Raw genomic sequence first — 72,089 nt, forward strand, 5'->3', positions numbered from 1 at the left:
GTATAGGGAGGAAATGGGGATCTATGCATTTCGCACAGTGATAGTAATAATGTAGCTCACCCTTGTTAAAATGATGTATTGTTAAAAAGATGCATTTTTCCATATCCATGTCTCAAACTTATTGTTTGCTTTGGTGTTTTCTACTAGTTTTTATATTGTTCACATTAAAATAAACATTAGGCAGTCAACAGGACTTCATTTTTTTATGTTTTGTTTTTAAATTATTTCCATTTTTGGGGGAGGGCTATTATCTACGAGTATATACGAGTAACCAGTTGACAGTTTTCAAATCTAAGTGAAAGACAGAAAAAGAAGCAACAACAAAAACAAATTAAAAATAACAATGAAACCTGTGAAGCCTCACAGTCAATCATCTTTCTGGTTGCTATGGGTTACTGCTCCTGGGCAAATGTAGTGGGTTTTATTACATACCCATGTTAATTTTAATATAATGGTTTGAATGATGAGAACGTTGGAAATAAAGAAAAATAAAGTGACACTCACAGATTTCCTTAAATATAGGGTATTCAAGGCATAAAATATAAGCACATTTAGCTCCAAAATTTTTTTTCTTTTAGTTAGTTAGTGTGATCACATTGGCAGTAGACGCTTCCCTGTTGCCTTTAGCTATGGTAGTGGCCAGCTCTTGTGTGTTGACAGACATCTGAGGATATCAATATTCCCAACCATCCTCTGCTGTGGCTTAAGAGTGGAAGGGGGGCAAACATTGATCCAGAATTGTGATCATGCTGCTGCAGACTGAGGTGTAATATAAAAAGAATAATGCCTTGATCAGGCCTGGCTTTAAGTATTCTGTACATTTAAGGAATGCTGTTAGAATCGCTATGAGCATATTTTAAGAATTCCAGAATAAGTTATTCCTTTGCACTGACATAACATTGACATTATGGTATATATCAAAATTGTTTCTTAATGTGTATGCCTTGCTTTTATTTTATGGAATAGGTTTTCTTCTCTGATTTAGCTCATTCAATTCTATGTACCCCCATTTTTCTTAAAAAACACATTTTCCCTGTGAATAGCATTTTTACTGCATGATAAGGTTTTTTTTTTGTAGTTTTACATAATCCCATTTTAGATTTTCCTGAAATTTAGTTTGTATTGTCTCTGGAAATGATAACATCAGGGTTTGACTATATTTATGACATTTATATGAATAAAGGGGATTTTGTTTGGTTACTGGCCCCTTAAGAGATTATTACATATTAAGTAAAACGTGGGGAAGACTGTAGGAATGTGGAAGTGAATTCCTGGAAAGGGGTGCACCTTAGCATAGTGACACTGTTGATATCAGTGCTGCCACTGGAAATGATGTGTTACTTTTGATAATGTGTTCCTAGACCATACGGCATAGTGTTATTTCAGTGTAGCTTTATAGCGTTACATTGTGTTAAAGTGCATGTACATGTACTTGAGTCTTAAACAGTCTCAAGTTAAAGCACAGTTGTACTGCTCTTGCATTCAAAATTTTAAATGGAAAATTTGGTAAACTCAGCATAGTTAACATACTTGTTATATTATTATGAAAGAGACATAACCAAGTGGTTGGAGTTGCACATGAGCTTTGCAAGCTAAAACCTGAGAGATGACAGAAATCAGTAATATGCACTGCACCATGACAAAGTTTTTTGAACCTGACATTGTTAAAGAGACAGAAAGAAAATAAAAAGTTTATAGGAGGGATATATACTGTATGCATTTACCCTGCTTTCAGACTACGTAGTCACTTATGCACTCACATACACACACACACATATTTATTTATAAACTATCCCATGATATAAACTTGCCCACCACAAACAAACACATAAAGAATCAGTCCGTAGATTATAATTAGTTATTCAATGTACCACATGTATATGATTAACTCCCATTCTATTAAGGCTTTTCTCTGATTAGCAAAACTGTTTAGGAAAACCTGTAACTATAATAGTGCCCCATTAATGTCCCAAGCGCTTATAAAATACCCTTTTACTGTTGCCTAACAATATGCTGTTGCCTCAAAACTACATAGCAGAGCTCACAATGTCCCCTCCATGCATGAGCCCACACAGTGAAATAGCATACTGAAAGCGTTCAGCACTAGAACACTGGATCTGATTTTCAGACCTATGAAACCTGGACAGTACCTACTAAACTAGCAGGAGGCAATATATATATATATATATTTTTTTTTTTTTAAACAAACATGATTCCACAGATTGAAAAGAAACCATGATTGTCTGTCTGTACTCAAAGAAATCATTTTTTGCCCCCTTTAAGACTCAAGGTGATCCAGCTATTCCCTCACCTCAACTTGTTCCAATGTGATGTGATGAATTCTGCAACTTAGAGACCTATTTTTAATTTGTTCAGCTTTAGAGGGTTTTTCAACAATGACTAAACTTACATTTTTAAAAAAAAGCACGAATGTCTACATAGCTATTAAAAAATCAGAATCCAAAATGCACGAATGAATAAAAACATGGCACGAATCCGAATGAGAAACCTCAAAATCTCAGTTTTTCGTGTTTACAAACAAATAAATATAAAAATAAATAAAAAAATATCAAAAATTCTAAAATTTTAAAGTAACTAAATATTTAAACATTTTCCAAGGACAGCTCCCATTGACTTCTACATGACCTTGGCAGCTTTAAGAGGTGTACTTTTGCATTTGTTTTTCGTGGCTTAAAAAATATCAAAAATGTTGTGTTTAAAACCCATAGTTCACATGCAAGAGTTTTAGCGCTTAAAAGTTTGAATTATAAAAAAAGACTGTTATTATACTGCTCGATTATTTAATTATGTTGGTCAGTCTGTGAGTAAAGAAATGAAGAGTATGAAACATCTCCCAACTTTAACCACAATGTAGCCAGCTGATATTTGCTACAGGGATAAAAATTGTGGTAAATAGGGATTTTTTTCACCTTGTTTCGCTGCAAAAATGATGCCCATAGACTTGCATGGTGTTGTGCGTCAAAAAAAAAAAAAAGATGTGCGTCATCGACATTTCCCCGGCAGCAAATTTTTGGCCAAACGAAATGGTTCAAATTCGCCCATCCCTATGATATAATTTATGCCCTGTACAGTTATGGTAGAATAAAAGAGGAAACGCCCAAAATCTGAGTTCATTGTAGGAGTTATGGGCAGAATAGATATTCTTACCTAAAGTTAGGATGGTGAAGGCCTAAAACACAGTTTTTCTGGGAAGTAACAGACCTCTACTAATGTCACTATGGGCCAGATTCAATTCAGTGAGGAAATGGTTTATCACATGAAAAGTCATGGATGAGTTTCAATTAGAGAAAAATCAAATCAGATAACTGATCCCATAGATGTATATAGGCATAGTTAAAGATCATGTGACCATCGTGGAAACTGGCACTTTTGACTTGGACACACCCATGGTACATTGACTCTATTCTATGTAGAAGGGGCTACAATGGTTGATATAAATGATAAGCAGGCAAGTCTCTCCAAACGAGGGTGCGGTCTGCTTCTAGCTGTTTCATCATGGGATGGATCAGAAATACTTCTACTGGACTCTGTTTTTAATGGTTTAGTCTCTCGAGGCTATGGGGAACAGTACACACCTGAACATTTGGGGTTATGGACGCTATTCTGGTTGGGGACACAATAAATTTGATTACATGGTGTCACAATCAGTAACCCAAAACCCAGAGCCACTGCCAAGATCCCAGTTGCAGCTCATATTTCTGCCTATAACAAACACCTTTGGCTTTGGGACAAGCCCTCAGTCACTCGGATGCCACAAGGTCTTAAAGTGAGAGGATCAGGGCTGAGGTTCTGAGCAAGCAAGGGAACCAGATCATATAATGAGGACTGAGGTAGCTTACAAGAATCAGGGTCAGGCAGACTCAGGCAGGCCAGGTCAATCGGTAACATGGTACAAAATCGGAATCCATAAGAAAAGTCAAGCAGGCAAAGAAGGTTGCCCAGGCAGAGTTCAGTCAAAGTCAGAATACAGGCAGGGGTCAGAATCAGATTAGCAGAACAGAATCACTCCCGGGAACTATAGTAAATAGTCCTATAATGGGGGTGGAAGGAACTGAGAGGTAGGGATTTATAGGCTGGATAATTAAATATATAAAACAGATATGGGTTAATACAACCCACCTATAGCCCTCATTCCTGCCTGAAAAACTTATTGTTGAAGTGAACCAGAAACCCTGCAGTCTGCTCTAATAGGTGAGCAACCTATGTGAGCACAGCAAGCAGTGAGTCCAAAGTTCAAATCCAGGCAGGATGTTACACATGGACATATTATAGGATTATGTGAATGACATCACACAGCACTGGGTGAGGTAAAGCCCAGTGATCAGCATATTGGGGTTTGGCGCCATTATTCACTTTTAAATTCTATTGTGTTGTATACAGATCTTGTTTCCTGAAGACAGCTCTATATTATCCAGAAAGCTCTGAATTATGGAAAGACCGTCTCTCAAAGATTACATTTTATCCAAATAATACAAAATTTTAAAAATGATTTCCCTTTTCTCTGTAATAATAATACAGTTACTTGTACATGATCCAAACTAAGATATAATTAATCCTTATTGGAAACAAAACCAGCCTGTTGTGTTTATTTCATGTTTACATGATTTTGGTAGATTTTTTAGTAGACTTAAAATATAATAATCCAAATTACAGAGAGATCCATTATCCAGAAAACCCCAGGTCCAGAACATTCTGGATAACAGGTCCAATGCCTGTATATACATAAATGCATTCACTTGGATGGAGCGAGAAGTGGCATGCAAGAAGTGCTATCTTTTAGGCATTTCCGTTCCTGCAAAACAAAACTGAACACATGCGTTTTACAAAATATGAAATGAACAATGTTTTTTCTAATCAGCATACATATACACATTGTTTCCATTTTTCCACATTAACAGCTCAAAGTAACTGACATTTTACGGCAGGCTGCAGCATTGCAAGAGGATGACATGAAGGTGCCCTCTACAGGTCAATATATATATATATATATATATATATATATATATATATATATATATATATATATATATATATATATATATATATATATATATATATATATATATCTTTAGGTGTTTACAAGAGCTAGCTGATCCTTATATTATCAAGTAATAAATTATTTTTAATTCAGACCAAGCTAATATGTCTTGGACATACTGCATTTACCAATGATTTTTAGCCTGTTACCTAGAACACCCATTTGTTATCAAATGTTTAGATATATATATGAAACATTTATCGTGCAAATCACTGCATTCAAGCTGTATCACTGTATAGCAGGAGGTGGATTTTGAACTGTAAACATGCCATCAAAACCATATTTTCAGATGATGCTACTGTTAAGACTTGTAGAAAAAAAGCAAGCAGCAGTGCAGTCATAATTGTAAAGAATTCAGTTAGGTGCATATAATTATTTCAGACCTGTTCTTAGAATATATAAGCAGTCACTGATATTATGAGCTATTGTTGTTTTGCATCATCTTGGCAAAAGAATGTAAACCCAGAAATGTATATCCAGAAAACTACAAATTAAGAAGGGAGGCCACCTCCCATAGAACCCATTTTAATCAAATATTTTTACAATAATATTTTATTATAAAAATGTAATAATAAAACAGCACCTTGCACTTGATTCTAATCCAGATTTAATGAATTCTTATTGGAGGCAAAACAATCCTATTAGGTTTATGTCATGTTTAAATGATTTTTTAGTAGGCTTAAGGTATGGAGATCCAAATTACAGAACGACCCCTTATCCAGAAACCCCAGGTACTGAGCATTCTGGATAACAGGTCCCATACCTTAGACAAAAAAGTATGAAGAAAATGTATGGGGAAACCCCACACTCTTGCCATACTTTATAGCTGAAAGTTTTAGATATCTTCCTAACAGACTGTATGTCACAAAAGATTTGAAATCATTAATTTGGTTTAAGTAGAATAAAGAAGAACAGGATAAGAAAATATTAGTAAAACCCAGCAAAATTATATTATAAAAGGAGAGCAGCGTATTAATCCGTGTACATTATATGTGTTCATTTTATGGGGTTACTTAAGAATAGCAAATTAAATAATGGCAATATCGCTGATGATCCCAGTATTTTCTTATTCTGATCTCAGTATCTATATGAATTTTATGCACTATTCAATATCTGACTGTCCTTGAATTCCTCAAACTGCAGCTAAAGGAAAAATGCAGGAATATAAAACAGAACAAAGCCCCGATAAACACAATATTCCAGCACATAATCTTCTCGAAGTGCCTTAATGTAAATGTACTTTAACAATGATTTGATAGACAAACAAAAACGTTCAAAGATGTGAAAAATATGACCGTACATTTAAAACAATAACAGGGACATGAACTAAGGAGGCACCAAGCTATTAATGGATTTTCTGCTTTTGAAACTTTCTACTGAATATAGCACAGTGGTTAGAAAACAAGGTGATGGGGCTCTATGATGCTGAAGGCACTGGAAAATGTCCTTTCTGATATTACCCTAAATCTAGAACTAACTTTCCAATACATCCAGATGAGAAGCAGTATAGGAAGAAGACGGAAAGGCATGAAAAATGCTCTCTGTACAACAATTCACTGCCAAACTGGCAAGTCTGGCTTTGTAACACTCGTAGTTTCACTGCTAAAATTTTCCTTGGTGGTTGTGTGGAGATTCGTGACCAGCTGAGACTAGATGTGATTAGTAAAAACCATAAGTTCTGTATTACATGAGCTGTTCCTGACAGCTCTTTTTCATTTCCAGGGACAAGCACAGGAGATCCCATTATTACCTATCAAAGCTCATCAGTTTAAATGATTGGGGAGACAAGCCGCCTGCATTGGGGGAAACTTAATGGGACTGTCTTTTGTCTTTTCTCAGCACTACCTCACACATTTCTTTTATTTCAGCAAAGGTAAAATCCATCTTTGGTTCAATTCCCTTTCCTGCTAGTTGGGGAAAGATACTTCAAAACAGATGCACTCTAGAGATAACGCAGACAGATTTCAATGTCTCTATTTAGCATGATGCCAAGTCTGCATGCCATTAAAGCCCACAGAAAAAATGATCATCTGGGAATAGCTTGGGGACAATAGGCATTATTTGAAAAGCCAGCCAGGTGAGGATGGGGCTAAGCTTTCAAATGACCAAAATAACATTTCTATGACAGATAACCAGAAATCTGAATGACACACCTCCACGTGATGAAAGAAAAAGAGAAATCTATATTGGTAATTGCATTTCTACTCATTTCCCCTAGAATGGATGGAACCAAGCAGGCAGTGAGAAGGTTGGTTAATTTATTAATTTCAGCTAAATGATTGACTATTGCACCGTACAGTTCCTCAGAGAGATATCCTGCAATCCTATCAAATGACAGTTAGCTAGACCAGGACATGTTTTGTTTAAATGTTATTCTTACATGGTGCCTTTTTGTTTTATTAGAGTCTACATATGAGAATTATTATTAGAATTAATTTACAGTATGTAAAGCCAGCACATTATTTATAACAGTTCTGATGCACTGGAGCTTACAATATAAGACCCCATCACATTCATATAGACTTTGGAAGCCAGGTAACCTACCTGTATGATTTTGGAGTGTGGGAAGAAACTGTAGTAGTTAGACAAGAGTGGGCGAGAACATTCCAATTCCTTTCAGGTAGTTCTCTTGCTGGAATCAACGCTAGGCAGGGGTGCTTCGCCAATGAGGCAAATTGAGGCTGTCGCCTCAGGCGGCAGCGCCCCACTAGGTACTAGGGGCAGCAAAAATGCTGCTCCTGGTACTTTAAGAGTGAATTTCCGGGGGAGGGGGGGCAGCAGCAACTGCTTCTGCCTCAGGCGGCGGATGGGCCAGGATCGCCCCTGACGCTAGGCAGCAATAATACCCACTCTACCAATATCTTGCCCTATGCAAACTCTGGAGAAAACAATTTGGTAAGTCTGACCTATATGAATAAATACAAAAATACAGGAAAATAAATCTCTTCTGTCTAGAATAAATTATGCAATTAAAGTTTACTGACATTTCTAGACATTTATTTATTTATTATTATTCTTTATTTATATAGTGCCAACACATTCCACAGCCTTTAAGAGACTATACATCATTCACATATGTCCCTGTCCCAGTGGAGCTTTAAATCTAAGGTCCCTATTTCAGTCACACATGCACTATATTAAAGATTATAGAAAAAATGACACCCACAATGAGCTTTATGCTTATATTCATATTCAGCTGTCTGTTACAGACTGGACACCCTGCACATAAAAAAGAAAAGGCAGAAGAAGAGAAGGAAAGAGTAAAAGGGTAAAATAGAAATGCTATAAATGATCTGGCATAAACAAATGGTCAGTGTTAACCTTATAATTATATATTTTCTCCCTTTTCTGCACACAAACGTTTCATAATGTGACTGCAAAATCAGCAAGGCAAGGAATGATATGGCAGTTCTTAATGCTCTACCAGTAAAACCCAAGCAGTGGATATGAGGGCGTTCAAAAGATGCATTCAGTGCAAACCCAAATAAAACTGATCCAGCAAGTCTATTTAATTAAAGAGTGATAACATTTATAAACACAGCAAGGCCAGGCCAATGTTTTGGGAACAGATTGACTCCCTTTCGCAGTAGCTTGGCTCAGCAAACCTGCAGTTCACAAAGGCATATTGATGTTGCCATCTGGTCTGGAAACTGCATGCCGCTTAATTGGCAGCTTGCCCAAAAAACTGGAGTTTTACACGCAAATTACATTTTACACATGGATTCCAATGACCTATGTTACCTTGTTATTGGTCTTGGAAGAAAAAAACGTTGAAAAAACAAAATGCACTTTTTGCTGGAACAGGGATATCATATGCAGTAGGTCTACAGGAATGATATGTGCTGTCTGACCCCACTAAATATCCTCATGACTCTTTCCATGGGCTCGTTGGCAAAAACATCTCCCTCATAACAATGACTCACTTGGGATATTTATACCGCTGTGTGATATAAAGAAACAAAGACTCTTGTCTGCTCTGCCTCTCCCTTAATGTCTATTTGATGGTTTAATTTTCAGATTTATAGAACTCCTTTCACAGAACACAGCAAGTTTTCTTCACAGATATCATATGCAAGGTATTCTGAATGTTCAGACGAACCACCATGAGAAACCCCACCAGCAGTTGATGTTGGCAAAACATGAATGAGAAAGGAAGCACATAAATCGCAGATAAGAGATGCTCTCTCAACATGCAGATCAATACCAACTCTTTGCCATTTGTAGACCTAACATCTGAAAAGTTGAGGCTATTCTTTATATCTTTTGGAAAAGTTGAGCAGTTCATTAAACTGATTTTCTGTTCCATACAGGGCATTGTTGGAGTCTCAACTGTTATGTACACATTTTATAGGAGGGAGTGCAAAGGAAAAACTAGAGAGGAAATGTATTGTTTCATCTCTTGTGTCTCTGTTCCAGTCATTTACTTGTATAAAAGTGACTTTATATATATCGGCCATTATTTTCAGCCAGATGGTATTTTAATGTATGAAAGAAACAACAACTGAATTTAAAAAAATTTGAAAATCATGAACATTATCAAAGGCAAACAAGCCAGATCTCAATACTGGGGATGCAAAAGGAGAGAGACAGAGAACCTTTCTACAAAATATTAGATTAATGATGGTTACATTCATAGGTTTGAGGTGACTGGTTCAATTAAATGGTCTATGGCATAGTAGTGAGGTTTCCAACCACCCAGCAACTTATTGATTGCTTCTATAGATATACATTTGGTTGGCCTGTGATCTGCAGTTGAAGTTCTACAGGTCTGTAGTGCAGGTGGGTCATTGGAAAGCCAACTAAAGGCAATGGCTAAAAAATAAAAAAGGGGGATTCCCTAATAATAAAAAAAATACTCTTGTGTTTACAGCAAATGGATATTAGTGATCAAGGTGCGGTAATCACAATTGCTGCAGGAGATGGAGTCAAAATGACTCAAGGTCATTTTAAAAATAACACTGCATATTCCACTCATTAATATTAAGCTGTAGATGCGTTATTAGTTTTGAAATATAGCTGCAGACTTTCTGTGCCAGACAACCTTTGGAATCCGCCAAGAGGTTTTGCCCTCCATTTGTGTAAGAACAGCTGAACAGGACTATTACAGGGATTAATATCTTGATCTTCTCCTTCTGTGCTTGGTATTGAAAATACTAAAATGTGTTTGCTGCTAGGTACTTGCACAATAGACAAACAAAATTTATAGTTTTATGTATAAGTGTTCACCAACAAGTGAACGTCTGGTGTCTGAAAATTCCTAAATGTATTAATAGGCATGTGGAGACTCTAGTTCATGACCACTACATGTCACATCATTTTAATACCCAGTTACAGAAAAGTAGTTAAAAACTATGATGCTTTTCATAGCCTCACAAGGACAGTGTCGTACACAGGGTGATTCCAAGAGTTCCACATGTTTGAGCTGCAAAAAAAAAAATGATGCAGGAAAAATAACTGGAATAGCCCAGATGCCGCTGCCCATAATCCATAAAGGGCATCCATTATCCATAAATTACTTGCCTTATATTAAAGTCTGATTATCCTGCAAAGACATCGCCAGCACCAAGCACAAATAATACTATTAAGTAACAACTCAAAATATTACTTATAATTTTATCCAATACATTACATTTTGCATAGCTCATTAACTTAAACAATAAATGATAATATACTGTTATTAAATAATTTTTCCATATAACCAAACCAGAATTAATATGCACATTTGCCAGAATATATAAAAATTGTAAATAAAAAGTATGAACTATTAAAAATGTGGGATTTAAATGCAGCCATTAAAATTGCCATAGAAATCTTATTTGAAACTAGATCTCATTTCACGGTCCCTAGTTGACCCCTACTCTATGCCAGCATAAGCATCCCCACCTCTTAAATCTTTGCTACATAATTACAGCAAAGTGGAGTCATAAAAGTCACCTGCTAGCAATTGGTTATATATCAGTTTTGAACTCTAAAAACTATAAAACATTTGTTTATTAACATGACGACTGTAGGATCTAGTGTAGTCTCAGTTTCTTAAGCTTAGAGAAGCTTGTGAGGCCATTGTGTAATCTGCGTCTTAATCCTCCAGATCAGGTTTTCCCAGAATATTGTCCTCTATAGGGAGGTTCAGCCATATCAATGAAGGCACTTTAGAGTGTATATCGTTTAACAAAAGCAGGTGAATGTAAAAAGGGCAGGCACACAAGTAAAATAAAATTTAGTTTGTGTGTTTGTAAGCCTATTCAGTTTAATTAATGATTTTTTAATAGGACAGAAATGTTTTGAGAACAATATAGTGTTATCCAAGGAGAATATGTTTAAAACACATATATTTAAAGACAGACATCAGTAACCATAATGAACAGTTACCTACAGCAGTGATCCCCAACCAGATCAACATGTTGCTTACCAACCCATTTGATGCTGCTCCCAGCATCAGGTGCTTATTTTTGAATTCCTGTCTTGTAGGAACAAAAACCAGGTGCACTACCAAATAGAGTCCACATGGTGCTACTAAATAGCCAACCAATGCCCTTATTTGGCACTCCCCAGGCCCGGATTTGTGGAGAGGCCACCAAGGCCCGGGCCTAGGGAGGCAGGATTTTAGGGGGGCGGCATGCTGCCCAACCACACCCACATTGGTTCAGAAACACTGGGGATGCACAGGCGATACAATAGGCTTTTTTATCTCTTGTGCGCCAATCCCCATTGCTCTCGTCTCGATAATGAAAATTTGAGTGAATAAAAGGGAGGGGGTGGCAAACGACAGGAGGTCTAGGGGCGTTTGCTATGTAAATCCAGCCCTGGCACTCCCCATGAGCTTTCAGGAGCTTGTGTTGCTCCCCAACTCTTTTTACATTTGAATTTGGCTCAATGGTAAAAAAAAAAATTGGAGATCCCTGACCTACAGTGATCAACAGAGGCTATGCCAAAAGTTTGAGAACCTCTGCCCTAATTTTGTACATTGACTGGTGACCTCTGCTTCAATAAACACTTTAGGCTTATGCCCAGATAGAAAACAGCTGTGTGGTCAGTCTATTAAGTATGAGAATGCTCTTGAAAAGTTTTCTCCTGCACCATCTGGGAATTGTATTATATATTGGTGGGACCACAAGAAAACTGTGTAAAATGTGGAAAAACACTTTACCCCAGAATGTCATTAATTGACCACTACGGTCCAAACATATGAGCCCCCCCAAGGGTTAACAAGCAGACCAGTTCAAGACAAATCCCCAATACTTTATCTCATGGGAAGATATTAGATAAGGAATTTGTCCTAAACTGGTCTTAACTCAGGATGGCTGATGTGTTTGGATGTAGTAGTTAATTACCACCTCTTTCTATATTTTTGTATTTTTTGGTGGTCTAAACTTGCAGGACTAAGATTCAGTTGTGAGTTGAGCACCAACTTTATTATATGTTGTAGAAATGAGCCTAAAATTGAACAACACTAGCATATCACTCACTAGTCCATTCTGTTGATGAAATTATAGCAGTTAAACACTATGCCAATCGAAAAATATTATTACTAGTCTTCGACTTAGTAAATTATATTGCTTTGGTGTCTATGTTATATACATGTACAGTAACTCTTCATTTTATCTTTTTTCTACTGACATTTATGAATGTTTTTAAAAACGTAAGCTCCTCACACATAACATTTCTAATGACATTTTGTGACCATGTTTACCAGTATCGCATTACACCCAGTAAAGGTTTGTTAGCCCAGATATGTGGATTAAAATTAAAACTCACAAAAAACTTGAATAATTAAGCATCTAAAAGCTGTGAGTGTGAGTTCATTTAGAAGTCAATGTGAGTTGTATTAGCAAAATACAAACTTTTTTTCAATTCGTGTTACACAAATTGAAAATTCTGGGTAGAACGGGATTAAACTGTGTTCGAGTTGTTTTTTCACATTTTTATGCTATCGAGTTTTTGAAATTCAGTTTTTAATAAATAAGCACATACAGTATTTGAAATTTTTGTATTGAATAATAAAAAAACATGAAAATTCGAAAATTACATTTTTGATAAATCTGTCTCCTCGACTGCAGATATATTTTCCATGGGAGAGGAGGGTACTAAGAGAAAAGGGGTAAAAGGTTGGAAAACTTGGTTGATAAACGGGTGCTACATAGCCAGAAGTTTAACAAAACGGCAAAAAAAGAGTGTGGTGGAAAGACAACAGGGAGACAAAAGATGTGTAGGGATACTGACATAGTGAAGAGGGGGCTGCTGTAGCGCAGAGAGGAGTAGCGAGGAGATACATGAGAAGAAAACATGGCAGAAAGGCATTGGTGGTGGAAATAAAGTGAACTGGGTTTGGAGAGGGATCAGGATGATAGGTTTGCTTTTATAGGGCAAATTAGAAAAATGTAGGTGTGGTAGAAGTGTAGGATGATAAAGCACATGCATGGGACAACTGTGGAAATGGTATGAAAAGCATTGAAAAAGATGAGGATGGAAATGCAATAAGGAGTATAAATCCATATTGACATCAAATGAATTCTGCTGAGCTTTTTAATACTTACATTTTTTTAAATTATGGAAGTCAATATTGCAGAAAATATACTGTACATAATAGATCCCATACCTGTATATCTTATGTAAAATCTAAACCGTATTGTTACAGGCATGGGATCAATTTACTGTAAACACCAATAATAAATTATGTCCTCTGTAAAACTGGAAACCCATGATTAGAAAAGGTCAGAATCTGACACTACAATTTCCCATTATGTCCTATTTAAACAAATAATTCTTCTCTTTGACCATTTTGCTTTCTGTATGTAAGAAAGTACATTGCAATTGGTGTATACTAAGCTAGAACAAATCCAAACAATTCTGCTGGGCTTTAAATGTGTAAATGTTTCTTAAAAGCCTTAGGGTATGGTGCTCCGATTTACAGAATGATCCCTTATCTCTAGGATTTTGGAACAGATTTCATATTCAGTCAGTCAGTCCAAGACTTTACAATGTACCCCACCCTCATTTCCAGACCAGTTTCCAAAATTCACTTTCAAGAGGCCCCTAAAGAGCATCTAGTGGGGCTCCACCTATAGCGCTCAGTTTAAGTGCATGAGACTCACACATTTTACTTTCTTCCAACCAAAGACTCAAATTACATGGCTTGACATTTGCAGCCAGATTCTTTTCAATAATAATCTTGGAAATTCCTGGTTTAATAAACTATCATGCTTTAGAAAAACTAAACCTGAAAATATCTTCATATGTAAGGGCTGTGGCTATAATGGCAAATATATAAGTACATGTTTCAGTAACTGACAAAAATATATTTTATAAAATTTCTTTAAGGTCAAAGCATTTCTTTTAAGCACAAATGTACATATTTATGCACATGGATGCATGACTTTTTTGTTATCTGCTTTAACCAGTTGTTACAATTGCAAGAAACACAATTATTACATACCATGTTTATGTTTCCTTCAGATGATTGACCATTTTCATTTAGCATAAAGTCTAAAGCGAAGCAGGACTAGATTCAAGTACAGGTATACTGAAATGTTCTGTATACACAGGATATATTTGAGAATATACAGGTATCTTAGTTGTTCTGATATATTGACCATAAACTTATGAGTTTGTCTTGTGAGCCAGCTGCAAGCAATCGATCTTCAGGAGTTAAATGGTCTGAAAATGACACACAGTGCACGATAGCTGAGTGATACTGTAACACAGCTAAAGGTTTCATACTCTTCCACCCGAATACTCGAATTCGATGGTCCCAGCCGGCAGTAGCTAAGATCTTTCTGTCTTGTCGGAGGACTACATCTGAAATTCCAGGGTTGACAAGCTCTTGTGTTTTGTAAGCCTCAAGAAACAGAACATAATTATTAGATCTCTTGATAGTTGTTCATTACCTAATATTTGCTCTCTTATGCTTAGGAGACATTGGACTTTCTGGTGTTCCTATTCACATCAAAGTATAGCTGGGTAGGACAATAGGCAATGTTTGGATTTTTGCTATTGTGGCTGTTATCAAAATGGCCCATGCACAATAGCCTTAATATTTTGAAAACAAAATTAACCTGTTTTAGTTATAACAACTTTCCTGCATGTCTAGTAAAGTATTTTTCTTGGTCTTCATGGTACAACATAACAGCAGACTGGAAATATACTATCCTCTTACAAGTGCCTGATAACTAAAATATAGTATCTGGCAAATGATTTCTTTATAAGTTTTTCAAAAACGTCTCTACATTTCCTTCAGTTAATTATAATCAATACCTATATATTCATAACAATGAATACATGAACAATTATGAAAATATATCAATTAAAATGTAATGAAATAAGATCCATAACATAACAAGAATTCCACTGTTGGACTTTCAGAATCTTTGAGCTACTGCACCAAAGTGACCAGATGATTAAAAAAATCCCAATCAAACAGAAAGCAGCCACACCAGATATTTCAAAGAATGCAAGTGGAGTGATTAACTTGAAACCTGGGACTGATTGATTAGCTTGGGGCTACTAACTAAACCATTTTTCAGACTGTGAGACATTAAGTGCAAAACTGGATGAGTAGACCGGAAAGAAAAGACAGGACTCCGTACCTTCAGGTTCTGCTGTTCATCAAGGCTCCAGACATTTAGCACTCTCTCTGAGGATCCTGAGGCCCCTCTGGCCTTAAGGCAGTCAAAGTCAAGGCTCATCACAGGCTCCATGTGGCAAGTGAGTCGGCTCATCAATCTGTGTTCCAAAACATTCCACAAAGCCACTGAGCCATCCTCATAGCCAACAAGAAGAAGGGGGCTAGGACCAGAGATGGGCTGGCAAAATAATTTCAAAACAAATAACTCTTACAAACGGGATTAAATGGAAAGATTTCTGAATTCCTCATGCCTAACACAGTTTCACAAAAATAAGAAAATGCTCCAATACTAACAATATTTAGAAAGCTATTGCTTGCATTATTCAAATAAAGCTTGGTTTGCCTGAACTAAAAATACAAGCTGTTGATTATTATCATCATATCTAAAAACCTAAACTACAAAATGTTGCGCTTTTTTGTCTATGTCTACTGCTTAAGGGTTAACAAGAAATCCGCCAACTACTGTAACCAATCAGAAAGATAATTTGATAAATGATTTTGGAGTTCAAAGGGCATGACACTCTGACCAGACACCTAATTTATTTCAGCCTCTGAAATAACTCAGAGGAGAAGGAAATTCAGTTGATTGTGTGACACTTTCTAGAAAAAGGGATTCATCATCTCTCAGGAGAAAAGTGCAACAGCCAAAGAGACGGCAACTGATCAAGCTCTGTTAAAAAAATAATCCATGGGGACATTGGGTTTAGAACTATAAATAATATCCTACCACCTTATGCTAAGTATTTAGAGAAATGACAGGTCATAGACTTGTTAGTGGAGTTTAAATCAGACTTACTTGGCCATTCTACCTGAATAGTAATATTTCACTAGATATCGAATATATCCACCTCTCTGAGATACATGAATCATATATGCTTTCTATGTACTCCCATCGATCTCTCATGAAAGAAACAGAACCAGATATGAGACAACTTTATTAGAGGGTCCTACATTAAATGCAGCTATTTGAAATTTAATGAATTATATGTAACTGGGTAACATACAACAGGGGTAGTCACTAGAACATATATATCATATTTTTATGAAAAATTTAACCAAAAAATATACATTTATCAATTAAAGTTGCAGCTGCAAATAATATTATTATGAGATACTAAATTGGCCCTTTCTTTATTCAAATTAATATTGTGTATACAAATGTGTGTTAGGGAGAATCATATGAGTTTCCAGCTATGCCACAAACTAAATAACAGTGAAAACAACATGAAAACAAAATTCAGAAAGTTTTAATTCTCTTTTAATAACACTGCTAAGATGAAACAGTAATGAATAGCAGCAAGGGATACATGAAAATATTAATTTATATTTTATTATAACTGGAAACGCTGTCCTTGCACAGCCCTATGGATCAAAGAGTGCTCAGATTTGATGGCCAAATACAAACAAGACATATATGCAGTTTAATGTGGCCTCAAATATATTATTGAAAAAGTTTTCAAAATTTTTTAAGGCAATGGCACATGAGAAGTTTTCCAAGCCTTTGACCTCACCCAAAGCAATTAAAAGCTCTGTGGGAGTTTTCACTTTGTATCAGTTATGTTTTTTTTGTTGTATCTAATCTGTATGTTCATTGTATGTCAATTTACTGTACAGTGCTGCAGAATATGTTGGTGCTTTATAAATAGTTTTAGTATGATGCAGTGTGAGATATTTTGGGACTATTTGAAAATGGTTTTAATTTTTTATTATTTCTGGTTTTTGAATTATTTAGCATTTTATTCAGCAGCTATCCAGGGTCCAAACTGCAGTGATTTAAATGAGAGACTGGAATATGAATAGGAGAGGGTCTGGGTAGAAAGATGAGCAATAAAAAGTAGCAGTAAGAATAGATGTTTGTTTATTAGATGGGGGCAGTGACCCCCATTTGAAAGCTGGAAACAGTCAAAATAAGAAGAAGGCTGCAAATAATTAAAAAAAACTATAAAAAAGAAATAATGAAAGCCAATGAAAAAGTTGCTTAGAATTAGCCTTTCTATAACATACTAAAAGTTAACCAAAAGGTGAACTACCCATTTAATAACGACAAAATGCTTCAACTTGGTCTGCTACCCAAAAGGTGATTTACCTGCCACAACTTCATGCACATAGCCATACCCCATTCGTTATCTGTGCAGTGTTTCATCGAGGAAACTATTTTTTTGGAATTAAGATCCAAAACCTGGACCTGTAAAAAAGAAATGCGTTAAAGCTTACAGAGCCACCATTCACCGATTGCATGGACTAAACACAATGGAATACAGAAAGTAATTTAAAATGTTACAATCCAGATAGAACACTGATTTTTCATGCAGTAAATGTAGAAAGTAAAATGTAATCCAAAATATGTCAGAAGCAAATTCATTAAACAGCAATGACCCAAAATAATTCCTGATTGCATGCATCTGCATTGCATTATCAACCCTTTAACTAGAAACACTTATTAACAACAACATAGCATTTTGGAAAAAGGTGTTGCAGGAACGTGTTAATTAACAGATCTTTAGCTAGTCATATGGTACAGAGTTTAGCTGTTTGTATATTTTCCCCTTGTTTATGTGGGTTTTCTATGGATTCTCTAGTTTCTTCCCACCCCATTAAATTGAATATTTATAAAAACTGGGCAAATTCACATCTGGGCTGTAACTCGTGGCAACCAATCAAATGATTGATTTCATTGTTCTACCTGCAGCTGGCTGCAAAAGTTAATTACTGGTTGGTTGCTATGGGTTATATCTCAGGTGCAAATTGCCCAGTGTTGAAAAGTGAATGTCATAGGGAATGTCATAGGGACTTTAGATTGCAAGCCCCATAGGGACTCATGTAAATTATTTATAATCTCTGTAAATATAAAAATTGGGTACAATTATTTTTAGAGATGGTCCAGTTTCCAATGTATGATCCAAAAAAATCTACCCTATTAAAACCAAACAACTAAATTGTACATTTTGCAGGGGTCATTTGAAACTGAACTTTGCACGGTTGCCTAAAAAGCACTGCAACCTGTGTCAGATCTAATCGTGAGAAATCTCTGGCATGTAAAGGGTTAAAGGTGAAGGCAGACAGGGCGATTGCATGAGTTCACCCATTGTGAAGATTTTTACACACAGCAATTCTAATTTATGTTGATGGAAGGGCATTTGGTGGGCACTTTATTGCCCACAGGAGAGGCGGTTTCCTAAAGGCAACAAAAAAAACCCCATCTGCCTTTACACTAAAGGTGTTTACTTTTAAACTGATGTAAATGAATCCCTGCTAGGAAACATGGCTATATACCTCTACAATTTTCATTACCGGATCCTCAGAGCAGAGTAAGGGTGGTGGAACACGCTGCTACTTGGGGAGATTAGTCGCCCAGCGAGAAATCGTCTCTTCTTCAGGCGATTAATCTCCCCGAAATGCCTTCCCGCTGGCTAGAATGTAAATTGCGGGCGGGATGGCACTCGGAACGCTTAGTTTTCACAAAGTCGCCCGAACTTGCCTCACGAGGAAACTTTGGGCGACTTCGGAAAGCCGAAGCGACCCGAGTGCCATCCTACCGGCGATTCACATTCTAGCCAGCGTGAAGGCATTTCGGGGAGATTTGTCGCTGGGCAACTAATCTCCCCAAGTAGCCATGTCTGCCACCACCCTAAGAGAAAGATGTAAAACAAAATGTATAACTAATTGAACAAAAATAACACAAGCAGAATTGATAAAGAAATGCACGGTGTACCTATTCCAAAAAGGTAATTTTTTACTTTAAACACATACAACTTTATCTTGCTGAACTATACATTAAAATGTAAATCTTGCAAGTCCTATGTGGTAGAAATTAAGAAAAATGATTGCTAACTTTGCCGAAGGGGATCAGTGTTCCTGGATGGTTATACTAGGAAAACCCAGATGCACACCCTTTTTCAAATTAAAAAGAATATTTTCAAATACATCTGGAGACATGGCAGAATTGTGTGTAGCTCATAAATGCAGCCACAAACAAACACACGCCTGGTAATATCACGTAATCAAGATAAGACTCCTAAGAGATAACATTAATCATTTTTTGGGCTACAGCCAAGCATAAAGACTTCCTGAGTTTAGAAGTATATCTTGGCATTAGAAAGAGGAGGATTTATTAAGCAGGAATGGTGCCACAAGCCAACAATTATAGTTATATATTTGTAGACGTCCACTTTTGTTGCTTTGCAGAAATTAATTCAGAGCTGATATATTTTATTCTCTTTATTCTGCAATATTTTGTGATTTACCGAGATTGCTAATCAGCAGCCACACGCCCACCCCCTCCTGTTTTATTATGAATACAATGTAGAAAATAGCAAGTAAAAATCTAAACCCGACAGCTTTTGCTACTTTAAAATTTTACTGTTGCTCTTTCATGCAATCAGATGAAAATAAAGGAAAATTTACTCCAATGAAAAAAGCACAAGGAGACAAGCAAATAATTTGCAGTGTCGTTAAACCCATCATTAGTGCTGACATTAAATGACAGTTTAATTAGTTTTTACAGGGCAAGCAATTGGGCGTAGATAGTTATTAGGGTTTGATGTGGGCAGGTTTAAAATCCTTTTGCTCTCACTTCAGTTCAACGTGAAAATCCTGATTCATGATTTTTGCAAAGACTTGCAACCAGACTTTGGGGAGCCTTGTCTCTAAGAGCCACCTAGCAATGGGAGAGGGAGAAGTCTCCAGTCTGGAAAATATATTAATTTATACATAGCTACATCATAAAACAAATTTAATAATAACACATTCACTGCTAAAGATCCAACAAATTAAAACTTTAAACACAAGCTCAAGCAACATTGTATAGTGTTTAATATTCATAATTCTACTTTACAATAAAACAAATAAATAAATGTTGTTTCTATTTACATTGCCTTTATTTACCCTTTCCAACTGGTTGACTGTTGATGCCCAGTTTTAGGCTGTGTAAGCATAGTGTTACAAGGGACAGGGCCTGAGGAATCTTTGGTTTAGGGCAGAGACACAGATTCAGGGAGATTAGTTGCCCAGCAGGTGGGATAGCAATCGGTGCCTTTCGTTTTCCGAAGTCGCTCAAAGCTGCCTCACGAGGAAACTTCTGGCAACTTCGGAAAACAAATCACTCTGAGTGCCATCCCGCTGGCGATTTTGATTCTAGCCGGCGGGAGGCAGTTTGGGGAGATTAGTCGCCCTGAAGAAGAACCGTTTTATCGCCGGGCATCGGAGCGTGTGTCTCTGCCCTAAACATGTGTAGCACCTATTTGGCTGATTTAAACAATTTCCAACTAGTGTGATAGAGCATGGGCTACACACTACCCTCTTTTATCAGGATGGGCTTTCGCAAAAATGGAAACGCACGTGCTGATGTTGCTGAACTACAACTCACTACTGCCAAAAATACACAAAAATAGAGTTGGACGCCAGGGGTTCTTTGCAAAACAGTAGGTTTTATTTAAAACAAAGCACCACAGCAACAGGGAAAGGCAGGCACTCGCAAGGAATGAAGCCATATAGGCCATTACACTTATGGGTCCCTACATTTGCATTGGTGTTTCTTTTTCAATTTTACATTAGTTATAGGGATGGCTCTCTTATTGCCAAGGTTATGGTGTTGTAGGCACTAAATTTTGTGGCAAGGTGGGGGGGGGGGTGGAGGGCAACACCTTTCCCATCTAACAGACACAATGCATAGAAAGTGAGTGGTAGCACTGAATTTATGGACACAGTGTATAAAATATAAGACAAGGAAACACTTTTGGCTTTTTTTACTTCTTAAGTTCTCAACAGCTAAATGCTACTTTTATCAGCAGAAAAGTTATGTTTTAACTGCATGCCCCTTAACCACATGTTCTCTCTCTGGTCGCACTTTTGTGGATGGTAGTGAGATTTCCTTAACGTAAGGCATCGCTTACCTGTGAACTGTCCCTTCCTGGCATGGCTAAAAGGCAACTTTCGGTCTTCAGTAAAGAACATTTACAGAATCCAACACTCTCCACAGGAATAGAGTCAATTTTTTCATTTCTACCTTCTGCTAAATTCCATGTACATATCTGAAGGTCTCTGCCCTGACTGTGAGGAAAAAGAACAGATGCTATGAGAAATTATTTTGCCTGGCACAAATTATTCATGTATTAAAAACTGACAGAGTTGAAATATATCCTTTCCGTTTCCTTACAATTTCCCTTGCCTGCACAAATGTTTGGCATTACTTTTAAAAGAGAACTAAAGCTTAACGGAAGAAGTAGGCTATAAATGTTGTACATTACGATTTGGTGGGGGGGTCTGGGCCCACCAGGGCAGTCGCATTGGTGCCCACACCCCCTCAATGCCCCCCGCTGCCCACCAACCCCACAGGCCCCATCCTATCTACCCCTTTCCTGCCGCCAGTGTGTACCTTCTTTTCTCTTCATGATCGGGGTGGGGGAGGTCAGGGAGTGCACAGTCTAAAGTGCCCATGGGGAGTGGGTCTGGGCTGGTGGGGCCCACCATGCTTTTTCCCAGTGTCCTGCATGTAACACCTCATTTTCTTTTCTCCTGATTCACTGCACATGCTCTGTGCTACTGCTAGAGACTGAACGTAGGAAAAAGGCACAAGATAATCAATATATATGATATAAATGTCACAATATAAGGCTGATGCTGATGCTAATTATTGGTACATGGCAGCTCAGAAACCAGCACAATTAGCAACACAATCTAATAATCAGCCTTGTAGCATCAGCTTATATGACATCAAACCTCATTTTCTGCTTGATGATTTGCAACGACCCCTAAGCTTAGCTTCTCAACAGCTGCTCAGAGCCCACTGAGCATGTGAGTGTCACTGGTACTCCTAACAAAATCCAAGATGGGAAACTCCTCTGACAACTATGAATGCCTGGATCATTACTGCTATAGAGATGCTGAATCTTTAGGCTGGTTTAATAAATTCAATTTATAAAATGTGGTATTTCTAGCAATGTTCATTTTTAGGGTTTAATGTTCAAGCCATCTTGTAAGTTACATCCTAATATTGTTCATAACTTATGTACCCCTCTCCTGAACAGTGCTGCAATCACCTTTAAGTATATAGTAGCCCTTTAACGTTTTCCTTGCCAGCAGTGTGGCTACTCTGGAAGCTCAAACTAACTAAGGCTCAAACTATGTATCAGAGAAAAAGAAAGGAGAACTGTGGATAAAGTTAGAGTGACATATTTCACGCAAGTTAATTATAGATGAAAGGTTACAATTTTAAGCAAGAAAAGGAACGGAATGAATGTTATGAAGTAGTGAAAAAAAGCATGTAGTACTATCACTTATTGTCAGAAAGCTGCTTCATACGCTGCAACAATGTTACATGCATAAAAATAGAGATTTGATTCAGAGTTGCCAGCACTACAGAACATAAATAAACCATTGTTTCAACCACACATTGAACAAGGGACATGATATTGGACAACAACTGATGAAAAAAAAACACACAGGCTAGATATAGACTAGAAATGGCTTTAAAGGACAGCCAGATTACAACACTTGCAAACTCAAAAACTTTAATTTTGCCATTGAAAGTAACTTTCCACTGTACACTTATTTCAAATTAAATAGTTTTGTATGCTAGGGGGCAGATTTATCAAAGGTCGAATTTCGAGTTTATGTGAGGTTTTTTTTACTCTAATGAATTTGAATATACTCACAACTCAAAAAGGTTATTTAAGAAAAAACTCAAACGTCTAAAACTCTAACTTATATTACCGACCCGAAAACTCGAATCAAATATGAATCGAATTCGACTAAACTCGAATTTGAATGTCAGGAAGGCTATTAACATCTGCAAATGGGTCACTGGACCTCTGCAATTGACTTACACATGAACTCGGCAGGTTTTAGATAGCGATTAGTCGAATTTGAATTGTTCAAACGGTCCAGGTATGATAAATCTCGAATTTGAGTTTGGATTATTCCCAACTGGAATTTGTGAGTTTTGAGCAAAAATCCAACTCGAAATTTGAATTAGAATTTCCAATTCAAACCTTAATAAAATCTGCCCCTAAGGCTCATACCACACGGCACGATTTATTTCTTATGGCAAATTTTATATGATAAATCACCTGAATATACTTTTGTATTCAGAACACTGAAAAGTAATGCAGGTAAAACACATCAATCAAACAAAGTAACTGTGGGCAGTTTCCCTGGAAGTAAACAATTTGCAATTACTTAACGGATGTGTTTTACCTGCAGAGATGTTCATCGTGCTAGGTGCAAAGGTATTTACAGGCAAGTTTTAACATCTGTGAGTGTGTGCCATGGTCCTAAAGGGGAATGTTTGTTACAATTGTTCTTATTTTCCCCTTCATTAGTTCGAACAATCCTTTAAAGAAACCTTATAAGAATGGATTTTTTTTTTTATGAAAGAAAGGCTTATATAGCTGTGTCTATTAAACAACAAGCAAGAAGGAATTGATCAAGGGAGTCATCAGGTTACTACTTTTGAAGTCAGAAGGAAAATTGTTCCATATCCCCAGGAGACTGAATCGAGTCTACTGCAGGGACATTGTTTACCTTTCCTTGGATCTTGGAAAAAGCCAAATTTCATTGATATGCTTTTTTTTTTAATATTACAATGTAACTATATAATAACAATGAAAACATCACTAAGCAATCAGTGTTAAAGACAGATATACAAATATTTTAACATGCACATGAAATATACCCATCATACATGAGAACCTCTATACTGAGCTTCAGTATAGATTCAATATAGAATAAAACAGCCACTGCCACTGGTATTTTCCAGTGGCAGATTACTGCTCATGCCATTGCCCTTAGTTGCATGTCTGCACTAACATGTCCCAACAAAGCCCTACAATCTTTCAATAAGTATGCAAGCTCCATCATAGCTCTATTGGGTAAAAAAAGCTAAATGATTTGAGGAGTCTCCTCTTATTGGAGTGCCTCTTGAGCAGGGTAGAAGTGACCTGGTTTGCTGCATTTCTATTGCTTTGTCAAATAAATGGCTGTTTAAGCAGGTAATTTAGGCTCATGATCAGTTCACATCAATGTATGGCTACAAATAGAAAGAGGCCGCTGAAACTCACTGTTTCCTTGTTAGAAGCTTGTAGGCCGGGTCAGAAAGTATGGTTGCCAGGTGCGGATTTCCCTTTGCGTCCTACGCCGCATAACATGAAGAGAAGAAAATCAGACAGCCACAACACCAGACCTTTAAAAATGCATATCTTTATTCATCAATATTAAAAAGCACGTGTGATATTATGGGCCTGAAGCATTTCGGGCACTTCAGTCCTTCATCATAGGCTTTGATGAAGGCCAGAAGCGCCAGAAATGCGTCAGATATGAATTTTTAAATGGTCCGGTGTTGCGGCTCTCGGATTTTCTTCTGTCAACATCAATGTATGCAATGTATTTGCCTTTATCTAGCTAAACACATTTTACACCAAAAACTATTCATTTATTTAGTTAACATTCAGTTACAGTAACTTTGATACCTGCCAAAGCCAACATGTCATGCTCTTCTATGTCAATGTCTATGTCAGCTTAATTTTTCATTCAGACTCTTCCATAGGTATGTGAGGCAGACTTGCATATCCATTGACCTCCAATGGCAATATTCTTTGAAGAAAAAAAATATTTGTACACTGCTAAGCAGCCTTACTAATGCTGAAATAAAATTGCAATAATATCCTTAATATGTTCATCAATCCACCTCACATTTTTTTCATTGGCTCGTTATTTTTAAGTTTACATAATTCATATTAGTCAGTCACCTACCTGTTGACTCCCCTAACTTTTGCTCTCCTTAAGGGGCAAATTCACTAACATGCAGAAATTCGCAATCGACGGCTTCACTCACATCGTCACACTTCGCCAGGCGAAGATTCGCCAGGACAACGCTAATTCACTAAAATGCGAAGTTGTGTCCAGGGTGCCGAACAATGGCGAAGTTTCGCTAGCTTTAATTTGGCAAGCAAAGCGAAGTTGCGCTAGCATTGGCTAATTTGCATTCGGCGGGAAGTTAAATTTTAATGGATGTACAGTATATGTCGCAGCAAATACATTATACTATACAAGCCCATGGAACCTTAATAAAAGAAACCTTTGAAGTCCCTTATTCTTTAACTGTAAGGCTATCGCAACACCACAGGAAGATTTGTCAGCCACATTAAATCTTCACTAATGCGGCGACAAATCCCCCCAAAATTCTTTCACACTGGAAATAAATTAAAATGCTCATGGGAAAACATATGGGGTTCTTTGTTTTTCAAAGTCACCTGAAGTGACCGGGTTTGGACTGTGGTTCATAATAGGCTCTGATATTTCAAGTACACAGAGACCCAAACAGCCCCCACAGGCCCACTAAATAGTGACTGTCTATAGCAGTGATCCCCAACCAGTAGCTCGTGAGCAACATGTTGCTTCCCAACCCCTTGAATGTTGCTCTCATTGGCCTCAAAGCAGGTGCTTATTTTTAAATTCCAAACTTGGAATTACATTTAATTGTATAAAAACTAAGTATAGTGCCAAGGAGAGTCTCCTGTAGGCTGCCAGTCCACATAGAGGCTACAAAATAGCCAATCACAGCCCTTATTTGGCACACCAAGGGACTTTTTCATGTATGTGTTGCTCCCCAACTGTTTTTACATTTGAATGAAGCTCATGGGTAAAAAAGGTTGGGGACCCCGGTCTATAGCATCATTCAACTGCCCCTCTGACATTTGCCAGAATCTAGATTGCCAGTCTGAGCCTGCATGTCTCACAGGACATAGTTACATAGTTAATTTGGGTTGAAAATAACCAAGTTTAACCCCTCCAAATGAACCACAGTGCACATATATATGGATGTATCTATACACTGACATATATAAACTATATAACAATACTTATACACTAACAAACCGTAGCTCCTATGATCACCATAGCCTTGGATATTATGCTTGTTCAAAAAAATCATTCAAGTATCTTTTAAAGGATTAATTAATAGAATCTGCCATGACAACATCGCCCAGCAGGACATTCCCTAACCTCACTGCCTTAACTGTGAAGGCCCACCTAACCTGCTTCAAATGAAAGTTCAGTTCAAGGCAAGAGTAATGAAAAAAGAGAAGGAAAGAAAAATGACCATGTTTTGTAATTGTATCAATTACTACACCTCTATAATTCGAACCACTAGAATTAAAATTCGGAGTTAATTACTCCCTATTCCATCAATTTGATTTAAGGTGCCAGTGTTTTATAAGGATTCCAATTCATTCATAAATTAATTAAATTCCCTCTCAACGTTCTAATCAATTTAACCAATAAATGGGTTTGCTATTACAATTCATGAAAATATACAATATAAAGTAACCTGTGCAATCGATTAGATTTTTAATAATTCTGATGTGCTCTAGTGCCATGTGCAGTCAATTAATTCACCAATTCATTTGGTGAGTTGTGCATAAATTAATTAAGATCTAAAAATTAATTATTATGGTCACAATTAAAAAACCCCCTGGTTATCAACCTCTTGATTAAAAGTTGAGGAAAAGTGAAAATTGTATAGAGGGTGGAGTTGCTCCCAATAATGTAACTAATCGTTTTTTCTAAGTCCCTAGGAGCACCACAAAGATGTAGAACGACAGGAATTGTAGGGCTGCGGTCTCAATTGTATCTATATTGGAGAGGCTAGCTTAACCTACAAAACCGCAAACCCCACAGTCCTTAGAATAGAAGATAGATAAGTAAAAAGAGTCTGAGAAGATTATTAATAAAAGTTTTCCAATAGTCTCAATCCCGCCCCACCATCCGGTGATTTTAAGATAAAATCAAGGAGACCATCAGTTGCCCTATAGGGGCAACTGACGGTCTCCTTGATTTTAGCTTTAAATCAGAGAGTAATTAACTCCGAATTTTAATTGTAGTGGTTATCTACTTTGTGGGTTAAACCTGAATAAAATAACAAACGATACTAATTGATACGTTTTTTTCTATTAAACATATTTATTGTGAGGTCTTTGAAGGTGAATGTTGCACGTGGTTTGTTATATCCAGTAGAGAGGAGTTAAATTTACCAAACCATAATAATAAGCAACATTGTAATTTGCTAACCCAGTGTTATCAGCTTATCTCAAAGACTGTAAACATAGTTTCAAGTCAGATAACTGCAATAAGATAAGGGTATCCTTTTCCAAACCATACAACAAATTGAAACTAAATTATCTTTTTGAGGGAAGTGTTCGAATTATAGAGGTGTAGTAATTGATACAGTTACAAAACAAGGTCCTTTTTCTTTCCTTCTCTTTTTTCATTATAATTGACTTACACCTTGTGTGGCTGTAGAGTCTGAGCATTTATTTAACTTATTTTAAGAGTTAACCTTTTCCTTCTAATAAAATTCAAGGCAAGAGTAGTCTCTAGTGTGTTTCTGGTGTTCTTTTCTATGTGGAAAAAAGATCCCCTGCAATCTGTCTATAATGCCCTCTAATGTACTTTTAAAGAATAATCATGTCCCCTCGGAGGTGCCTTTTCTCCAAAAAAAAAACCCCAAATCTAGACAGTCTACCCTCATAGTTTAAATCCTCCATCCCCTTTACCTCTGAATTCTCTCCAGCTCATTAATAACCTTCTTATGGATTGGTACTATTAATATATTCCATTAAGATAAGTTAAATATTGCTCCATAACAACAATTGAAACAGCATTTCCCATACAAACATCACTAGTAAAGATTGGTTAATAACCATTAACAAAAGTGCGTGATAAAAATGAGCATTTAAACAAAGTATTAATAATTTAAGAAACATGTTGGTACTGGATCTATGATCTAGAAAAATATCACAAAGAATGCAATGATAACTGGGCATTCCCCATATTTCAGTGGTTCCCAAACTTTGGAACTGCCCAGGGGGATGTGTCAGACTTTGCCTAAAGGCCAGTTAGGCTCAATTCTTATTTAGAATTACAGAAGGGTGACAGTAACTATGATATTTGTTTATATTTAGTAAGCTGTTTATGAGCTCAAGGGGGGCTGGGCAAACCTGGAATTAGGAATTGAACCCAAAAAGTCTAAACATTTGCTGGAGCAAATTACTTCCGTAATAAGTGACTTGCAGTTTATGTTAACTAACCCTGCATAATCCATTTTAATGGAATCAGTAAATTTCAGGCATTTGGTGTTAAAATGCTCACGCAGAAAACATTTATGACATTGTAGATCCCATACTTGTATTTAATTTTCAAACTAAAAAGTGCTAAAACTGCAGAATTAGTATAGTTGAAAGAAGACTTGTAGTACATGTAATGTAATTGCTGTTGCCCTACGGACCATATAATGAACATGATATTACAGTTGCAGAACTATATGGGTTGAAAGACAAATTAGAATCTTTACCCATCCAGCTAACAGATAACTTGGCACTCAGAGTCACTAGACTTGAAGTCTGATGTAAAACAGACATTCTGCAATTCACTATCGCATCTCATAGACAGTAAGTAGGCTTTGCACAGAACATCAAGTACAACAGCTGCCAAAGAAAAGCAATAACTTGTTAATTGTCTTCAGGGTAAAATTACAAAGGAACGCACAGTCAGCCCATGTTTTTCATTAAATAGATTCAATGATTTCATGAAAGATTGGATATGATGTAAATGTAGATGTACCCTCTGGTAATCATTTGGTACAAGAAACCATGAACAATTCCAACAAATCTAATATCATGTGTCTGTTGCACTAGCCTTATTTACTGACCAGAAAGTGACAGAGCATATAATATAAAATACAAAAAAATCCCAAAGAATACCTTCTGTCTGTAGTCGGTTGGGTCTAGAATGAAACTGCTAAACTATAAACTAAAAAAACTATTTTAGGTGTGTTTTCACTGGGGTGTAAGACCGTACTTATATGTAGTTAACTACATATTTGTACATGGACCTTTTTGGAACTGGCAATATGGGATACTTATTCCACACAGAACCATCCTTCCTCATACATCTTTGCCATCTAGCTTTTAATCTTTAATGCAACTGTACTTTGTATTTACCTGTTTTTATTTCAGTAATTAAAATTATCTCCAGTTTGCTCTATTTATTTATTGTTCTGCTGTTCAGTGCTGCATATATACATAGCGCTTTATAAATAAAAATATACATATATACAGAACAAAAGGCCAACAGCAGAGACAACAGGATAACAGTGTCCATTCTGATCAATGTTGGAAACTGAATGCAGAAATCCCAAGAAATGGTAATCCATCATTTCCATTAAAATTAAAATATATCAACATTTCCCCTTTAAAGGAAAACTAAAGCTTAAGGGAACAGTTCAGTGGCTAAATAGATAGGCTGTGCAAAATAAAAAATCTTTTCAATATAGTTAGTTTGCCAAAAATGTAATGTATAAAGGCTGGAGTGACTGGATGTCTACCATAATAGCCAGAACACTACTTCCTGCTTTTCAGCTCTCTAACTCTGAGTTAGTCAGCGACTTGAAGGGGGGCCTCATGGGACATAACTATTCAGTGAGTTTGCAATTGATCCTCAGCATTCAGCTCAGATTCAAAAGCAACAGTTATGGCCCATGTGCCCCCCAATCAAGTCACTGATTGTTTACTGCTTGGTCACCAGGGTAACCAGTCAGTGTAAACCAAGAGAGCTGAAAAACAGAAAGTTGTGTTGTGTTCTGTTACAAATGCAGTCACTCCAGCCTTTATACATTATATTTTTGCCTAACTAACTATATTATAAACATTTTTTATTTTGCACAGCCTATCTATTTACCCAGTTTTTGTTTTTAAACTGAACAATTCCTTTAACTAAAGAAATAGGATAAAAATGTTGTGAATTATGTTTTTGGCTACTGTACCAGCCCAAGGCTACTGTACCAGCCCAATATATCACGCTGGAGCTCCTGTCAGTGGTAAATGGTTCTGCAACCTTATGTTTTGTGAAAGCAAAATGAGGCCTTTAAAATTACTTTTTTTGCTATTAAAGCCATCTGTAAGGCTACAGCCACACTGGGCTTTTTCTTTGCCTTTGTATATGTGCAAGTCAAGAAACAGTCCATCTGACTGTAACCAAGCTTTCCTGTGTCTGTGCCCAGAGCCAATGCATCAGTTTGGGTGCAGACATTGAGCAGACTGACGAAAAAATACATATACATGCATTTCAGAGCTGAAATCTACTCCAAATGTCTGCACCCAGGCCGACACAGTGACTCTGGGAGCAGAAACAGGAGAGAGTGGATGCAGATCAGAGAATGTGGTTTAGCCTAACAGGTTCCTCGTGTAAAGTACAAAGCAATGGGAAATATTTTACAGAATTTTGTTTAATCTGACTAGCTGGTGCTTGAATTTGCCCTCCTTCAAAAAATTTTAAAGGAAATGCTTATTAATATGTAGATAATGGTATTCTATTATCTAATTGCTAGGATTATATTGAACCTAAGGGCAGTACACCAGCCTTTTCTCTGGCATCTTTTGTGTGCATCGACAGGCATGGCATCAACCTGCAACCTGCATATATACGAAGCAAATTTTGGCCAAAAATGCATTGCATAACATTTTTGAGTTGAAATGCACCAAGTGTGAATTGTGCACATAAGACAGAGCATAAAGAAGCGATCGGCCTGACACTGTGTACCACTGGCCTAACAAACAGGCTGCAGTTTGAGTGACAGACAGAGGTGAGCTTAACAGGGCATACAGTACATTATAACCTACTCCATGTTTGGTGCTTGCAAGGTAGATCATTAGTAAACAGAAAAATGGGCATGATCTGTTCAATCAGAATATAATAAACATGGAGTAGCTTCAGTTTCCCTGTTTAGCTCAATAAATAATAAAAACTATAGATCTTTTGTGTATTTAAAACAAAAGGCAAAAAGTATGTTCAGCACAAGCCCTGTTCACTGCTTTCATGTTTAAATGGGGTTACACTCTTTAATATGCCAAAAAGATATCAGAAATCATGAAAGCATAACCAAAGCAAGAAAAGCTGCATCTCGAAAATGGATCACGTTAAATATGACTTGATATGGTAAATGTTCTATTTGAAAATGATTTATAACTTTTATTGAAGACTATCTTTTGTTCTAGATATTTCCATTTACCAAAATGATAACAAAGAGGAACACTACAAATAACAGTTTTGTTTTTTTACATAATCAAAGGGAATATTATTCTACGCAACATTACAATATACATTAAGTAACATGTTCAATGTTTTTAAAGTTATTTATAAATGTAATTGAAGTTGAAAGCAGCATTTGCTTATCATTTTCTGGTCTCAGGTTCTGACTCACACAGAAGCCAACTCTCCTATAGGTCACTTGATAGGCTGTCTTCTGTTATTTTATCTGAGGAGTCAGAACCAGTGCTGTAGAGAATACAGAAAGCCAGACATGTACTGCATTTTATAGCAACCATAGCTTTGAAATCATAGATTTTTTAAATAAATTCACATTGGAATGTTGCTATTTTTTTTTTCCGTTGTGCAAAAAACTTGTGGGCACAGCTCATTTTAAACTCATTTATATACCTTTTTTTAGATTCAACAAGGACGAAACATAATTGATTTTTATGTACGTCTTTTCTTAAAACATATGTAAAAGCTTTACCTTAACAGCAATTCCCTGTTATGATGCAGTGTATGGAGCCAGTAGACTGATTTCTCCTGATGGCCACTGAGCACTGTCTCTGCTCTCCGAGTACTTAAATTCCACACATGGACAAGACCATTTGAGGACCTGGAATTGAGGCATCATTAAAAATAACTAAAAAAACATGACAATAGTATATTCAGTTGCAGTGGTACAATCTATAGAATACTGTATCTTGCGCTGTTTGAATACAGTCCTCCAAAAAAGACTAATATACTGGATCACAGCCAAGTCCAGACTGAGATTCAAAATAACTGAGGTTTATGATAGGCCCTGTCATTTCAAGTACGCAGAGGCCCAAATAACCCCTACAGGGCCAATAAATAGTGACTTTCTATGGCATCTTACAGAAGTCCCTCTGGCATCTACAGGTTGCCAATCTAGGCCCTGATCATATAACAGATGTTTATTAAATTACACAATTACACAAGATGTTTTGCACATGTGGATGTTGTTTTGCCATTACTGATGCTGTGATATTCAGATATGAAAATGCAATGTAAGGCATGTAATAATTGTTTGTTGACAGCAAAACAGTGCTTTGAACCCTTAAATATGAGCTATAGGAAATCATACCACTTTTTAAAAACAACTTATATATGTTCTTCATTATTTTTGGTTATGCATATAAATCCACTTTTATTACTGCATTTTAACTAAATGCAGCAGTCAGTGATGATTGAGAAGGTGATTCTGTCACTGCAGAGGTCAGTGTGCTCTGCAATGACACAAACGTCTTAATTCCTATTGGATTCTCCTCCCACAGTAGAAAGCAGGGTGCCTTCAGTCCTTCTTGCAAGAAAATCCAACTGTTTTATTTTTAAAACAGCATAGAAAAAACAATGTATGTATATAACAAAGTGGCCTCTTGTGCTCTATAGTAGTGAAACCAGCACACTTTTCTGGCTGTAGATCTGAAACTTTACCAGTTTAACATGCTGTGGTGTCTCTTATGTGCATTGCCTGTCATTGTCGGGCCTAACATATACACTATTACTGTACACAGCAACATGGTATCATTTATAATCAACTAACATACATTGAAGTTATTCTGAACCTGCATTGCTTTATCCCTCAAGTTACCTATTAGCTATGGTGAATTTATACAGTACATAAAAAGAACAGAGACCTTGTATAGTCATTAGTAAATCTCTGTAGTGAAGAGCAAGTTCTACTAATTAAAAAAAAATCATGACCTTACCCCGAGAAGAGAAGTGGCTGACTTGGTCTCTGAACCATACAACTGAAATGCAAGCAGTTCACCTCTGCATTGATCCCTCTAAGGTCAAACTTTGGATCAGGAGATGGAAGAGCCATTTTGAATACACTAATATGAAAAGAAAACCATTTAAATATGCAATCCAAAACATGCACAGCAAATTCACTTTGTTAAGAATTTGTTGGATTTTTACACTTGCAAAATTAAAGAACATGATGAGCATGCATATGAAAATTATCCAGTGGGGGAAATCATCAATTTCTATAATCACATTGAATTTGAATCCTAACAAAAAAGGCTTGGATTTGGCTGAATCCCAGATAAGGTGCATCGATAGTTTATATGAAAAAATATCTTTAATGGTTATTTTTAGTAAATTTGTATTTATATTTTCATATTGCGCTGACACAGCTTGCACATTACAGATCCCAATTACACAATAATAACAACACAATAATGCTTTTTGAAGTTGGAGAAAATGGAACAGGAATGGAAAAGGAAACCCATCGTGACATGTGGAGAACATGCAAATAGTGCCCTGGTAGACACTTAACACTGTGCTTACCATGGAGGCATGCAACTCATGTGTCAGTGCTTTCATTCTACACCTTGCTCTGCATCTTCCTTTATTTTTCAGAGCAATCATGGGACACAGCAATAAAATTAACCTTACCAGAACCTTACAGAGCTCACAATCTGTTTCCAGGGGCAGGCAGAGAGTGGCAGTAAGAGCAACAACAAACCATTGATACTTTATTATGAATAAAATTTTGGAAGAAGACATTTTTCATATATTGTATTCTGGGGAACATGAAGGAGTACTCCGTCACTTATTTTTATGAAACTATGAAAGATGCTCTTACATTGTTCTACAGTAGAGCTCTGTAGTTAGTTAATTCAGTAACCAATGAGTGACTGATATCATGATATCACCAGTAAAAAAGGAGTGAAAAAAAGGGAAAATTACTACATACTATGATTTTCCTTTCCTGGCCACTAACCATGTCAGCTACACCTGGGTAAGCTCCTCCCTGCGCTCCATACAGAAGGATCCACCCCCAATAAACTTTAAATAGCCCCACAGCCCAGCACCTGGTGTTGAGTAACAAGCTGTCTTAACTCCTACTAAGGGATGGGGTGAGCAAACTTGCTGACATGGTTAGTGGCCAGGAAAGGAAACTCATGGTAAGTATGTAGTAATTTTCCCTTTTACCCTGGACACACCATGTCAGCTACGCCTGGGAAGTACCCAAGCGACCTGGGAGGGAATATATAAAAAACTCTGAACCACAGTTATTGCAAAAAGGTTTATTTCTGGATAGCAACAGATTGCAAAACATTTCTTCCAAACTGAGATCTTTTTAGAATTGCCACATCCACCTTGTAGTGGGATATAAATGTGTGTGAGGATGACCAGGAAGCTGCCCTACAGACCACCTCCATTGGTGTGCCCATCTTCACTGCCCATGAAGCTGAGATGCCTCTTGTAGAGTGAGTCCTTACTTTCTGAGGATCTGGTTTGTTTCCTAAGGAGTAGGTCCTCTTAATGATGATTGTTATCCATCTGGATAAGGTACTTTTAGATGCTGGTAATCCCTTATTTTTCCCTCCTGGTATTATGAATAGTCTATCCGTCTTTTGTCCTTGAGACATCTGACCACATCCAGATTGTTAAGTCTGGAGTCTTCATTGTCGAGGGAAGGAAGATTCAACCCATCATTCTCATGGAATGTGGAAATAACTTTTGGTTTGAAGTCTGGTAAGAATCTGATGACCACTCTATCCTGGTAAAATACTGGACTGGTAGAATCATGGGCTAGGGATTGGAGGTCTCCTACCCTCTTTGCCGACGTGATCGATACTAAGAAGAGAGCTTTGAGCGTTAGGTTCCACGAGGATATTTCCTGTAGGGGTGCAAAGGGAGATCCTGATAAGACCCCCAACACTGTCAGTAAGTCGCGCTGTGGACAATGTAATCTTTTAGATGAGACTAGTCTTTTGATAGCCTTAAAAAACCTTTCAACCAGCGGGTGAAGAGCCCACCTGACCCCCGAAATTGAGGCTAAGGCTGATACCTGCACCTTCAAGGTTGAAGGACTGAATCCTTTGTTCAACCTGGCCTGTAGGAACCCCAAGACCTGAGCAACCAAATTCGCCTCCTGTTATTGGATCTGCACCACATCTGGAATTTTTCCCAAGTTTTCCAATATCTGTTATTGGTTGAATTCTTCCTGGATTTGATAAGAGTATCCATTAGCGTTATCATTATCTTCCAGAAAACCCAGGGAGCCGTTGAAAGGCCAAATGGCATGGCGATGAATTGAAAATGCTTTTCCTGAATCGCAAATCTCAGGAACTTGAAATGTTGTGGACATATTGGAATGTGATGGTATGATTTTTGGATGTCTATACTGCATAACCAATCTCCTGGAGACAAGGAGTTTCTTATTGAAGTAGTGATTTCATTTTGAATTTTTTATTTGTAGCAATTGGTTTATTCTTTTGAGATCCAGGATGGGTCTCCACTTTCCGGAAGGCTTTTTTATCAGGAAGAAAACTGAATATATTCCCTTGCTTCTTTCCTCTTCTGGTACTTGGGAAATGACTCCTTGTGTCAATAATTCCTGAATGCAGATCGCTAGGTCCTGTTTTTTTCTTTGAATCTTTAGGAATTGATAAAAAAGTTTTCTCTGACAGGTTCGCTGAACTCCAGTCTGTAACTTATGGTGTCTAGAACCCATCGACCTTTGATGGATTCTGCCCATGAGTCTTGGAACTCGGTTAATCTGCCTCCTATGCAAGACCCTTGGGCTGACAGACCGCCAGAATTGTGTCTTTGGGAAGGCTCTTGTCCCTAGACTGTTTCAACAGTCCAGACTGGCCTCCTTTCCACTGGGATTGTCTGGAATTTTCTGTTCTGTTACGAAATGACCAACTGTCCGAAGTATTCTTTCGGGCTTTAAAGGCACCTCCTCCTCTGCCTGATTGCCTGAAAGGGTATTTTCTCTTCTTGGATTGTGGCAAGAACTGACTTTTTCCGCCTGAAGTCTTAAATATTAGTTCTTCCAATTTTTTGCCAAAAAGGATCTGACCTTGAAAAGGTAGGTGACACAAGGCCATATTGGAGGTTGTGTCCACTTCCCAGGGCCTTAATCACAGCACTGTTCTAGAAAGGGCAGAAAGGGCCATAGATCTAGATCTAGGTCCCAGGATGATGCACTTATGCCTGCCTGGAACAAAGCCGATGGTGACCCTGCTGCCTCCGCTCCCATCCTACCCCAAACGTATGACCCCCATCCCGTCAGGTCACCGGACCGAGCATTCAGAAGCCGGTAAGGCTGGGTGGATGGAGGGACATAACTCCCGCCTTCACGGTGAGGGAAGAGTTTAAACTGGGTAAAAAATATTTTAATGGCCCTACACAAAAAACCCTCCGTCCCTGGGCTGCCTTCACGACGAAGCCCTGCTGCCTGGAGCAAAAAAGAAAAATATTCTTTCCTCTGAAAAGGAGCACTGACAGAAGGAAGAAAAGACACCAGGTACTGGGCTGTGGGGCTATTTAAAGTTTATTGGGGTGGATCCTTCTGTATGGAGCGCGGGGAGGAGCTTACCCAGGCGTAGCTGACATGGTGTGGCCAGGGTAAATATAAGTGGGTTTCTCTATATAGACTGCAGAGTTTTATATATCCTACAGGCATTACACAGCAGAAAAACTTTTGTCCCCTTTCAAATGGACATGACTGTAACGTGAACTCCTGCAGCTTTACCTTAGTTAGGGTTTGCGAGCTTGAGGGTCATTATACTGTGCTTGATGGTAAAATTAGCTGGGCGCAAGTATTACTAACAAGGAAGCACAGATAAATAACACAGCAGTATACTGCCAACAGTCCCACTTTTATTGAAACAACACAGCAGTCCCGTTTTGTTGCTTAAATGTCCAGCTCCCTCAATGCCTTCAATGTCCAGGTTCTCGCCTGACAGCTAAAGCCGACATCATAAATCTCATCTTGCGAGATTATGGCGTCACGACTACGCATATATATAGGAGCAGTTACGCAAAACGTCAACGCTTTGGGGGAGTGACTAGCGGGTATGGAGAACTTTAGTGTAGTGTAATGAGAAGCTTTTTATCACACATGTGGCTGCGAGTGTCCATTCAAAATGTTTGTATGTGCTCGCAGCTCCTACCTTTGCCAGTAAAAATACAGTTACTAGAGCTTCTACTCCCAATTGGTCTTCAGTCATATATTCCTTATTCTCACAGCCCTGGCCTTTGTCAGGGAAGAAAGAGGCAAAACATGTTATTTTCTTAGTGGTTGCCTGTGAAACCCTAAACACAGTTGCCTCTGCTCTCACTATTCAGTTAAAAGTACAATTCATTTTTCTGTCCCCGGTTACACATTGATAAATAAATACATTTTCCAGATACCAATTTAACTTGAAATTAAGGTTTTTGTGGAAACGAGGGCAAGGTGAAATTAATGATTTTTTTTTCTTTCTGCTCTTGAGAATCCTAGTGTTTTTTGTGCAAATGGGGGCCAGATTTTTCACTATTTAGAGATATGATACGGGTTAATTTGGTAGAAGATGAGTGATTTTTTTTACTGTGGCATAAGAGGATACCAATATTTTATGTGGCCATTATGGTCACATTTTTATAATTAACAAAAAAAGCTAATTTGGTACAAGGTACAAACCCTAATCTAGGTTTTTTTTTTTTTTAGGTTTAAATGTGTTTAAAATACAGTACTTCTTGTGTATATTTTGCCATAACTGTAAGTAGTGAATCCAGTTTGGCCATCCACAAATCACTTCTGGTTTTAGATTGTCAGACAAGTCGGCTCACCCAGAACTTTTGGGAGTCTGCACCTGATCCCTTTGCTTATCCCACCACCGAAAAGAATAAACATTACATTGCATCTGGAGCAGGTGTGGTTGGTAGGGTAAGGGCATAATAAGGGCATAGTTGTGGGCAGTGACAGACTCATTCAGATCCTGGGTTCCCCATCCGATTTTAAAGGGGACCTGTCACTCATAAAAAGTTATATAATAAAAGTACTTTTCAAATTAAGCATGAAATCCAAATTCTTTTTTTTATTCAAAAATCCTTACCTGATCTCATTGAAAAATCTCAGCTGCCAATCATATATTGCCTGCCCTTCTATGCCAGAGGCAGAGCAGGCAATTACTATCACTTTCCATTCTGCACTTCCTTGATGACACTGCACTTCTCACATTCCCCTTCTCTCCTCACCATCTACTTGGTTAGCCAGTGCAAGGACATGGACATTAGGTGCCCCATTCTGGTGCATAAGCAAGATTTTGGCATGATGAAAAGCTTGCCTTAATAACAATGTCCACAAAATGGCGCCTGCCTGTTTCATGTGATTTGGAATTATTTCTTAGGGTGTAGGGTGACAAGTCTCTTTTTAGAGTGAATGTGATGTGAATTTATTAATAACATAATATTAAGGGTTCTTTATGAATACAGCAAAGTGCAGTTTTTTAAAGCAAATCACCATGTTTTCCCCCACAATGCAGCATGTTCCCCTACAACTCCATGTGATTTGATTGGAGCAAAGTTAGTAGCAGTGGTTAGTTACTGTTGGAACCCAGGGATTACCACCACACCAGTTAAAATATCAGTAGTTGCCCAACTATATTATTCTTTCCTACTGTCTTATAGATAGCTTCAAAACTAATGGTTGCAAAAGGTGGTCCATAAGTTTAGACAGGGGTTCCCAACGAACCAATCACTTTAATAATAGGGTGTCCTTGGGGGTGGGGTTTATTTTTTATGTAGGATAATGTTGTGCAAATAGGGTGAAATACTTTGACATTGTCTGTCATATCACTTGTTATTAATGATCTATTGCATCATCTATTATTTAAAACGTTTCAAAATGTATTCGCAGTGTTTTTCAATAGTTTAGTGTACTCACTTCTGTTACCCAGCTGTCTCAAGGCTTCTCTAAAATAGTCAGTTTGTTTTTAGCCTCTGAGGATTCAACTCTGTCTAACAATTCCCTTCAGGTAAACCTTTCTGAGCTGGGTCACACACACAATATCAGAGGCTTCCCCTACTGCAAACCAGAGTGTGATCCTCTGTTAGAGGGAGAAGAAAACATACAGTGTTAGGATCCCCCAACTCCTTACCTACTCTTCCCTTATTGGTTTACTTAGAAATCTTGTGCAGTTTTGTGCTTTCACGTTTTAAACTTGGCTTCTGCGATACAGTGTTTTTCTTGCCCAAAATATTCCAGCACCATTAGCAACAACAAACAGTTTTGTACAATTAACTCAAGATGATTGGTAAATGTTTGCTTCATTTATACTATCATTAAAGTAAAAATAACTTCACTGTAAAGTTAGAAGCATATCTGGAGGGCTACAAACTGGCCTGTTAGAATTAGTATAGACAATTGCTGTTAAGCAACACATTTTGCTCCCTTTCCCTTATGGCAAAATGAGATTCAAAATATACTCTGGTGTTTCAAGGCCAAAACAGCCCCTACCAATGCCCAATTAATTGTGCTGAGTTATGGCAGATTACAGCAATCCCTGTCATTTACCAGCACATCCTTATGCCAGTTAGGGCCTGTGTAATGGGTATGGCGCACAACACCTTTATAGCCTGAAAGTGTGACAATACAGATGGAAAGCTTGGTTGTGACCCATGGGAGGTAGAATCATTTTGATTGCTGCTAATATGCAGTGGGATATACATAAAATATATTACATTACAGTAAATAACTTGATTTTAAGCTCTAATGCTACATCGCTAATCTTATATAGAAGCAAGGCCTAGAGAGGAACTTGGCAGAATAGCTACTGGTCTGGCTGTTGTGGACAGAAAGGGAGAACCCCTGTAAGGGACTTCACTGCATTGTATCACGATGTCGGTGGTTTAATTTTCCTCGTGTAGAAATTAAGTGCTACTCTCTCCAGCAGCAATACCGCCGAAGGTGACCCAGTGGGTACATAAAATAAATACCCCAGTCTTATTAGTCAAGTAGATGGTCAACTGTGTACAGAGTTGTATCCCCTAGGAAAACACCATCATCAATCCAGTTTAACACTGAAAATGTAGATGCATGTCAGAGCTGGCTGGCAGAAGGGATTGATTTGCTGCACAGCTGCAAGAGGTTAAATAATCTTACTGTTCACTATTTGTTCACATCAAGTGTGGATGTTATTAACTCTAATCTTAAAGGTTTAATGTACTTTATTATGACACACACACACACCATGAAATATTCCTTGGGTCAGTGAACCTCATTTGAAAACTGGAAAGTGCAGAAGAGCAGAAGAGGGAGGCAAATAATAGTAAAAAAATATATAAAAAATTAAGACCAGTTCTAATAATAGGACATTCTGTAACATAGTAAAGGTTAACTTGGAGGTGTAAACATTAAAGCTTACAATTTGAACATATCTATGTGTTCTAAACTTCTCTTTGTAAAGTATTTAGAATTTACGGAAACACTGTCTTGCATTAAAGGACAAGGAAAGGAAGACTCTGTAGGGACTGGCAAGTTGTTAGGCACAGGGCCGGACTGGGAGTAAATAGCAGGCCGGGCAAAAAAATCAAAGCAGCCCACATGTAAACACACAATGGTTTTGTACTCATCCACACATATAATGTATAATGTACCCCAGAACTCATAACAGATGGCACAAAGGCATTTCCATGTATAATACCCCAACATTCATAACAGGATGGCACAAAGGCAATTCCATGTATAATACCCCAGAACTCATAGTAAGATGGCACAAAGTCATTTCTGTGTATAATACCATCAGAACTCATAGTAGAATAACACAAAAGCCATTCCGAGTATAATACCCCAGAACTCATAGGAAGATGGCACAAAGACAATTCCGTGTATATGACAGAATTCACAGCAGGGTGGCATAGTCCAGATGGCATAGTGGCAGTCCTATTTTTCTGAAGGTTAAAAATCAGAATGGCTATTTAAGGGAAGAAAAGGGTGAATGGTGTCACAGTGGGAAAATAGAGGAGAGCCAGCCAAATCCTTGCAACAGTTGTGATAAGGGAATTTTGGGGAAGTGAACATAGTAAAGTAACAAACACCATAAGGCAGAAAAAATTAAGGGGGATTTGTATCCAGCATTCATCTGCACTGATTGTTGGGGGGGGGGGAGAAGGGGAATTTGCAGATTAGGGAAGTACCATCCTGCCTTTTGGTCTGTTACATAGTTAGATCAGGTTGAAAAAAGACATCAAGTTCAACCCCTCCAAATGAAACCCAGTATCCATACAAACCACTCCATACACTCACATAAACTATATATACCCATCTCTATACTAACTACAGAGTTTAGCATCACAATAGCCTTTGATATTATGTCTGTCCAAAAAATCATCCAAGCCGTGAAGTCCGCTGCCAGAATCTGCGCCGAGGGGTAAGTATAAAGTATGGGACATTTCTCCGGGGGGGGGGGGCAGTTAGCCTGGGTGGAGGAGGGGGGTCTATGTGGGGTGGGGGGTACGGGGCTTTTTACAAATGGGTTGAATTCTAATTTAAGGACTGGAGTCCAAAACTGCACTGCATTCTCCAGATGAGGCCTTACCAGGGACCTATAAAGAGGCATAATTATGTTTTCATCCCTTGAGTTAATGCCCTTTTTTTATACAGAACTTTATTTGCTTTAGTAGCCACAGAATGACACTGCCCAGAATTAGACAACTTGTTATCTACAAAAACCCTAGATCCTTCTCATTTAAGGAAACTCCCAACACTCGGCCATTTAGCCTATAACTTGCATTTATAATATTTCTGCCAAAGTGCATAACCTGCATTTATTAACATTGAACCTCATTTTCCAGTTTGCTGCCAGTTTCCAAACGTAGACAAATCACTCTGCAAAGTGGCAGCATCCTGCATGGGACCTATAGTTATGCCCAATTCCAAAACCCACAGCACACCCTGGCCTCTCATGCCAAAATTGGTCCGGTGCTCAGTAAAAAAGGGGAATCGGCACCCCTAGCAATACGTGATAAGAAGGTAATTTTCTTATCACGTATAATGAACTTGTCCCTATCTCAAGTGATTCTAGACAGGACAGGTGACTTTCACGTGACTGTCCCGGGAGGACAAGCAACCCCCATGACAGCCGGGGTGGGGGAGAAGGGGACAGGCGACCCCCCCCACCACAGGCAATACCCCCCACACATACACCAAACAGACAGGGGCCTTTGCATTTCACCACTCACTAAAACAGATCTTTCTGCAGCTGTGCTGTCTCCTGTACTTCTCCTTACAATTATCTTTCGGCTGGCAGGCTGCAAACAGCATACGGTGCAATGTGGTGCTCACTCTGCAATCCACTGATCATGTCTGCTGTTTGCAGCCTGCTAGCCGAGAGCCGATTATTAGGAGACAGCACAGCTGCAGAAAGATCTGTGTCACTGCTCCACAAAGTCAGTACAAAGGGCTGGGGGAAGGGGACTTGGTCGGGCTTCTCAGAGTACTGAAAGTTACAAGTCCCCGGACAGTAGATCGGGAGTGACCCACTTAATAAAAAACTGAGCGGCCCCTTGGGCATTTGCCCGTTCAGACAAATTGTTAGTCCAGTTTGTGGGCCTCTCCCGATCTACTGTCGGGGGACTTGTAACTTTCAGTACTCTGAGAAGCCCGACCAAGTCCCCTTCCCCCAGCCTTTTGTACTAACTTTGTGGAACAGTGACACAGATCTTTCTGCAGCTGTGCTGTCTCCTAACAATCGGCTCTCTGCTAGCAGGCTGCAAACAGCAGACAAGATCAGTGGATTGCAGAGTGAGCACCACATTGCACCGTATGCTGTTTGCAGCCTGCCAGCCGAAAGCCGATTGTAAGGAGAAGTACAGGAGACAGCACAGCTGCAGAAAGATCAGTTTTAGTGAGTGGTGCTGTCATGAAATGCAAAGGCGCCTGCCTGTGTGGTGTATGTCATTTGTCTGGATGTTGGCAACAGGGCAGTCTCTGGGCAGCAGGGAATGATGTGGGAGAACTGACCTCCTAATGAGAATTACAGGGATTTTTGCTGGGATGTATCATGTGTGTGTTACAGACTGGGCTGAGGATTCTTAGTCTGCTTCCATGGCTGCCCTTATCTGTTTCCTTATTCTACAACTGCCAGTTTACTGGGCTGTGTGTGTGTGTGGGGGGGGGGGGGAATGTCGCCTGTCCCCTGTCCCTTGTCCCCTTCTCCCCTTCTCCCTTCCCGGCTGTCTTGGGGGTTGCTTGTCCTCCCGGGTCAGTCACTTGACAGTCACCTGTCCTGTCTAGAGTCACTTGAGATAGGGACAAGTTCATTATACATGATAAGAAGAAAATTTCCGGCACTCAGGTCTCCATGCAAGCAAGACTAAGAAAGGGGTATGCCCCCGAAACGTTACTTTTAATGAACTTGCATGAAGCCCACTTGCATGAAGTCTTGAATGCTGGTTATTTTCTTCTTATCACATATTGCTAGGGGTGCCGATTCCCATTTTTTACTAAGCACCGGACCAATTTTGGCATGAGAGGCCAGGGTGCGCTGGTGGGTTCTGGAATTGTGCAGAACTATAGGTTCCATGCAGGATGTTGCCACTTTGCAGAGTGATTTGTCTAAGTTGGGAAACTGGGCAGCAAACTGGAAAGTGAGGTTCAATGTTAATAAATGCAGGTTATGCACTTTGGCAGAAATAATATAAATGCAAGTTATACACTAAATGGCCGAGTGTTGGGAGTTTGCTTAAATGAAAAGGATCTAGGGGTTTTTGTAGATAACAAGTTGTCTAATTCAAGGCAGTGTCATTCTGTGGCTACTAAAGCAAATAAAGTCCTGTATAAAAAAGGGCATTAACTCAAAGGATGAAAACATAATTTTGCCTCTTTATAGGTCCCTGGTAAGGCCTCATCTGGAGTATACAGTGCAGTTTTGGACTCCAGTCCTTAAAGGAGAATTCAACCCATTTTGTAAAAAACCCTGTATCCCCCACCCCACGTAGACTTCCCTCCCTCCTCCCCCCAGGCTAACTGCCACCCCCCTCGGTAAACTGAGTAGGAGACCGGCATTTTTGGCGCATGCGCAGTTGGAGCTGTTTGCCGGTTTGGACAACTGTGCATGCACCGAATTCGACAGAAATTGCCGAAGCGCCAGAAGAAGACACGAAGACCTGGAAGATGGATGCCGTGAAGTCCACTGCCTGAATCTGCGCCGAGGGGTAAGTATAAAGTATGGGGCATTTCCCTGGGGGTGGGGGACAGTTAGCCTGGGGGGAGGAGGAAGGGAATCTACGTGGGGTGGGGGTACGGGGTTTTTTACAATTGGGTTGAATTCTCCTTTTAGAGGGATTTAAATGATCTGGAGAGAGTGCAGAGACTAAGTGCAACTGGTTAGAGGGAGGGAAGAGTTAAATTATTAGGGGAGACTGTCAAGGTTGGGTTGTTTTCTCTGGAAAAAAGGCGCTTGCGAGGGGACATGATTACACTTTACAAGTACATTAGAGGACATTATAGACAAATGGCAAGGGACCTTTTTACCCATAAAGAGGATCACCGTACCAGTGGCCTCCCTTTAAGATTAGAAGAAAAGAACTTTCATTTAAAGGAACAGAATAGGGGGTTCTTCACAGTCAGGACAGTGAGGATGTGGAATGCACTGCCGGGTGATGTTGTGATGCTGATTCTGTTAATGACTATAAGAAGGGCTTGGATGATTTCTTGGACAGACATAATATCAAAGGTTATTGTGATACTAAACTCTATAGTTAGTATAGATATGGCTATATAGTTTATGTGAGTGTTGGGCAGCGCTAAAGCAAGTAGCGAAAGCGCTACTGACTGGGAAGGGGAGTTCCCCTTTAAACAAGGCGCATAATCTGGCCCAGCGTGGACGCGCCTGGCGTCTTTGCGCAGTCGCTAGAACGGCGGCGATGTCATCACGCAGTGCGCATGTGCACAGGAATGGCCTTATAAGGCAGCGCCTCTCCCTGCATCTTCCTCTTGGCACCCATAGCAGCTACAGGCGCAACCTCCCACCCACCCAGTAATAAAAGTATGCAATGTTTATGTGTTATTATGTTTTACAAAAAAAAAAGAGGATGAGGTCTGATGGTGTACATTTAAATGAATGTATGTTTATTTTTAAGTGTTTTTGTCACAGCGTGGCGGTTATTGATCCTTTCCCTGTATTCAGCCTGGTATAAAAGGTGACACCACATGCCCACTGCACACAGGGGCCGGCATTCGGGGTAAGATATATAAGGTCATATACTTGACAGTTAACGAGATGTGTTTTGAAATGGCAAGGATCGGGAATATAAATAAAGCTGTGGCCGACCTTAACCCACAATTCTGTTTCAGTGTGTTTATTTATAAACATAGAGTTAAAGGGGTATCCCCATCTGGGCAAACGTTAGGTTCCATAGTTCATAAACATCTTCACAGTCATGGAGGGGTGTGTATGGATGCTGGGTTTCATTTTGAGGGGTTGAACTTGATGCACTTTGTCTTTTTCTTTTTTCAACCTGATCTAACTATGTAACAGACCAAAAGACAGGATGGTACTTCCCTAATCTGCAGATTCCCTTTCTCCCCCCCCAACAATCAGTGCAGATGAATGCTGGATACAAATCCCCCTTAATTTCTTCTGCCTTATGGTTACTTTACTATGTTCACTTCCCCAAAATTCCCTTATCAAAACTGTTGCAAGGATGTTGCAAGGATTTGGCTGGCTCTCCCAATGTGGCACCATTCACCCTTTTCTTCCCTTAATAGCCATTCTGATTTTTAACCTTCAAAAAAATAGGACTGCCACTATGCCATTGTCAGGGAGCCGGGAGCTCCCTCCAGGGAGGTTGTCAGGATCAAGGAGGAAGCCCTCTTGAGGGAACAAGGTCGCGGTGTCCAAAGGGTTAAACGAAGAATAGTCAGGATCAGGCAAGAGTTCACAGGCAGGCAGAATACAAACAAAGTCCAAAGTCCAGGCAAAGGGTCAGGAAACAGATCAGGAACACGATTTAGGCAATAAGGCAGACAGGAAACCCAGGATACTCTTTAGGGAAGTAATCCTATTCTTGGGCGCCATTCTGGCGTCTAGTTGGCGCTTTTATTTTCAAATTTGGCGCCATTTTGACGTCATTGACGCTCTTGCGCCGACGTCGGCGCGCTGACGTCATCGCGCCGGCGCCGCTACCCACGTGGCGGCCATGGGCGCCGCCATTTTGGGAGCGACGCCGGCAAGGAGGGACGCGCCGCCCGGAGCTCCGGGCGGCGATCGTGACAGCCATCTGGACTATGCCACCCTGCAGTGAATTCTGTCATATACACGGAATTGTCTTTGTGCCATCTTCCTATGAGTTCTGGGGTATTATACTCGGAATGGCTTTTGTGTTATTCTACTATGAGTTCTGATGGTATTATACACAGAAATTACTTTGTGCCATCTTAATATGAGTTCTGGGGTATTATACATGGAATTGCCTTTGTGCCATCCTGTTATGAATGTTGGGATATTATACATGGAAATGCCTTTGTGCCATTTGTTATGAGTTCTAGGGTACATTATACATTATGGGGCAGATTCACTAAGGGTCGAATTTCGAAGTAAAAAATACTTCGAAATTCGACCCTCGAATTGAAATCCTTCGACTTCGAATATCGAAGTCGAAGGATTTAGCGCTAATCCTTCGATCGATCGATCGAAGGATTTTTCGTTCGATCGAACGATTAAATCCTTCGAATCGAACGATTCGAAGGATTTGAATCCAACGATCGAACGAAAATCCTTCGATCAAAAAAAGGTTAGCAAGCCTATGGGGACCTTCCCCATAGGCTAACATTGACTTCGGTAGGTTTTACCTGCCGAAGTAGGGGGTCGAAGTTTTTTTTAAAGGGGAAGTACTTCGACTATCGAATGGTCGAATAGTCGAACGATTTTTCGTTCGATTCGTTCGATTTCGTTCGAATTCGAACGAATTTAACCAATTCGATGGTCGAAGTACCAAAAAAATACTTCGAAATTCGAAGTATTTTTCATTCGAATCCTTCACTCGAGCTTAGTGAATCTGCCCCTATATGTGTGGATGAGTACAAAACCATTGTGTATTTTGCTTTGATTTTTTTGCCCGGGCTGTTTTTTTACTCCCAGTCTGGCCCTGGTCCGGGCCAGTTTAGGCACCCCATGTGATTACAGTCACTTACTTTAGAACCAGGCTGAATTCTTTCTTTTTGTTAAAATGCACCATACTCTTCTCGTGCCTCAGCATCCTCTTTCACATGCATAGTACAGAAATCAGCAAACTATCGCTGTTCTGCAGGGCAGTGTGGCGGATGCTGGAGCACCAAAAGAAAGTCTGCCATTGAGGTAAAGTTTGAAAATTGTACTCCTTCCAACTCAATACCACTATTTACTGCAGTTGTATACAATTTGGGTATTCTGAATTTTGTGCATGACATACATACATGTATAACAAAATGTTGACCTGCACTGACAGATGATTAGGGGACGTTTGTGAGCCAGCAATGAACACTGTGGGCAGTCTTCCTTTTACTTCTGTCAAGTGTTCCAAACTTCCTGTAAACATGACTTTCAATCTGCTTTTGTTTCCACCTCATGAAATAATTCAGTGGAAAATGAAAGCAGACAAAGGGGAAAGGTCCTTTCCTACTTCCATTTAGGGCAGAAAAACAGCAACTGTGAGAATATTCTTTTATAGTAGTCTAGTCTTAACAATTTAGTTATAAATGTCCTAGCTGAGATTATATCCCCTGCCTGCACAAGAACAGTATATTAGAGTATATTATAAGTAGAGATTTAGTCAAGCCCATACACCTAAGTATTTCACAGACGCAGCATCGGTGTTACATGGAGTCATCATTTAAATATTATGACAAGCAATAGCTTTAAATAGTTTGGATCAAGAGGTCCAAGGAACAATAGAATTCCTTGCAAAAAAAACAAATTAAACTTGTTTTCTTTTGCTTTTCTCCACCTCCCTTTCAGTCTGTTCTGCACAGAGCTAGCACTGAGCTAGTCAGAGTTTAACATGATTATAATGATTTTTCAAGGGAGTTTGCCAGCAAACATATGGATCTCATTGCCACTTGCACTGTTTCAGCCAGTGAAGCAAATGCAATTAATCAATATGTAAAAGTTATAAATTAACATAAGCATTAATCATTCTAATATGTAAAAGCCATGCATTAACGTAAACATTCATCATTCTTGTTCTCAAATGTGTCAAGCTGTAATTTTTTTTTTTAATCAGTGTTTTTGTCTGTCATTTATACATCTTGGCTACCAGTTAACTTGCCACACTTCACACTGGAAACCATTCTGCACTTTGAAAACTTCATGAAGCAAATATTTTTCTAGGAACCTTTTAATGTGTCCCCAGCATTACAGTTGTGCCCTGTGTCCTCGTTCATCTTGACACCGAATCACTAAATTGTTCAACCGATAGCTGCTGTACGATGTTAATTATTAGGGACAGCCCCCACTTTTTGCTTGGTTATTTTTAATACAATGGAAAATAAATACAACATGAAGTATAGCTTTTTTTAAATATTTTCAGGGGGAAAGATAGAAATGAAAGACGAACACTACTTAATGTAAAACATTAAAAATTCCTAGAAAGCGTCTGTTGATTGTAAGAAGCAAAATAAAGACAAATTAAGATAAAGCACGCTTATGGTCTTTCAGATTTATATACGGTAATGTCCAGAATAGGTCATTTTGTCACTTGAGTAAAGGCTATGTTAAAAAACAAATGTTGTAGTCCCTTGTAAAACTGCTTTACAGTTACATGACGTGACTGTGCTGCTAACATCTGGTTAGAGTGAAACAGGACTGTTGAATGAGCACCCTAGCTGGTTAGGGTCCTACCCCATTCACAATCCACACTGCATAAAGAATAAGAATCATTCTGTGAACTCCACTAAATATTTTTTTTGCTAATTATTTCTAGCAACTATTGATGTGACATCGACAACTTTTGAGACATTGCATGTGTGTCTACATATTTTGGCAAGCTAAGATTCCATATGTGAGTATTTCTCATACCTAATCTCATAACTCATTTTAAATTGCTTATGTATAAGTGAATAATCTGGCAAGCAAGTTGAAATGCGGTATCTAAATTTTTGAAGAAATCTATTTGCTATATGTGTAGACCACTGTTGTAAAAAGGATTATTACACACAAGTGTGTTTTTTTTTTTTGCAGTTACCTGCTATCTATGTTTACAATAGTAAAACGTATGATAATATTTATATATGATGTTTGCATTACTGTATATATGTTGCATATTGGGATGTGGATATCCCATAGCTAGTTTTAGGAATGCAAAAGTGGTTTTAGTTTGGTTTTAACAGTTCACAATAAATTTGCAATTGTTGTATACAAGTAGATGCGGGCACTCATATATAACTGGTTCACTGGGCCTTTGTGTAGTTCACGTATAAAGAAATATCCCAACATAGAAAGAGATCTACACTTATCAGGAGTTATAAACGTCAAACGTGCTATATTATAAGACCAGCGTTTTGGCTGAAGCAAAAGCCTTTTCTCAGAAGCTACATTTTTATGTATATGAATATATACTTTAATTGACTCCTTTAATATTTATGTGCATGCAATTAAGGGTACCCAATAGTTTTTTTAAGCAGTAGATTCCAGTAGAAGAACAGCAGATTTATTAAAATCAGCTTACTATTCACTCTTAAAGGGCATGTAATGGCAAAAAAATACAATCCCATTTTTACTTTCTTTAATGAAAAAGAAACCTACAGTATCTTCAATATATTTTATTTGAAAAATGTGTAGCGTTTTTATAAGAAACCTGACTATGGAGTGAAATTCTTCCTTCATTTACTTGCTCTGTCAGACGGTTCCTAACACCTCTGCAGGGAAACACTAATACTTATGAACAGCTGGGGGAGCTCCCACCTTACTTCCCAGCCATGCAGAACTCAAGCAGCTTTGTTTGTTTCCCTGTAGAGCAGTCGCGACTGTGTATAAATTTGTATTGGATTTTATTTTTGCCTTTACATCCCCTTTACTGTTTCCAACTCCAGCTGCAGGGACAAATATCATGGAGCCAGATTTAAACAGATAAACTGGGATTCTCAGGACCCAGTGCAATCTGCATATTCTGATTATTAATCAGTCTTGCTGTATCGGCTTCTGGCAGATATTATTTGGCTGTTTTTATAAGTTATGACGATCCCTAAGCAGCCCAGACCACACTGAGCATGTGCACAGTCTTGGTCTTGCAAAGATGGTTAGCAAAGTTACAATATGGTGACCCCCTGTGGCCAACTTTGAAAGCATAAATCATTTGTTTTATTAGGCTTCTGGTGCAGTAAGTTCATGTTTATGTTTAGTATACAAAATACAGCCTTATTCTATTTTAGACTTTACTTGCCCTTTAATATCGCTAATAATTCATTTTTGTTTCAGTCTAATGTCACAACAAGGCAATGAAAGTGGAATATATTTCAAGGGAAGATTCTGAAATTGGGACAGAGGTATGATTTTAATGGGGCTTTGATTAGTGAAATTCAGACTAGTAGAAAATGAAACAGTTTGTTATGTAACTCAATAAAATCAGTTACACATTTCTTAGTGGGGAGAAAACAACATTTACGGCACTCCTTGTCATAAATGATTCTTTCCCTGGAAAGCCTTGATGCCTTGAAGGCATTTGAGTGAATGTCAGCAGTGGCTTCTCCTGCCATCATCACCTCAATAAATGGGGATTAGTTATTTGCTTACTTTAGCAATCAGCTATTTACAGTGACTCTGTCGGATGATAGTAGTTTCAAAGCTGGAGTTAATTTACTATTCCTCCCTTTTCCTTATAGACTTTTCCTTGACCTTGATACCTTGATTCTCTCTCCCAACTTTACATTGAAAGCAATAAAAATTCCTTTGACCATGGCAGTCGCTTGCATCCAAAGGAATGTTTAAGGGCATCTACTGTAGTAGTCATAATTAAACATTTGTCATAGGCCTAACAAACATATTCAGAATAGAATCAAGTCTTATCAGATCCCCAGTGCCCCAGTGGGTTTCTAGGCAGTGATCTGACTTTGAGGCAGCTCTGTTACTATTTGCAATAGTACTTGTTTGCACAATTCTTATGAGGTGAAATTGTCAAGGTCATTTTCACTCATGATCTCATCATTCACTTGGATTGAATAATAAAGAAAAGTAAGTCTTAAGTACCATTTTCCTACTAGAGCCCAGCGATTTTAATAATTAGTTGTCCCAATGTAAAACATTCCTTTTTATTGGATTATTTACATTGTATCATTGCACCATGCATCTGAATTTATGCAATTTAGCAAGTATTACAGGATATCCTGCGTCCAGTACAAGCTGCAGTAAGATTCAAGAACTCGTGCAATGGAGTCTTTTTTTGGAGGAAAAAAGAATACACTCTTCATAATTTATCTGCTTTGAAAACATTCTTCACAAAAGTGAAAAAATAATGGCCCAAAACCAAAATTTGATTGCTTGCATATTTTAGGAAAAAGTGAGTTCAACACACTATTGAACTCACATCAAAGAAAGAAAAATGTTTTGTAATGCTTGCTTGTGTGTGGTACATTTAAAGTTAGATGAATGTTCATGTACTTATATAAAGAGAGTAATGCAATTCTACAAGTATGACCAAACAGTAAAAAAATGATGATTACAATTCAACGGATCTAAGGGTGTTATTCATCAACATGGGAAATGATTCACCCATCAGGTTAACCGTACCAATAAATTAGCAAATAGCTTTTATTGCAGTGCACCAATATGCATGCTATGGCAGCAGGCATGGATTAACAATATTTATATTCTGACATTTTCCAGAGGGGCTGCTCTATGCTGCTATAGACAGTCTTGTTTCATTAATCCTGTGTCGGGCTGTTTTGGCCTCGGTATACTTGAAAGTGCAAGGAGCATGTATGTGTGCAAGTACCTTTTATAAATGCAATTCAATGCAGGCTCAATTTTGTGTCAATTTTAGCACATTAGCCTCATAAATGAGGCTGAGGATGTGTTCAAAGTGATGCTGTAATAGTGCAATAGGCAGTTCATAGCAGCAAACTAATTTGTGCTTAACATGGGTGCTAGCAACATGCTGTTTTATGTATGTGTGAATTGTAACAGAAATCAACAAATAATGCAAAGACACATTCAGGGTCGGCCATTGTGGGCCCTGCAGGCCCAGACCCGCTATTGGTACTACCCCCGAACAGGAAAAAAGTTAGGTTGTGGGGGGCTGAGGTGTCTAACGTGTCTTCGCCGATAGAGTGCCAGTCCGACCCCAGACCCTTTTGGAATATTCTTGTCTGTTTATTCATTGCATGCAGCTAAGTTATGATATTTTTATATATCTCTCTGTTTGTCTGTAATATATCTATTTATATTTATACGTTATGAAATTGAGTTGGGTTTTAGCACCATGGGACCTTACTGGATGGGAGGTGCAGTTAGGCTATTAGATGTGTATATTGAATATCAGCACTTACCACTATTTGTTTTAATCTGGTGTGAACAATAACTTAACATTTTCTTGTGGAAACTGCAGTCGTCTATAAACCTTTTATCACAAGGTCTATGAATTTTGAACCACTTGATAATCTCATCACCATCAGTAAAAAAATTTTATAGTGTGATACAAGATGTTAAAATGAGGAGGAGTCATTTTGCTTGTGGATGTTAATAATATTTCCCCAGAAATTACTGCATTTCACTGGGAAATTGTTGTGCTCCGTACATTTCAGGATCATGGACAGCACTGCACATGGCACTATATGAGCAAGGGGCAGCAATCACAATGCAACCAACAAATGCACATCTGCTTATTCTTTACAGTAACTTATTGTATATGCATTGACCATATTATATTATAAACCTCTTCAGACAGAATATTTATGCAAAACAAATCCTAGTGTACCATTTGTATGCATATTTGAAGGCACAATAAATCTGTGGATCGCGTATTTTATTCATGCTAGATGAAGAAGTGATGTCAATGACAGCACTGACTAAGGGCTGGTAATATTTAACATCCTCACTCTTTAAAATCATTCTGTTGGAATTCAGGAAAACTATATATTTATATAGTGTGTGTGTGTACATATATATATGTGTACATATATATATATATATATATATATATATATATATATATATATATACACACCACTACAACTATACTGCACAGAATTGCAGAGGAATATACTTTCTCCTGACAATAAAGCTCCAAGGGGGTTTTAACAAATGTTTAGAGAGGACACCATGAGCTACACTATTAATTTTAGCCTTCCTGAATAGATTTAATGTTTAGGAGTTGCAATGTTTTTAGGCCATTTTTCGTCTGTATATGTTTATGAACATGGGTATAGTATTAACCCCAAAGAATGTATCAATATAATAAGTATAATACTGGACCACTCTTTAAGATAGAAAGCCTTGTTTAAAGGAGAAGGAAAGTCATTTACCACTTGAGGGGGCCAAATGTTAGGCACCCCCAAGTGAATGTATTTACTTACCTGAAACACCGGGCCAGTGCTCCTATCAGCAGAAAACTGCACCAGCCCGGGGTTTTTCCAGTGAGCACAACAGAGCTCTCCCCTTTCATTCATTAGAGTGAAAAGCCGAACTTTAACTAAAAAGTCAGCTTTTTCATTCTACTGTGGGTTTGTCTGCCCTGGGAAATTTGTAGAAAGGAGAAACAATTGAAGGGTTTATGAAGCAAACACAGCAGTTTTACCAGTGCAGGGCAGCACTGCATTATATTTGTATTACTTAAAAACACTTTCATTTTTTGATGTTACTGTTCCTCTAATTTTTTTGTTTCTTTAGTCAAGATTTGCTGTATTCCCCACTACCGTGAATACAGTATACACACAAACACACGCACATAAATATAAGCACAGCAAGGTGGTTTGGGGTTTAAGTAAATGATAATCATAAAAAGAATGCACTTCAAATTCATAATCAAGATTATAAAATTGTTCACTCCATTTACTACTGTCTAAAGGCAGAATGGCATAAGATCCATAAAAATATGTATTCGTCCATTTGGAGGTAATTATCATATGAACAATAAAGATAAACTCCTTTGTAATAGAATAACATAAAGTGCCATAAAGTTCTCTCGCAGATAGCCATTCATATCATCTTAATTTTCTTGCATTGTTAGCCTTATGTCTTAATCATATTTAATCAATATTATGTCAATTAAGACAAGCTGTTACTGAAGAAAAGTAAGCTGAAGAAACTGAAAACTAATATCTATAAAAACCCAGTAGACAATGTTGCTGAAAACATGAAAAAAACGTGAAAAATAAGCATTCATTTCAAACATAGCCCAGGCATTAAAAAAATGTTCATTTTCCTACATGAGTAAATGAAAGTGGATCTATTAACAAAAGTCCATGTTCATTTCAACAAAAATACACTGGGGCTGATTTATAAACACTGGGCAAATTTGCACCTGGGCAGTATCCCATAGCAACCAGTCAGTTATTAGCTTTTTTTCAGCCAGCTGCATGGTGAACAGTGAAAGCAATCATCTGATTGGTTGCCATGAGTTACTGCCCAGGTGCAAATTTGCCCAGTATTTATAAATAACCCGTACTGCCTTCTCACCTTGCAAAAACTGTATCATAAGGCTATATTTCATTGCCTATATTTCATTGCCACAATTATCTTTTTTCCTGTTGCATGCTTCTTTTTTTTACTTACCCCCACCTTTACATTAAGATTTATTAAGGGTCAAATTGTGAATTTGAATTTTTGAAAAAGAATTTTGGTCAAAACTCTCAATTTATCAAACGTATACCCTGGGAATAATTTGAATTAGACTATTTGCCACCTTAAACCTATTGAGTTCAGGTATAAGTCAAGTTTTTTTTCGGAGAAAAAACATTTTTCGAGTTTTAGTCTAATCTGATTCGAGTTTTCGGGTCGGTAATATTTGTTTGAGTTTGATTTTTTTGTTAACCTCCCAATTGAATTTCGGGTATATTTGAATTTAATTAGAGTTAAAAAAAACTCACATGAATTTGAAATTCGACCTTTGATAAATGGGCCTCGTATAGTTAAACAAGTAACCAGATTCTTCTTCTCTGTAACTTCGTTTCAATACAAAAATCAAGAAATGATGGGGAAAAAGCTAGGTAAGTTGTTATTTATTGAATGTTTAAATGTTTATTTTACCTTGTTATAGCAAAGATGTTATGCTATTTATACTTGTTTGCCTTCTTTTTTTGGGGGGGGGGTATTTGCCTTTCATATGTTCACAGATTTATTCTCTTTCTATGTTTTTATCAGGTTCAGGCACCCATCAGTTCAAACTTGCACCCTCTCCAGAATCAGAGCTGCTGTTCTTGTGCATCTGGCATAGAGCACAGAACTCTGTGTGCAAGGAAGCTTTTTACTTAAAGTAATTATTCAGTATAAAAATAGATAGGCTGTGCTAAATAAAAAAATATTTTCAATTTAGTTAGTTAACCAACAATGTAATCCATAAAGGCTTGAGTGAGCGGATGTCTAACATAATAGCCATAACACGACTTCCTACTTTGCAGCTTCCTTGGTTTCCCCTGATTGGCTATGTATAAATATAAAATATATAAAAAAATAAATATAAAGGGTTTTTTTACAGTGAGAGCTGTGAAGATGTGGAATTCTCTCCCTGAATCAGTTGTACAGGCTGATACATTAGATAGCTAGTAAGGGAATACAGGGTTATGGGAAATAGCTCATAGTCCAAGTTGATCCAGGGACTAGTCCGATTGCCATTTTGGAGTCAGGAAGGAATTTTTCCCCCTCTAAGGCAAATTGGAGAGGCTTCAGATGGGTTTTTTTTTGCCTTCCTCTGGATCAACTGGCAGATAGGTAGTTAATTAAAAAAAAAAAGGTTGAACTCGATGGACATGTGTCTTTTTTCAACCTTACTTACTATGTTACCAGGCAGTTATCAGTCAGGGACTTGAGGGGGGCACATTGGTCATAACTGTTTGCTTTTGAATCTGACCTTGAAGAGATACTGACACCAGAAAAGAATCTTTTTTTAATATCCATCATAACAATATCATTGAATAATATTTATAATATTGCCATAAAAGTATTGCCTGATGCTTATACATTTCCTTTCTAACCCCCATGTTCCTTTATTGGGGCTGCCATATTTGAGCTTCAGCAGTCTTTTAGCATAAGAAACTCTAACTGACAGACTGAGATGGGACAGTCAGTTTGGCAAAACAGTCAGGTTTAGGAACTTCAAGCAGGGCCGGAACTAGGGGTAGGCAGAGTAGGCACGTGCCTAGGGCGCAAAGCTTGAGGGGAGCCAGGCACGTACCTTTCACTGCTACCTACCCCTAGTCCAGCTGAGTAAGTGCCGCTCCAGTCCATGCGAATATTTGTGCGCATGCGCGTACATGAGGGGAGAGCGTACCTGGAGAGGTCGACGCAGCTGGTTAGTGCACATGTGCGAGCCTCCTATACGTGCAGTCAGTGCGCGCGCGGACGTCCTATGTGTATGGTCAGTACACATGTGCGGTGGATGGGGCGTCATGGCTGGCTGGGTTGCCTGGGGCGCCCAGCCAGCGGGCCCGGCCCTGACTTCAAGTAACAATTACTTACAAAAGCAGAACAATCGGCAAAAAACTATTAATGTGACCTATAGGTAACTTTTAATGTAGATTAATATTTTGAAAATATTTTTTTAGTGTCAGTATCACTTTAATGCTAAGGATCAATTGCAAACTCTGTGAACAGTTATGTCCTATGTGGCTCCCCTTAAAGTCGCTGACTAACTCAGCGTTAGAAAGCTGCAATGCAGGAAGTAGGTTTCAGTTCTGTTTCAGCCTATATATATGACATTTTTGGCTAGCTAACTATATTAGAAACTTTTTATATTCTATTTACCCAGTTTTTATTTTTACACTGAACTGTTCCTTTAACACCTACCCTAGTACAATATTCCATATACATCTTGTATTCAAATGGCTTTTTTGAGCAGCAGGTAAGGGAAGTTCGTGTGATCCCTTACCTGGATGGTGGAAGTTCAATCATGGTGCATTGTGGGAAAAGAACATTTCTCTTAACCCTTAAACGATAATTATAAGGTAAAACCCCTCTTTAAGATCAATAGCAGGAAGATGTTGCAAGGTTTTCTAATGGGCATTATTTCCCAGCCTTGCACAAAAACTTTTTTAGCAATAACATATTTTATGAAGTCCAAAATAAAAATTATTTCTCTGAATCAAAAAACTACATTTAAAAATGGTAAAGTATTAGTAACTTAGAGCAAGGGTATCATTTAAAAGTAATTATTCCCTGAAAATCTGCATACAATTCTACGAAAAAAATTAAATGCCAGAAACTAAATGTTAATGACTTTTAATTGCCAAAGGATGACATTATTTGTCAGCGTTTCAAAATAACTAAGCAATTAATATAAACAATATTATTTGCAAGCTAATTTTTGCCGTGCGCATTTTTTTGCCGTGACGACCTCTCTGGTTTATTACTGTTCAAGCTAATTTATGCACTTCTAATGACCCCATTATTCATCTAGTCTTGAATAATTTTGTGATATATATCTTTTTGACATTTGTCCAGTCAAGCTTGCGACTAGCCTGCAGTCATATTGAGCAAGAGCACAATCTGGATTTCCATTTATAAAGCTATGTTTATATACTTGTCAGCCCCCTCCCCTTCAAGAGCTGAACACTTTCCCTTGCATTCACCCTGGTGGAGTTCACATTTTTTTCTATTACGTATATTTAGGCTGCTTTCAGGAAAATGAGAAAATATTGTCTTTTACCAAGAAAATTCAATAGTAGCAGGTGTATTAATGTGTTTGTAATGTTGCATATGTTTTTACAGGTTATGGCAAAATAAATATATTTTGCTTTAAGAAAGCTTTTGGATTAGCCTAGCACAATGTAGAAAAGCTGTAGTTGAAAAGTAAATACAATACATTGTTGTGGCTGTATGACAGTATGAGACATCCATTTTTGGAAATCAAGGAAACATTACATTAACATTACAAGTCTCTCTAAAAAGCTAATTCATAAAACAGTCCATATATAAATGCTGCTTCATCTAAATCAGGGGACCCCAACTTTTTTTTTTTTACCAGTGAGTAAATGCTGTTTTGAAGTGTATGCACAGACTATTTTTCTTTCCTCCTGGGTTATTCAAATGGCAGCTGTCCTGCTGGCCGTTTTTGTTAGACTTTCTCTGGATTAACTACTAGGGAGTTTTGAAAGGCTGAACTTTTGATGTTTTTTTTTTTTTTTATTAGGGAAGATTTACTAACATGATAAAATGCTTTCTTTCACCAGTACAAGAAAATCTTGTTTTCCTTTCTAATATTTCTTCATGAGCACAAGTCCATAGTAAGAAAGAAAGGCACATTTTTAACATAGCTTATAACGGTTTTTGCCATTTCAGAACTAAGGTAACCATTTAGGGGAAGACTATGGCAGTAAATAAAGCGAGAACTGTTTTATATTATTATCATGGTCATTGTCATCATCATTATTATTATTAATAATAAAAAGCTCTCTGCTTTTGATTTTGCGCAAGCATAATATTGGGAAATGTGTACAAACTCCGAAACTTTTAGACCCAGAAACAAGAAGAAGATAGTGATGTTGCGTTCCTGGTCTAATACTCTAGGCAGATGCAGTTTTCAGCAGACAGGAGCACTGGTTCAGGGTAGCAGTTATGGTCCTTAACATTTTGGCACCCCCAGTGATTATAAGCGATTGCTAATTTTAGGAGCACTTGCACCCTCCCCCAACACAATATTACTGAAGGGGGCTCTCAAATATTTGCCGAAGTTAGGACCAGAGGTACAGATAAAACTCAGGTTAAGCTGGCCATAGACACAAAGATTTGATCGTATGGATCTCCGTTTCGCACGATTTTCGGGCCGTGTGTGGATTGTCCCGACATTTTTCGTGAGATGGCAATTGGTCGTTCAGTTTATCGGACAGGTTAGAAAAAATGTATTAATGTAGAAAAAACCTCATGGCACTCATGTCTGCATGAAAATTTCAGTGATTTATTGAAGCAGAGTGCAATGCAACGTTTCGGGGTTACCCCCTTTGTCAAGAACTGCACTCCGCTTCAATAAATCACTGAAATTTTCATGCAGACCTGAGTGCCGTGAGATTTTTTCTACATTGCTGCATTGGGAGGTTGCCGAGCCTCCACCCACGTGCACCAGGCATATCTTCATTCATCGACAAAGAGGGTGTGCTTATCCATATTACATTGGTTAGAAAAAATGTATTGCCACCTGTCACCAGCTTTGTCAGACATAACTTTAGTACAATTGCTATCAGGGGCAGAACATCATCTGATCTGTTCTTTTACTATTTTATTTGATCTGAATGGTGAGTGGCAGGTCGAGAGATGGCACCGAACGATCGTTAGTCCGATATGAAGATAAATATGCACTTCTATGGCCACCTTTAGAGCCTAAACTAATTTATATTGTATGTTAAATAATATGGAGGACCATAACATGTTTTTTCTCCTGGATGAAATGCAAAGGGAATTTAAAGAATCTGTAATTGATTAATGATCTAATTGTATGCTCACTTGTCAGTTGGGGAACGGTTTCTGAAATGTCATGTTCCTAATCAAACCAAACTCATTCCAAACAGCTGTCCATCCTTCCAATGTTCAATTAGCTGAAGGGCTGCACGTTGAAAGGACCTAGTGTACCAGTAAAGGGCCACATGAACACTAATGATGCACTGAAAGTGTTAACAGCAAGCTTTGAGTTTGTTATCCATATGTTCACAAGGGCTATGGTTTTTGTACATTAAAACAGATTCCTTTCACCTTGCTTATTTCTTCTACTGTTCCAACACTTTGCTGAGAGAACTGTGCCAGTGGTGAGTAATCACTATATGATTCTTGTTATTATAATTTAATGAAACTATTTCTTTAGGGCAAGTCAAGGGTGTCTCTGGTATGGTGTTTATTACCATGAAAAATGGCTCTCAATAATTATTCAGTGTCTAGCAGTCAAAGCATATATGACTTAATGTTCCATTTATGTCTCCACATCACCGACATTCTTCTGTTAACATGCAGTTGATATAGTTTCACAGATTTAAAACACCACCCTCATAGAAACTTGGATTTCATCTTTTTAATTTTAGTTAATATGTTATTTGTGTATTGAATTTTTAAATAATTTAACAGCTGTCTATTGAAATAGATATATTTTACTTTTCTTATGTAAGAGCAAACATTTACCCTATCCTAGAAATAGGTCTGGAAGACATTTTTGTGCTGCAATCTATTGCTCAACTGCGTAAATCTTGGCAAAATACAACTGGTTGTAATTCTGGGTTTCTTTTCAATGTATTCCCACTGTTTTAGCTGACTCTCTGGGTTTACTGATACTTGAATAAGAAGGGGCTTGTAAAATACTAATCCCATTGTTAGCATCAGTATAAGTCTAGGAGTAAATCTAACAGAAACTTCGTCCCTATTACATTCCCGAGTTGAGCATATATATAAAAATACACATAATATAATGACTTCTGGATTCCATCTGAAAACATTGTTCTCTCCTTTTTGATTACAGAAGCAAATGTGCTCCAGTTCTTGTAACCCATAACAACCATGTTCATTACTGCCACTTTAGCCAATACCACTGAGGGCACTAGTAGTACAAATATACTATATTTTAGTTATATTGACAGATTTTTAAAAATTGCATTTTTTTACATTAAAATAATACTAGTAATAATAAATCAGCCCCTTATATGACATGAAGCTGAAAGTTTTATGCCAGTAATTTGTATTTCCACAGTCCCTTTTAAGGGTGCCACAAATACAGAATACATTAACAAAGCCTCCCCCATACTATATACTATACTACTATATTTGTCAGGCATCAGGACTTGCCACACTGATACCCACTTCAATTCACATCTAATCTAGTGTTAAGGCCAAGCAGTGCATGTAAAATGATGTGGTGACTTCTCGCATGAACGTTTACTCTGGAATTTTGGGATGCATTGTGTGTAAAGCATGACATAAATTGCACTGTGGTGAATTTGCACTTAAAAGTATGCTCCATTAGTGAATGAGGCTCATTATCTACTGGGCTGATATCATGATGCCGCAGATTTAATATAGCATGTTATGCCAATAGCTATAAACTCATCTGAGCAGAAAATGTATATGTCAGTAGCAGCAATTTATGACTCTATACAAAGAACTTTAGAAACATACACGTTTGGTAAATAGGGAAAAGGCACACACTATCAAATGAGTATGATCAACAAATATATTATAGTTCCAAGGGGAATAATATATGCCAAGGATTGACACATTTATTACAATTGCAACATATTTCAGAAGTCATGGCTACAACATAGCTCTTGGCAGCCTTCCACATTTCTAAAACATGTTTCACATCATTTTTGCTCTAAAGAATATTGTCCATATTGTTATAGGCTCTCCAAGCTCCTTAAAGTGGACCTGTCACCCAGACCCAAAAATCTGTATAATAAAAGTCCTTTTCAAATTAAACATGAAATCCAATTTCTATTTTTTATTAAAGCATTCGTAGCTGTTGTAATCTCATTTAAACATCTCAGCTGTCAATCAAATATTGTCTGCCCCTCCTCTATGCCATGGGCATAGAGGCGGGGCAGGCAATTACTTTCACTTTCCATTCAGCACCTTCTAGATGTCACTGCCCTCCCCACATATCCCCGTTCTCTTTAACATTTAATTGTTTAGCCAGTGTATGGAAATGAACAGTGGGTCCACCGTTCTGGTGCACAAACAAGATTCTGAGATGATACAAAGCTTTCCTTAAAAACAGTGTCCACAAAATGGCTGCTGCCTGCTTGCTATCATTTTGAATTCCCAGACTGAAGGAAACAAGATTCAAATAATTTATATAGTGTAATTAAAGTTCATTTTGCTTGACTAATATGATAAAATAGGATTTTGAATAATTTTTTTGGGTGACGGGTCCCCTCTAATATATGCTCCATGTGATGTCAATATCTAGTTGGTGGCTCTTTAGATGACATGGGGTGTTGCATTACCATTTGAATGCATGCAGCTTATTACTTAATGTTAATAGGAAAAGGCCATGGCCTTGTATGTCAGATGGTTTAGGCATGTCTAACATAAGTGAGTGTGCATAAGTGAGGAGCTCAGTCATTTTACCAAGGGTGGGGGATTGAGGCTTCCGGGTGCACATGCTGTACCGATAGGGGCAAATTTACTAAAGCCTGAAGCCGATAACGCTAGTTCAAATTCGTCAGCGTGACGTCATTTCGGTACTTCGCCGATTTACTAACGGGTGTTGGCGTAAATTCGCTAGCGAAGTGGACCTACTCTAGCGCTACTTCGCACCCTTATGCGCTATGGCGAGGGGACGTAACTACGCTAATTCACTAACTTGCGCATTTTACTGAATGTTACCTCTTGCGCCAGACTTGCCTTCGCCACCTCAGACCAGTCGAAGTGCAATAGAGTAGATAGGGCTTGCTTTAAAAAAAGTTGAAATTTTTTCTAAGTCCCAAAAAACGCTGGCGTCTTTTACTTTTTTAAGGGTGATAAAAATATCAAAAAATATTTTTTAAGAGTGAAAAATATCAAAAAATTTTTGGGGGTACCCTCCTCCCCCCCCTACATTTCCTAATATATGGCACCTAAACTATACAGTGGGCACATGTATAGGGCAAAATAATATAATATAAAGCTTTCCCTGGCTTGTGTAGTGTAATGTATTTGCTGCTACATATACGTCCATTGTACTGTATGCAAATTAGGCATCGCTAGCGTAACTTCGCTTTGCTTGACGAATTAACGCTAGTACAACTTCGCTGCCTTTCGCCTCCCTGAGCACAACTTCAGATTTTAGTGAATTAGCGGCGTGGTCGAAACTTCGTCTGGCGAATTGCGGCAAAGGCGCCGCTAGCGTATTTTCGGTGCTTAGTGAATTTGCCCCATAGAACATGGGTTCTACAGTTACTCACTTTAGGTTAACAGGAAGTAGGGGTCATTTCACCTTAATGTTATTGAAATTAGTTTTCACAGGTTAATTAGCAGACACAGGTATCAGTCTTGTACCCAAACTCGAACTTTTCCACGTTGCCATCTTCCGAATGCACTATACAGTCTGCTATTGTGTTAAAGATTGGTTTTGGCAGAAATGGACATGTCAGTCTGTCATCAGATGATTTGATTGTGACATGTTCTGACCAACTTAATTAGAATAACCTTTTACCGGATCAATGATCTCTAACCTAGGAACAGCACATCAAAGCTATATTTCTGCCAAAAAATGATTTAATAGAAGCAACTAATTTCATATACCTGTGTGTGTGTGTGTGTGTGTGTGTATGTATATATATATATATATATATATATATATATATATATATATATATATATATATATATATATATATATATATATATATATAGACAAATACAAGAGTCCTCTGCATTCAACCCATTATCAATATATTTAAGACAGAGACATTTTGTGCATACTGCTACTATATAATGCCTTACCCTTTAAACAAAACAGGGATTGTTTGTCCATATATTGCAATATATTTAAGCTGACCAACTACGTCAAAGTCATTCCATATCTGGCCAGTCCTACGCTTAATTTTCATCTGATTCATTAAGAATTCTATTGCTTCATTATACATTTTACAAAGGGACTAAGTTTTACCTGCAACTAACTAGCTGCTTTCAAAGTAAAATTCCCAAACTTGGCTGCCCTTTTATTAGACACCAGTTGGATCACCTGACTATAGCTGGGAAGGGTGGGAGCTACAACATGGAGCTGGTCACTGCTCCTGTATAACTATAACAAACAAGGGAAAGTTGTGCTCACCACTAATTTTTAAAACCATTAGGCGGGGGTGCAATGAGGGTGTGACCACAAAATACATATAGACAAATACAAGAGTCCTCTGCACTCAACCCATTATCAATATATTTAAGACAAAGACATTTTGTGCATACTGCTACTGAAAAATGCCTTACCCTTTAAACAAAACAGCGATTGTTTGTCCATATATTGCAATATATTTAAGCAGGCCAACTATATATACATATATACAGTATATAATACACAAAAGCCATGAATATCTTGTAAATTATATCCTTATAAACGGTGAGTTCTGATGTCATCAGTTATAAACGGTGAGTTCTGATGTAATTTCTATCACATGACTCACTGAAACTTATAGATTATAATAAATAAAGTACCCCCAGTTGCAAAATATGAGGATATTAGAAGTTACCTCGGAGTTCCATGACCTGTATAAAAACACTTGGCCTTCGGGCCCCTGTTTTTATATGGTCATGAAACTCCTCGGTAACTTATAATATCCTTATAATTTACAAGAGGGTGTACTTTATTTATTATATATATATGTATCTACAGTGCTCACATCATTGGATAAAGTTTGTATATAATTTCCAAAGGATTGTCTGGTTGTTATAAATGTTTTGTTACACAAAGCATTGTGGAGGATCAGAAGCTCAACACATGTAACTATAATAGTTTATGTGACCTCTGCTACTGGCCATAAAATATTTTATAGCTAAGATGCAAATGCTTTTCCCAAACCCTTGAATAAAAGACCTTTGTACTGTTAATGTGAACAGGGTAGAGATACATTGAGCATAACTGACTCATAAACATTCTGTCCCTGTGGATAGTTTGCTCCTCAAATGGACCTCAACAGTGTTGTAGTAACTTAACCCAGAATTCTGAAGTCCACACTTTTGATGATGTATTTTTATTAGACCTCAAAAGGCATACATATTCAATAAGAGAAAATTTGCAAATCAAGAGGAGCGTTTATGTATACATGTGATTCAAGACCTAACAACTAGACCATTAAAAATCTAATAGAAACAGTTGATTTTATTAATGAAAAAAATAAAATATTTCTAGCAATATGTCATAAAATTAAGGTTGAGGCTATTGGAAATAAACCAGGGTTGGATGCTGAGATATTTATGAAGTTCCTAATCAATTCCAAACATGTTTATGTCATGAAGTGTATTCTATGCCAGAAGACATTGTGCTAGAATTTATGAAATTTCCATGTTTAGACTGCATTCATTGAAATCTTAGTTGAAACAATATATCAAACACAGGCAGCTTGGGAGTCTGATGAGCTGTTGTTGGCCATGGAAACTTGTGAACAGGCTATTAATGTTTGGTACAAGGCCTTTTGTGGAAAAAAAGTAAATTTTATGAATATGTTACAGATATTTTATTTCAGGGTCAATTAATAATCCCAGAAAGCCAAAACAAAACTGATGCTTATTTCCTTTGTAGCAGTCACTAAAATAATAAACATCAATTTCTAAATTCATATCCAACGAAAGCTTTTTAGGTGGAATAACTCTATTACATCGAAAAATGTAGGAGACTGTTATGGGAAGGAATCATGCAAGATATGCCTAGCTGTGAAAGAATTAAAAGGTATAAAAACCCTTTTCAGTAACCGAACCTGTGTGTCAGAGATGATGATAACTGGGGAAAAGAGAATTCACTTAACAACACCAAGTCAAAGCTGCTTCTCATGGCTTCATCCTAAATCCTGCATATTGTCAGGAACCTTTCGCCTTTGAAGACATAGCCACTGATTGAGGCTTCTACTCCCTGGGAAACAGATAAGACAAGACTTGTAATCTGACTCTAAGCCAGTGTATAAAGGCAGTTTGTTTCCTCTTAGCCTATCTGTCAACACCTCTTCAGTAATTAGTCCTAATTATTACTAAGGACTAGCCTCCCATTCGCATTATTAAATCAGAAAGAGTATCATAGGCCAGGAATCTTTCAGCACTTGCCCAGACTGGCGACCTACGGTTTCATTGAATCTTCTATCAGTATCCGCCTTTGGAAGAGACCGGGCAGTAATTTTAGTGTCGGCTTCAAAGATGTGGTTCCCGGGGTGGAATTCCAGTGATTCATTGAAAAACACATCACGTAACAACACAACAAACCAAGAGTTCTCAGCATTATTGTAGTGCATTTAATTATGGAAAAATATGTGTGTGACACAGAGCCAGCCACTGAGAATTATACTGTCATCATGTTGGGTAGCATTATGTGGGATATAAACACAAACTAAATGGCAAAATAAGAAATCATGCCTTTCATACCTCTTCTAACAACAGAAGTAGCCTACCAAGCTCAATTTAAAACATGCAGCTCCCGTAAAGATATTATTGTTTATTCGTTTTTACAAATGGTGTGTCGTCCATGGAATTTAATACTGAACTCTCCCCTGACTAAATAAGAACTTATATACATACATTTCCTACAGAGCACACACCAATCAGTTTTCTCATTTAGAATTGGGGCACGCTTTCAGATACAAGACTTAAAAGAACACCTTTGTGACTACCCAAACTTTACCCATATGTCAAAATTCAACTGATTCTTGACTGTACTGTTCTCTGAGGCTGGTGGCACACGGTAAGATTTGAGGGAGATTAGTCGCCCAGCGACAAATCTCATCTAATCTCCCCAAATGCCTTCCCGATGGCAAGAATTCAAATTGCCTGCAGGATGGCATAGGTAGAGATTCATTTACTGAAGTCAACCCAAGTTGCCTCACAAGGAAATTTTGGGCAACTTCGGAAAACCGAATAGCTACGTATGCCAGCCCCCCTGTCGATTCACTTTCTTGCCAGCGGGAAGGCATTTCGGGCAGATTAGTCGCCCGAAGAAGAGGAGATTTGTCGCTGGGCGGAAAATCTCCCCCAAATCTTACCGTGTGCCACCAGCAGTGTCGGACTGGGACACCAGGGGCCCACCAAAAAACAATTTACCAGGGGCCCACCAAAGGTTTTTAGACCAGGGGCCCACCCTCAGTACTATTTTCTTCCTCTCCTCACTCAACCTCTATTCTCCTAGTCTGTTTTCTTTACATATTATAATTGTATTATTATTATTATATATTGTTCTCATAGAAATAAGGACTGGCCATGAGAGCCCACTGACACCTGGGCCCACCGGGACATTTCCTGGTATCCCTATGGGCCAGTCCGATACTGGCCACCAGCCTAAACAAATCTAACACAATAAAGTTTTCATAGGATAATGGAACACACAGCTAAATGCAACACGTGTGTACGTTTTCAGCCTGAGTTAGCAGTAGTGGGTCTTTTGTTTTATAAAAGTTTGCTTGAACGGCATTCTGACATGCAGATCACTGAATAATATAACTGACCCGAGAGTGAGAAAAAAAAACCCATTTAATCCTAATCTCTTTTACACAGTCACTTCTGAAGTGCTTCTTGAATAAACAAGTGATGGTCCCACTGCTATCAAAGCAAACGTGCCACACAAGCAGTACGTATTATTCTGAACCCTTTCATCCTCACCTTTTTAAAGCAATGCTGTCAGTAAAGGAGCTGAATGTAGATATTATAACAATGCCAAATTTAGCAAATCTGGGAAATTTAGCAACTAATTTACTAACATACTGTAGATGCTAAATTGAATCAGTGCATTTATCCATAGCAACTAATCATCTTTTTTCTTTCATTTTCTATCTACTAGTAGACTAATGAACACTGGTGGCAGATTGTTTGCTATGGCTAACTGCACTGGTACTTTTTACCACCAATATAACAAAATGAGCCCCATTCGTCTCTTTCCTGTTTGCATAAAGAACTGTATATCTTGGCCTGTGAGTCATGGGGTTCTAGTTATCCTCAGTTTGTGGAATGCTTATCTTGGACTTGTAGAATCATGGATGCCCTAGTAGAAGAGTGTTACATGTCACATGCAGTGTTTTTCTTTGCTTCAAATACATTTTCTGCGTGAATGAGCATTAAGGGATGCAATGCTGTGCCTAGTTGTCTATCATAAGTGTCTGGAGCCTTTGTAAACTTTTTGGGATGATTAAGTGGTTCTGTTTTCTACAACCTTAAATACTTTACTGTAGGTAGACTGTTTTAGTATACCTCATTCTTCACAATGAGAGTTAGCGTTAGAGAAGGAGGTTAATAGAAGCACTCACTATATATATATATATATATATATATATATATATATATATATATATATATATATATATATATATATATATATATATATATAGCTATATATATATATATATATACATATATATATATATATATATACATATATATATATATATATATATATATATATATATATATATATATATATATTAGAACAAAAACCAAGCACCAAGGGTCTTAATGTGTTGAAAAATTGAAATATTGTTAAATGTTATGTAAAACCTTTATACATTTATAGCTAAACAGCTATAAAATGTTTATAAAATGTATAAAGAAGACATTATAATGCCAATATCCTTTTAAAAGATTAAAAAATGTGTGAACATTTTACCATGCAAATTGCAAGGTTCAGAATGCTATTGTGTTGCCAAAATGTGCCATTTAATAAAAATAAATGTTCTGTTTTGACGCCTCATTTTCCAAGGAAATGCTGAACTTAAAACAGGAAGACAAATTTAATAATACTAATAATAATTACAAAGCTTCTTTTGCTGCTTGCCAGGGCTTAATTACATGTAACTACAAAAATGTTAATGAATTCCAATTAGACGGAGCCAGTTATGTTATTTGCAAGGTAAGAGTCACACTTAAGCCAATAGAGTTGCTCAACAGCAAGGCTTTCTTTCCTTTTTTTAAAGGGAAAATCTTTGCAGTTTTGTAAGGAGCAATGCTCATATGCCAGCCATGGGAAGAACTTTTACAGATTTTAGATTTGAGAGATTTTAGTATTTATACAGTAGAGATTTTGTATGACTACTTATCTTATTCTCTTTAAAGAGCAATTATGTGTGTTACTGTAAATCAGATGCAATTGCGCAAAACAATCTCCTTTGTTGGAAATATACCAGCCTTCCTGTATATTTCGATTTTTTTCCCTATTAATAACATTGGGGTCAAGCATAATTTTTACCGGTCAGGCCAGTAAAATACTGGCCAGGTGGCAACCCTTCCCCTAACATATGCAAAGATACTGAATTTAGGAGAAAAAACACTGCAATGGAAGTAAAAAATATGGCAATTTATGCCCAAAATTGCATTTTGCTTGTAAAGAGCTGTTTCTTTACAAACCGTAACTTTTTTATAAACCTTACCATTCTCAGCACAAAACTATTTTTAAGCAACAGGTTTCAGTTGTATGTTATGCAGAGGAATATTTACTTCACTGTGTCCCTCTGACTCCTGAACATTGAACAAAGATGACATGGAGAACTGTAAAATCTTAATTATTTCAGCAGAGGCCTGTAAGTAAGTCCTTCCAGCCAGAATTCAGTAACCTAATTATTCAATTTGTTTTAAAAACTATTCCATGTTTTTTATGAACGTACTGGATGCTACACTACATAAGGAAAAACACAAAAGGGATTATTTGTGGCCAAATGCAGTTAGCATTTTCAAGCACAATTGTGATGTTTTTTCCTACAGTTGTTTTCTTCCCCAGAATCCAGTGCTGTTGCAGTCACAAGGGCTTAATGCACCTGACGCAATTTTGCTGCACCTAATGCAATTATATCTTATTCACCAAAGCCAATGGTACTGGATTGTGAATTTCATCACACAAAGGATGCAGAAGTCCGTCTGCTGTCTTTCTGGTGTTTGGGTACGAGTGACATCTGCACCCAACTGTTTAGGTGCAAGTCTGCTGCACCCATTGACACTGGACATGAAGGGAACCCTGGAGCTGGAGGTGGAAGTAGCTCCAGGGTTCCCCTGCGTCAATAGATGCAGCAGCTCCCAGTTTAGAACAAAGGCAGGAAGGACTGAGCGGCGATGAGCAGTACAGAACGGCAAAATACCCTTCCTTCATCGTCCAAATCTGCAGTCACACCTCCGTCCTCTACCCTCCCTTCCAGAGCCGGGCCATGCTGGGCAGGCGCCCTAGGCAGGCCCAGCAGTCGCAGCGCCTATTTAGTATGCGCGCATGCGTGAAATTGCGCTCGCCAGTCGGCCAGAGAAGGGAACCGGACTTGAGGTAGGCGACAGAGGAGGTACGTGCCTGGCGCCCTCACAGCTTTGCGCCCTAGGCACGTGCCTACTCTGCCTACCCCTAGTTCCGGCCCTGCTCCCTTCTCAGCCGTCAGTCATACTAACTCAGCCCTCAGTCCTCAGCCTTCAGCCCTCAGTCCTGAGAAGAGGACTGAGGACTGAAGGCTGAGTAAGCATGACTGACGGCTGAGAAGGGAGGGGTAGAGAACGGATGTGTGACTGCAGATTTGGACGATGAGTGACGGTAAAAGCACCCGATGCGCCATTCAGAAGGCATAGGACATCGCAGGAAGGAAGGGTATTTCACCGCAGGATGTCCTAAAATGCGTTCCTTAGGGCAGGGCCGAAATTAGGGGTAGGGACAGAAGAGGCACATGCCTAGGGTGCCAGGGTGAAGGGGCATATACCTCTTCCTCCTCCTCCTCCTTTCCCTAGCTCAGCCTCTTCCACCCTCCACAACTGGCAGCTTCTCCTCTTTGGCACGTACCTGCGTTCTTCCACGCACACGTGCTTGTGCTCGGGTGCTTGAGTCTCCACGGCCGGCAGCAACCCTAGCATCCTCGGCGTGCACTTGCGCTCTTCCACACATGCGCAGAAATGCTTGAGGAGGGGCCGACTAAATGTCAGGCAACACATTCTCCATTGACTAAAATATTCCACGGGACAAAGTAACATGTGACAAGAGGCTGGGACATGTGACAATTCTACTTTCAATAGCAATTACTCAGCGCCAGTGCCGGGCCAAGCCAGCCTTGCTCCCTAGGCACGTCGGCGGCTTTGCCCGGCACTGGCGCTGAGTGTAACTATATGGAAGTACAAAGAGTGCATTTTGACGCAAGTACCTTTGAAGAAAGGGGTTTAATGCACAACTAACTGCAGTCATGCCCACACAGATCGTTAAAGGTTTCAATCATCTGTGCACAAGTGCAACAGTGATTGCAAAAATACACCCTAAACTGTTTCTTTAATGTGTGCAAGAGCTTTGCTAAAGGCATTTCATACTGAAAAATACATTTGTTTCATTATTTATTATTATTAGGAAAACATAATCCTCCGCATTTTCTAACTGATTTTTTTTTTAAAGTAATTGCTATTAGTGATGGGCGAACTTATTCGCCAGGCGCGAATTCGCGGCGAATTTGTGCGATTCGCGAAACGCCCGCGAAAATTCGCGGTAAAAATTCGCCGGCGTCAACATTTTTTTTCCGAAAAACGGACGCCGGCGTCAAAAACGGGCGCCGGCGTCAAAAACGAGACGCCGGTGCCGTTTCGCGGATTTTTCGCCATTTCACGAATTTCCCGCAAAATTCGCAAATTTTTCGGCGAAGCGAAACTACGCAAATTCGCCCATCACTAATTGCTATTGAAAGCAGAATTGACACGTGTCACAGCCTCTTGTCACATGTTACTTTGTCCCGTGGAACACTCCATACCCCACTGTGTTGCCTGCCATTTAGTTGAATGAAAACCAACTGTCACCACCATTGTCCTGAAAATGGACCTTT

At 38.2% G+C, this 72,089-nt stretch overlaps 1 protein-coding gene and 1 long non-coding RNA gene across 3 annotated transcripts; one reads left to right on the top strand and one right to left on the bottom strand.

Moving 5' to 3' along the window:
- Nucleotides 1–8,160: 8,160 nt before the first annotated feature.
- On the bottom strand, nt 8,161–42,869 carry gnb1l.L (guanine nucleotide binding protein (G protein), beta polypeptide 1-like L homeolog). 2 transcript variants are annotated; one of them, XM_018262128.2, is made up of 7 exons: nt 42,795–42,851; nt 33,491–33,616; nt 32,248–32,376; nt 21,572–21,728; nt 17,767–17,865; nt 15,643–15,858; nt 8,161–14,894 (listed from the first exon to the last, which is right to left on the bottom strand). In XM_018262128.2, the coding sequence occupies exons 2-7, from the start codon at nt 33,604–33,606 to the stop codon at nt 14,628–14,630; spliced, it is 984 nt and encodes a 327-aa protein (XP_018117617.1). In that variant the 5' UTR covers nt 33,607–33,616; nt 42,795–42,851; the 3' UTR covers nt 8,161–14,627. The 2 variants fall into 2 exon arrangements, with proteins under 2 accessions (XP_018117617.1, XP_018117606.1); XM_018262117.2 differs by having other exon boundaries at nt 8,162–14,894; nt 42,747–42,869.
- A 345-nt stretch (nt 42,870–43,214) lies between these two features.
- On the top strand, nt 43,215–52,294 carry LOC108716055. The gene is made up of 3 exons (XR_001935626.2): nt 43,215–43,411; nt 49,467–49,544; nt 50,960–52,294. It is a non-coding gene; the product is annotated as an uncharacterized LOC108716055 (long non-coding RNA).
- The last annotated feature ends 19,795 nt before the right edge of the window (nt 52,295–72,089 follow it).

The sequence above is a fragment of the Xenopus laevis genome, chromosome 1L (genome assembly GCF_017654675.1).
Source record: "Xenopus laevis strain J_2021 chromosome 1L, Xenopus_laevis_v10.1, whole genome shotgun sequence".
NCBI classification, from domain to species: Eukaryota; Metazoa; Chordata; class Amphibia; order Anura; family Pipidae; genus Xenopus; species Xenopus laevis.

Bases quoted from the DNA above. Each gene is read 5' to 3' on its own strand.
- gnb1l.L (XM_018262128.2), bottom strand. From the start codon at position 33,606: ATGGCTCTTCCATCTCCTGATCCAAAGTTTGACCTTAGAGGGATCAAT. The intron at 32,377-33,490 runs GTAAGGTCATGA...CCTCAATTCCAG, and splicing joins CAGCCACTTCTCTTCTCGGG to GTCCTCAAATGGTCTTGTCC. The intron at 15,859-17,766 runs GTAAATCACCTT...TTATTTTGCCAG, and splicing joins TGTGCATGAAGTTGTGGCAG to CCCATCTCTGGTCCTAGCCC.